This window comes from Anabrus simplex, chromosome X (assembly GCF_040414725.1).
Source record: "Anabrus simplex isolate iqAnaSimp1 chromosome X, ASM4041472v1, whole genome shotgun sequence".
Lineage (NCBI taxonomy): Eukaryota > Metazoa > Arthropoda > Insecta > Orthoptera > Tettigoniidae > Anabrus > Anabrus simplex.
The window spans coordinates 212,251,860-212,319,350 of NC_090279.1; the positions used below are offsets into that span (position 1 = coordinate 212,251,860).

The 67,491-nt window shown below is 40.7% G+C and overlaps 1 protein-coding gene across 1 annotated transcript; it reads left to right on the forward strand.

Annotated features, from left to right (window-relative positions):
* Window positions 1-15,789: 15,789 nt before the first annotated feature.
* Window positions 15,790-51,944, forward strand: Daao2 (D-amino acid oxidase 2). The gene is made up of 7 exons (XM_067159330.2): window positions 15,790-15,926; window positions 24,374-24,563; window positions 27,632-27,841; window positions 32,138-32,363; window positions 40,165-40,232; window positions 40,364-40,583; window positions 51,052-51,944. Exons 2-7 carry the CDS (start codon window positions 24,376-24,378, stop codon window positions 51,160-51,162), a joined length of 1,023 nt encoding a protein of 340 aa, XP_067015431.2. The 5' UTR covers window positions 15,790-15,926; window positions 24,374-24,375; the 3' UTR covers window positions 51,163-51,944.
* The last annotated feature ends 15,547 nt before the right edge of the window (window positions 51,945-67,491 follow it).

A 67,491-nucleotide genomic window follows, 5' to 3' on the forward strand; every position in this document is an offset into this window, starting at 1 on the left:
CCTGTGCTAAAATAATGATTCTACGTGCTCCTTAGGGAGCAAAACACATTATATAGTAATAATAATTACGTTCGCCTCTGTAGTGTAGTGATTAGCGTGATTAGCTCCCACCCCCCGGAGGCCCGGGTTCGATTCCCGGCTCTGCCACGAAATTTGAAAAGTGAAAGGCTGAAAAGTCCACTCAGCCTCGGGAGGTCAACTGAGTAGAGGTGGGTTCGATTCCCACCTCCGCCAACCTCGAAGCGGTTTTCCGTGGCTTCCCACTACTACTCCAGGCAAATCCCTCTTCCTTGCCTATCCCTTCCAACCTTCCCATCCCCCCACCCCCGACACAAGGCCCATGTTCAACATAGCAAGTGAGGCCACCTGGGAAAGGTACTGGTCCTCCCCCAGTTGTATTCGCAGACCCAAAATATCATGCTCCAGGATTCTGCTCTTGAGGCAGTAGAGGTGGGATCCCTCTCTGAGTCTGAGGGAAAAACCAATCCTGGAGGGTAAACAGATTAAGAAATAAATAAATACATAAATAAATAATAATAATAAAAATAATAATAGCCCGCCTGGTGGCCGTGATCGTTAAGGCGTTGAAGTCTAAACGGTCTGACATCGAGGTTAGCCGGTTCGAGACCCGTTGGTAGAAAAAATGTCACCATCAGAATGTTGGCCGGCAGGGTAGGGCAGGTGGTGGTATACAATTTCTAATCACTAGATTGCGGGCCAAAAGCCTGGATTAAATTCCAAACCTCTCCGCAGTGCTCATATGGAGTGAGGGCATATGCCTCTGTTGATGGTGATTCGTCCGTCGGATGGAGACGTTAAGCCTTGAGCAGACCCCTTGGTGCTATTCCACAGGAGTAGGCTATGTGCCGACACCGGGATTCACCCTCTCCCTTCCTAATATCACATATCACGTCATTCATTCCATTGACTCCTCTGATGAGGTTGACGTCAGGAAGGGCATCCGGTCATAAAAACCCGCCACGACAGATTCATCATACCTCATACCCGACCCTGTAGAGAGACAGGAAAAGGGTTGGACAAACAAACAAACAAATAATAATAATAATAATAATAATAATAATAATAATAATAATAATAATAATAATAATAATAATAATAGTGATACTCCACGCATAGGCTACTAGAGTTCGAACGGGGCCAGACTGAGAAAGTTAACAGATTTAAGTACAACCCGGATTAACACACTAGAGTTGGCATATCGACTGACCAAGAACATTTATAACAAGAAATGTCTCTCTTCGAACACGAGACAGTTTTCCGCCCGGAAGCCCTATACGCCAGAGAATGCTTGATGCTGAACAGGAAAGGATTGTTGGACAAACTGGAGGTCCAGCAGAGGAAGATCTTGAGAAAGGTACCAGGACCGATCAACGTAGATGGCGAGTACATAAGGCAACCAAACCCGAGCTATACAGTTATACTGGAAAAAATCACAGACGTAGCCAGGAAGAGGCGTCTATGGACATGTCACGAGGATGAGCCCTGTCTGTCTGTCAGGTCAAGAGCCCAGAGGCTGGTTGGATCCTCAAATAGCACCACCAAAGGTTATGCGGTTATAAGGAAACCATAAAAACCAATGGCAGCACCAAAATGAGGCGTACTAGGCAAGATGAGGAGTGAGATAGTTTGCCATTGCTTTCCTCACTGGGTCAGAAAGTGCTATTGCAGCACGACTGACCCTATGAGCAACACCTTTCATAACACTCAGATGCACTAGTCGTGCTCTGAATGTCATTACTCAGCACTACCCATACCCCAGCAGCTTCCATATTGTCACAGCCATGGATGTTGACTGGGACTTCGGTGGAAGCTACACTTTACTCTGGCCTGTGCCATGCAAAAGTACTGTATCCGTCAAGAAATGACAACAGGCAGAAGGATGAACCCAACTAGGATGATATACCGGCTCCTCAACTACTGGACACACAGAAAGATAGGGACACCATGGCTAACAGAAGTGAAGAAAGACATGCAGGAACTGATAACGACATCAGAAACCGAGCACCTCTCAGAAGAATAATCAAACCAAAGAGGTTTCAGGATAGAGCATCATGTAAAAAAAAGAGACGCCCTTTGGACAAACGAAACAAGAGAATGTGCGAACATTGGACAAATATCAAGTCCCTCTCCAAGCAAACATCGTGGTACTTAGTTGGCCCATTCGAAGAAAGAAGAATAAGAATAAATGCAGTGCTTACATGAAAATAAAATATTACAAGAGATTTCATCATAGCCTCCGTGGCTCAAGCGGCAGCGCACCGGCCTCTCACCGGTGGGTTCCGTGGTTCAAATCCCGGTCACTCCATGTGAGATTTGTGCTGGACAAAGCGGAGGCGAGACAGGTTTTTCTCGGGGTACTCCGCTTTTCCCTGTCAGATTTCATTCGAGCAACACTCTCCAATATCATTTCATTTCATCTGCCATTCTTTAATCACCTCCCAGAGGAGTGCGACAGCCGGCACAATTCCTATCCTCGCCACTAGATGGGGGCTTCAATCATTCCATTCCTGACCCGGTCGAATAACTGGAAATAGGCTGTGGATTTTCACTTCATGATAACGAAAGAAGAGGAATAAAAAGAGAAACTCATTGAAACAAGACACAATAACATGCCACTTAGTAGCGAATAATGCAACATAATAATATAGGAATCAATTACATAGAAATTCGTATGCAGTTTACGGAAAGTAACTTTAAATATTCTCAACTCCTCAACTGAGGTTCGTGTCAAGAAGCATGCCATACACATTCATCTCACGTCATCACCGACTCTGTATGTCCGCCTCTGTAGCGTAACGGTCAGTGTGATTAGCTGCCGTCGTCGGGGGCCCGGGTTCGATTCCCGGTACTGCCAGACATTTAAGAATGGCAGGAGGGCTGGTATGTGATTGAAATGGTACACGCAGCTCACCTCCAATGGGGGTGTGCCTGCAAAGAGCTGCACCACCTCGGGATGAGGACACGAGTTTTACCGACTCTGTATCAAGAAATGGAATAGTTACTCAGACATTCACTCGAAATGTTCATTTTTTTGCTAGAGGCTTTACGTCGCACCGACACAGATAGGTCTTATGACGACGATGGGATAGGAAAGGCCTAGGAGTTGGAAGGAAGCGGCCGTGGCCTTAATTAAGGTACAGCCCCAGCATTTGCCTGGTGTGAAAATGGGAAACCACGGAAACCATTTTCAGGGCTGCCGATAGTGGGATTCGAACCTACTATCTCCCGGATGCAAGCTCACAGCCGCGCGCCTCTACGCGCACGGCCAACTCGCCCGGTCGAAATGTTCAAAGTATTTCACTACATGTAGAGTATTACAAAGAAATCGCATTTAAATTTCACAGATAATCTTAAAATGTTCTAACAGCTTAACACTAGACGGACTGAACAAGTGCCTGTGTGGTTTGTATTCGGGAGATGGTGGGTTCGAACCCCACTGTCGGCAACCATGAAGATTATTTTTCCATACTTTCTCTTTTTCACACCAGGCAAATGCTGGGATGAGTCGCAATTAGGCCAAAAGATATGCCTGAGTCGGTGCAACGTAAAACATTAGTATATAAACATTTTTTCGCATTATAATTGAGTAATCAACAATCGGAGATTCAACTAAATGTGAACACTTACAAACAACACAAGTTTTCAGTAGCGTACTCAGTTTGTAGACTTTCATTGTGCAAGAAGGTCCTGGCAGATATTGACGTTCTTTTGCATAATAATAATAATAATAATAATAATAATAATAATAATAATAATAATAATAATAATAACAATAATAATAATAATAATAATAATAATAATAATAATAATAATAATAATAATAATAATAATAATAATAATGACAAGAGCAACAGAGCAGCATCTCTACTGATGACTCTAATCGGAGGGCGGACATCGTAGCCATCAACAGAGAGGACATGAAAGGGATGGTCTTAGATCCCACCATTCGCTTTGAAAGAGACCTTAATCAGGCTCGGGATGTGAACCTAGAAAAGCAAGCTATTTATGTTCCGTGCTTGCCTTACCTTTCATATAAGTATAAAATACCTATTGATCGGTGGATTGTCACAGGCCTGCTTTTCGGAGCAAGAGGCACCCTCCCTAGTCAGACATCGAACTTCCTAAAAAATTTGAAAGTTCCATTCTGCGAGTTAGAAAAAATAGTAATACAGATACTGAGGGACTCGCTGCAAATCATTCATTTCCACCTATACCTGAGAACGTGAGTTACATTCCTCCCCCACTAACCCTGGAAAAAAAGAAGATAACAGTATTAACGATTAAATGTTCATCTTTTGATATTTTTAAACCATTGAAATTGAAACTGTATTCCGGATCCAAATGGTCACCCTCATTGAAGGACGGATGATTTATTTCTTTAATAAATCTCTCTCTCTTATCTGATATTTTTTTAACTAATTGCAAAGAATTACGAAATTTATTGAATATCTTCCTCGGTAAATTATTCCAATCCCTAACTCCCTTCCTATAAACGAATGTTAGTCGCAATTTGTCTTCTTGAATTCCAACTTCCACTTCATATTGTGATCTTTCCTACTTTTAAAGAAGATATGTGATCACCATCTCCCATTGCAAAGCAGAATGAAGTATACTGAAATCCATACAAATGGACATTATCTTTGCTATTCTTTTATCCGGTATGGTAACATGTTTGATTAATAAAATAGCGATGTAATTCTTTTTCTGTTCAGATATGTTTTTCTCACGGATTGCATAAAGAAAAGAAGCTCGATTTGTTCTGGGTGATTTCTGACAAAAGAATAGAGGTACGAAAATGTTGCAAAATTTGGACTTGGGATAAAGGAGACGAGCTGCTCGACTTGTTCCGAGATGTCAATGGAGGGATGGCATGGAATGACATTAGTAGACGAATAAGTTTGAGTGGTGTCTTTAAAAGTAGGAAAGATCACAATATGAAGTGGAAGTTGGAATTCAAGAAGACAAATTGCGACTAACATTCGTTTATAGGAAGGGAGTTAGGGATTGGAATAATTTACCGAGGAAGATATTCAATAAATTTCGTAATTCTTTGCAATTAGTTAAAAAAATATCAGATAAACAACAGATAGGGAATCTGCCACCTGGGTGACTGCTCTGTTGCTCTTGTCATTATTATTATTATTATTATTATTATTATTATTATTATTATTATACCGAGTGGAGTTAACACGCTACGGCTGTGGAACCGAGCTGTGCATTCGGGAGACGAGTGAGTTCGACCCCCGCCCCGTCAACTGTCCTGAGAATACTTTTCCTTGTTTTCCCACGTTCGCTTTCAGGCAATATTCACAGGCTACAGCCGATTCCTTCCACTTTCTTACCCATTTTCATTCACCAACATGCATTCCATCTTTAATAGCTCCTCAACTGAGGTTCGTGTCAAGAAGCATGCCATATACACTGACTGACAGAGCAAATGCAACACCAAGAAGGAGTGGTCAGAACTTTATGCCAATTGCAGAGTAGACTGACGTCACTGAGGTATGCTCATGATGTGAAATGCGCCGCTGTGCTGCGCACGTAGCGAACGATAAATGGGACTCGGCGTTGGCGAATGGCCCACTTCGTACCGTGATTTCTCAGCCGACAGTCATTGTAGAACGTGTTGTCGTGTGCCACAGGACACGTGTATAGCTAAGAATGCCAGGCCGCCGTCAACGGAGGCATTTCCAGCAGACAGACGACTTTACGAGGGGTATGGTGATCGGGCTGAGAAGGGCAGGTTGGTCGCTTCGTCAAATCGCAGCCGATACCCATAGGGATGTGTCCACGGTGCAGCGCCTGTGGCGAAGATGGTTGGCGCAGGGACATGTGGCACGTGCGAGGGGTCCAGGCGCAGCCCGAGTGACGTCAGCACGCGAGGATCGGCGCATCCGCCGCCAAGCGGTGGCAGCCCCGCACGCCATGTCAACCGCCATTCTTCAGCATGTGCAAGACACCCTGGCTGTTCCAATATCGACCAGAACAATTTCCCGTCGATTGGTTGAAGGAGGCCTGCACTCCCGGCGTCCGCTCAGAAGACTACCATTGACTCCACAGCATAGACGTGCACGCCTGGCATGGTGCCGGGCTAGAGCGACTTGGATGAGGGAATGGCGGAACGTCGTGTTCTCCGATGAGTCACGCTTCTGTTCTGTCAGTGATAGTCACCGCAGACGCATGTGGCGTCGGCGTGGAGAAAGGTCAAATCCGGCCGTAACTGTGGAGCGCCCTACCGCTAGACAACGTGGCATCATGGTTTGGGGCGCTATTGCGTATGATTCCACGTCACCTCTAGTGCGTATTCAAGGCACGTTAAATGCCCACCGCTACGTGCAGCATGTGCTGCGGCCGGTGGCACTCCCGTACCTTCAGGGGCTGCCCAATGCTCTGTTTCAGCAGGATAATGCCCGCCCACACACTGCTCGCATCTCCCAACAGGCTCTACGAGGTGTACAGATGCTTCCGTGGCCAGCGTACTCTCCGGATCTCTCACCAATGGAACACGTGTGGGATCTCATTGGACGCCGTTTGCAAACTCTGCCCCAGCCTCGTACGGACGACCAACTGTGGCAAATGGTTGACAGAGAATGGAGAACCATCCCTCAGGACACCATCCGCACTCTTATTGACTCTGTACCTCGACGTGTTTCTGCGTGCATCGCCGCTCGCGGTGGTCCTACATCCTACTGAGTCGATGCCGTGCGCATTGTGTAACCTGCATATCGGTTTGAAATAAACATCAATTATTCGTCCGTGCCGTCTCTGTTTTTTTTCCCAACTTTCATCCCTTTCGAACCACTCCTCCTTGGTGTTGCATTTGCTCTGTCAGTCAGTGTACATTCATCTCACGTCATCACCGACTCTGTATCAAGAAATGGAACATTGATATAAGTTAGGGAGCCTCTGGACAAGCCTAGTGCATATCTTTCAAGTTCACGTCGTTGATTCAGTCATTGTTAGAGGTTCCAAGCAGTTTTTCATGAAAAATACATTTTGCGTGACACTCATTTTATGAAGAGAGACGTAGGCCTATATTGTCAATCAGTCAGTCACTACTGATCTGCATTTAGGGCAGTCGCCCAGGTGGCAGATTGCCTATCTGTTGTTTTCCTAGCCTTTTCTTAAATGATTGCAAAGAAATTGGAAATTTATTGGTAAGTTATTCAAATCCCTAACTCCCCTTCCTATACACGAATATTTGCCCCAATTTGTCCTCTTGAATCCCAACTTTATCTTCATATTGTGATCTTTCCTACTTTCAAAGACATCGCTCAAACTTATTTGTCTACTGATGTCCTCGCATGCAATCTCTCCACTGACAGCTCGGAACATACCACTTAATCGAGCAGCTCGTCTCCTTTCTCCCAAGTCCAAACATTGCAACATTTTTGTAACGCTACTCTTTTGTCAAAAATCGCCCAGAACAAATCGAGCTGCTTTTCTTTGGATTTTTCCAGTTCCTGAATCAAGTAATCCTTTACATTTTTATTTGTCGTTTTCCATCATTCGTAGTTACTTATTAAAAACTCCCTCATGCCTGTTTTATCAGCCATATGGTACTACCTAATAGTACTAATTTTAATATCTTCCTTTCTTTCACATTTATTTTTAATTACCACAGAAACAGCTTCGTGATCACTAATACCATCTATTACTTCGGATTCTCTATAGAGCTCATCTGATTTTATCAGCACCACATCCAGAATATTCTTCCCTCTAGTTGGTTCCATCACTTTCTGAATCAGGTGCCCGTCCCATATTAACGTATTTGCCATTTGTTGGTCATGCTTCCTGTCGTTCGCATTACCTTCCCAATTGAGATTTGGTAAATTGAGATCACCCGCTACAATCACGTTCATTTTACAAGCAACTATAATGACCTTGCTTTTAATAGTAAAACCGGCAGCTAAATTTAACTTTCAGTATTACAGAGAACTAAAGCATGATCCTTGTTATTAGATGTCCATTTTTGTATTGCCGAATTATGCAAATACAAAATCCTATGGTGCGGAGGGCCATGGCCTAGAAGTTCAATATTTAAGTTGATAATTCACATTGTTTGTTTGTTTGTTTGTTTGGTTGTTTGTTTGTTTGTTTGTTTGATTGATTGATTGATTGATTGATTGATTGATTGATTGATTGATTGATTGATTGATTGATTGATTGATTGATTGATTGATTGATTGTTTGTTTGTTTGTTTGTTTGTTTGTTTGTTTGTTTGTTTGTTTGTTTGTTTGTTTGTTTGTTTGTTTGTTTGTTTGTTTGTTTGTTTGTTTCTTTCTTTCTTTCTTTCTTTCTTTCTTTCTTTCTTTCTTTCTTTCTTAATCATTTACCCTCCAGGGTTGATTTTTCCCTCGGACTCAGAGAGGGATCCCACCTCTACCGCCTCTAGGGCAGTGTCCTGGAGCGGGAGACTATGGGTCGGTGGATACAACTGGGGAAAATGCCCAGTACCTCGTCCAGGCTGCCTCACCTGCTATGCTGAACAGGAGCCTTCTGAGGGGATGGGAAGATTGGAAGGGATAGACAAGGAAGAAGGAAAGAAGCAGCAGTGGCCGGCATATGCCTGGAGGTGAAGTGGGAAACCACTTCGAGGATGGCTGAGGTGGGAATCGAACGCACCTCTACTCAGTTGACCTCCCGAGGCTGAGTGGACCCCGTTCCAGCCCTCGTACCGCTTTTCAAATTTCGCGGCAGAGCCGGGAATCGAACCCGGGCCTCCGGGGGTGGCAGCTGATCACACTAACCACTACAGCACTGAGGCGGACATTCACATTATTTCCGGTACAAAAATATGATTTATGGATACATTTAAAATAGATGCGATGACTAATTAAACAAAATATTCGGGACCTTATAAGGAAGGAGGATCAGATTCATAATCCTACAGTTTTAATTTCCAACACTCATTTTTAGGTCACTTCAGAATTTAATCACGGAAGCTCGCTGCATCAGGTCCATTGTATTTAACTAGTCTTTTAAGGTCATATGCCTTCAGTGGCAGGACCTAGTATCTATAGTGCACTAAGTCTTCTGGTATAAGCTAGAGCAATTTTGTTACTTTCATTGATCTGTCTCAGTCTTATCCTTGGCTTTCACAAATGAAAGTGACTAACGTATGAGCGATACTAGTAACGCTATTACCGGGCGAGTTGGCCGTGCGGTTAGAGGCGTGCAACTGTGAGCTTACATCCGGGAGACAGTGGGTTCGAATCCTACTGTTGGCAGCCCTGAAGATGGTTTTCCGTAGTAATTTATTTATCCATTTCCGCATATACATTTCCATTGATATTTGAATTTAGCGCGAATTTTCAGGTCAAGCCACAAGGAGCGTCACTTGCGACTTGTCTCCCATTTTAACAAGGCTAAATCCGGAAGTGTCGCGCATTGTCTCTACTGTATTTGCCTTAAGTTAGGTACCATTCCGGCATGTGCCGGGAGGAGAAGTGGGAAACCACGGGAAAGCCACTTCGAGGATAGCTGAGGTGGGAATCGAACCCACTTCTACTCGGTTGACCTCACAAGGATGAGTGGACCCCTTTCCAGCCCTCTGACCACTTTTCAAATTTCGTGGCAGAGCCGGGAATCGAACCCGGGCCTCTGGGGGTGGCAGTTAATCACACTAACCACTACACCACACAGGCGGATAATAATAATAATAATAATAATAATAATAATAATAATAATAATAATAATAATACCGAGCTCGATAGCTGCAGTCGCTTAAGTGCGGCCAGTATCCAGTATTCGGGAGATAGTGGGTTCGAACCTCACTGTCGGCAGCCCTGAGAATGGTTTTCCGTGGTTTCCCATTTTCACACCAGGCAAATGCTGGGGCTGTACCTTAATTAAGGCCACGGCCGCTTCCTTCCCACTCCTAGCCCTTTCCTGTCCCAACGTTGCCATAAGACTTATCTATGTCGGTGCGACGTAAAGCAACTAGCAAAAATAAAATAATAATAATAATAATAATAATAATAATAATAATAATAATAATAATAATAATAATAATAATAATAATAATAATAATAATAATGTATGGCCTCAGTTACCGTATGCTGACATTTTAATTTGATATCATCTGGCTGCTCGACAGATTCGATGTTCCGGTTTACTCTAGGCCCACTAGATGGCAGTGTAAAGCGAAACTCTCTTCGGCGTCTATGGCTGAGTTTTAATGAATTTTGTCGGGTAAACACCAAATGTGTCAGCGATCTTTTACAAGCCTACATCGTACGACATGGAGAATTGAATGGACTTTTTTCCTTCCTTCAAAAATCCGACTGCCTCTGCCGGGTTTGAATCCGCTCTCTTGGGATCCGGAGTCCGACACTCTGCGACTAATCCACAGAGGCAGCTATTTTCAAAATAAAGTCTATTAATAAATTAATCGATTTTTTAGCATGTGTAATTTACTATTTCGTCTATTTTCTGTTTTAGCGCATTTCGGACTTTTTAAACATAGCCCTACCGATTACTTTTAAATGGGCGTCCTAGTTGCCTCAGGTTGAGAGAGAACTGCGGATCAAAGATGGCAGTTTGTTTAAAACGGGCGTATCTCATTTACTTCGACTCTGAAGAGAGAAAAAAAAAACAGAAAAGAAAGAGTTAACTTCTTAATCAGTACCCTTTACCATTTATTCACTCCCTACAGTAAGCGGTATCATCCACGAAACTTTCTTCATGGGTCTTAGTTCAAGGACACCCCTACCATCACCATCATCATGGTCAGACCCAACAGGAAAAGTTCTCATATTAAAAAAAAAAAAGATACACTGATGGAAATCCACACCCACATTCGTTATGGTTAGTCCACACCAAAGTTAATAAACAATGTTGACGATAACATTTCTCAATATGTTAATAAACTTTTGTTAACAAACTTCTTTAACAATGTGTCCACACCAAAATATCTGTTTGTGAGGTTACAATGGATAGGGTCAGGAAGAAGAAAATACCTACAGCTGCCGCTTTCATTATTTTAACTAGTGCAATTAGAGAAAAGCGCAGACGCAAAGTGTGGCAAAGTAAAATATTGGTAAAGCGTTTAGAATAAGGTTTGGAGAGGAAACTTATGTCAGAACTTTTAATTACTGGGCGAGTTGGCCGTGCGGTTAGGAGCGTGCAGCTGTGAGCTCGCATTCGGGAGGTAGTGGGTTCGAACCCCACTGCCAGCAGCCCTGAAGATGGTTTTCCGTGGTTTCCCATTTTCACCTTACCTTAATTAAGGCCACGGCCGCTTTCTCTCCATTCCTAAGCCTTTCCTGCCCATTCGTCGTAATAAGAACTATCTGTGTCGGTGCGACTTAAAGCAAATAGCAAATAAAAAAAGAACTTTTAATTCATGATGCAGCAGGCTTTCAAAACTTTCTGAGAATATCTCCACAATGATTTTCAGTCCTTGTTGACAGTAATTGGGCCTGAAATTGCAAGAAATGATACAAATTATCGGAATGCCATCTCTATTAATGTTAGGCTAGGTAGAACTTTTAAGATTCCTAACAACTGGTGACTCCTACACTTCACTTATGTATTTGTATGGTGAATCGATTCGATTTTGAGTATTCCGCGCTACGAATTTGCGTGTTCTAATTGCGTCTTTGCGCATGTGCGAACCGAAATGTTAACGAAAACACGAAATGTTAAAGAAAAGTTTCATTCACAAAAGTTGAAGACATTTTGTTTATCAACATGCTCGAAAAGTTAATGAACACGCTATTTTGTTTATTAACACACGGAAATGTTCATGAACATTGTTCATTAACAATGTTTACTAACAAAGTTAACGAAAACATCTTGGTGTGGACGCACCATTACAAGCACTAGGACTTTTCTTGGCCAACTGAACTTGAAAATGTCACAGAATAAGAACACTGAAAGAGAGCAGTTCGGATACAAATATGATATATTATTTTCCTTGTCTAATTTGTTCTATACAGTAAGAAGCAGGAGTAATATCAAAGTATTACTTTTTGTTTGCTGAACATAAATCTTACCGAAGTCCTATGTTCGAGTCTGAACAATAAGTTACGTATTATCATAAAATAAATTCCAGTTAGTTCTAACCCGATTTCTCAAGTTAGTGTTTGTATTTTTTAAAGAACTTTAGTCAATCAAGTTGATAATTAAATATAGGATGTTTACTTGAAGGTCAAAATTTGTTTGATGTGAGATCGCTTTCTAACTTACCAATCAGATAGGAATGGGAAAACACTTACTGTACATTATTCACAAATATTTTTGTATTTTTCCCAAAGTTTAGTCAATTTGATGTACGCCCCTTAAATAAAAATCGATTCAAATCAATTACAATTTGCTTTACGTCGCACCAACATGGATAGGTCTTATGGCGATGAAATGGCGTATGGCTTTTAGTGCCGGGAGTGTCCGAGGACATGTTCGGCTCGCCAGATGCAGGTCTTTCGATTTGACTCCCGTAGGCGACCTGCGCGTCGTGATGAGGATGAAAATGATGATGAAGACGACACATACACCCAGCCCTCGTGCCGGAGAAATTAACCAATTAAGGTTAAAATTCCCGACCCCGCCGGGAATCGAACCCAGGACCCCTATAGCCAAAGGCCAGCACGCTAACCATTTAGCCATGGAGCCGGACTTATGGCGATGATGGGACAGGAAAGGGCTAGGGGTGGGAAGGAGACGGTCGTGACGTTAATTAAGGTACAACTCCAACATTTGCCTGGTGTGAAAGTGGAAAACGACGTAAAACCATCTTCAGGGCTGCCGACAATGGGCATTGAACCCGCTATCTCCCGACTGCAAGCTCACAGCTGCGCGACCCTAACCGCACGGTCAACTCACTCGGTCAAATGAATTAACTTAGTTTTTTTTTCTAGTTGCTTTACGTCGCACTGACACAGATAGGTCTTATGGCGACGATGGGACAGGGAAGGGCTAGGAGTGGGAAGGAAGCGGCCGTGGCCTTAAATAAGGTACAGCCTCGTGTGAAAATGGGAAACCACGGAAAACCATCTTCAGGGCTGCCGACAGTGGGGTTCGAACCTACTATCTCCCGAATACTGGATACTGGCGGCACTTAAGCGACTGCAGCTATCGAGCTCGGTAAACTTAATTTCGTAATATTAAGGAAAGCCATTTGCATATATTATTATTATTATATAGTATTCTGCCTAGTGGCAGGTCCGTGTCTTTGTACGGAGAATTCCTGACGCCAATGTTCCCTGTTTCCAGCTTCGTTCATCTGCTGTATCTCCTCCCATCTTTCATGTCATCCAGATGTTGAACTCTTCGTCTTCCTCATCCTGCAGTTCTTTTGTTCTTCCTTTCGATGACGTCGTGTATGAGCCCCTCGTGTGTAAGTATGTGTCCAATCCAGTTGGCTGTACATCGTCGTCTGTCACCGATCTGTCCACTGGATCTTCTCTATTCTCCGCCAACACCACATTTCGAAACATTCTAGGTATTTTTTCTCCCTCTTTCTCATGGTCGACGTCTCTGCTCCGTACAGTGCAATGCTTCATATGTAGCACTTCACCAGTTTCTTCCTTAGTTCCAAGCTCAACTTGCTGGTCAACAGCGTCCTCTTCAGTGTTGCCAGGTCTACAAATAAAAAATCGGTATAGTACGCGAACCTTTTCTTGAGCCCTGAGCTCCATAGTGCTGAATGGGAACTAGGGCTCAAGAAAAGGTTCGCGTACAAAAATTTCGGTAGTTTCTCCAGCACTGAAATATTATAATATACCTAATTAAAGAATGCCATAGTCATTTGAAGTTATTATGAGAAAAATATACAGATTCACTCGCCCGTAAGCTCTGGCCACTTTCTTCTTCTTCTTCCTATTCTTCTTCTCTTTCTCCCCATCTTACTGCAGATGTACTTATTCATCAGGCGTAGAAATTGTATACCAGTTTTGAAGTTGCAGCAGGATGAAGATTTTGTATTCTATATGCAGGTCGGGGATTTCCCTCTGAGTGATGCAGTCAAGCGTTGAGTTTTGAGTTCAATAAGAGGGGGAGATACAAAGGGCACAAGGAAAGTTTTGCAATGTGAGTGAACGCTTTAGACTTTTTAAAAATAATTTCCACCACACTCAATAAACTTCTCCATACGTCGAAACCAGTCACTGAACCAACTCTGCCACTTTTCTTCGGTTACGCTGCCAGAAGCTCCTCGTCGGATGCAAAACGCTGCCTTTTCAGCTTCATATTCACTTTTGGGAAGAGTGCGAAGTCACAGGGGGCAAGATCAGGACTGTATGGAGGGTGATCAAGCACAGTCAACCCTGATCTGGCAAGAACATCCGTTGTTACATTAGCACGATATGCTGGAGTATTGTCGTGATGCAAGAGCCAAGTGTTGAGCTGTGACCTTGGACGGAGCTGCTTGAGAGCCTGGATGACCTGAGGCAGACAAGTCTCACCGAACCACTTCGCAGTAACTGTCCTTTGTGTTTCTAGCGTACCCGAGTCAGGATGCCCCGTTTAATGAAGAATACTGCAATAATCCTTTTCTTCACCGACCTTGACTTTCGCACAGTCGCAGGAGTACCCTCATCTTCAAACAGCCACACCTTATTCTGGGATTTTGTTGGGAGATCGTAATAATAAAGCCAAGTTTCGTCACTTGTAACGATGCTATTGACGTTACGCGAAGTCCCATTTTCAAACTGTTTTAGCATTTTTCGGCACCATTTCACTCGATGTACCCTTAGTTCCTCAGAAAGTGAATGGGGCACCCAAAGGGAACAAACCTTTCTAACATGGAGATGGTCGTGTAGAATTGAATGAATAGCTGGTGCAGGGATGTGGAGGGTCTCTTCTACCTGCTGATATGTCAACCGCCTCTCTCGATACATTATTTTCCTCACAGCTTCAATATTTTCCTCAGTCACTGATTCAGACGGTCGCCCAGAACGAGGATCGTCTTTAACCCTAAAATTTCCCCTCTAGAATTCTTTGTACCAGCGGAAAATTGTTGTCCGATGTGCACAGTCTCTCCTCAGCACAGGAGTCATTTCCTCCAGGCACTGGTCAACAGTTAATCCACGAGCAAAATTGTAGCGGACAATTGCGCGATATTCACCTTTAGACCACACTGGCATCTTAACTTGCTTTCAATCCCATTGCTTGGTAACAATTGATGTGAAGGTCGCGTCTTGCTGTCTTCTAGACCGGTTTTCATCCCTCTTTTCATCCCTCACCATAACAGGGGTGTCCAGCCAATTGCGTATTGCAAAACTTTCTTAGTGCCCTTTGTATTACGTAATTCGAGCCTAAAATGAATGCGAGGAAGTACCTAACGAGACGAGGAAAGAGTTTTTCGCCACAAATATATGATGCACCATTAATCATTATTATTCGTTTCCCTTAAATTTGGATTAGAAGAAATTTCGGGAGATTATTTTGTTTTTTTGGGTTTTTTGGTGTGCTGAAAGATGATCTGAAATTTCGGGAGACCTGGCAACATTGGTCCTCTTCCTGTTGAATGTGACTTTGGCCATGGCGATTCTTGCTCGAATTTCATTTGTGCAGTGGGCATCCTTTGTCGGCGAGCTTCCCAAGTACTTGAACTGCTTCACATTCTCCATTTCTCGACTGTCAACAGTTATCCTCAAAGGTTTCTTCCGATCTGATATCCTCATCATCGTCACTTTTGATTTCGCAATGTTGATATCCATTTGCATAATATGTTGAAGAGGTATAGACTGTATGTTTGTATCCGATACAGTTAAATTGATATGTGTTATTGATAGGTTTTGCACAGTTTATTTCAGGGGGCCAGTTTTGTTTTCTGCCGCCAGGCCAGCTGTCTCTCACTCAGCAACAGGCCATGTAAGAACACTGATTTGATAATAGAGAGATAACGGGTGACCTCAAGCAGTCATTAACACGATCTGACAACGACCAGACGGAGCACGAGGTAAGACTGCATTCTGCATCACACAGTGTCTTTAAAAAAATATTGGCAGTTAATTATTTAATGCTGAACGCCAGATACACTGTCTAATCGAGGGAGTAAACGCGCGCCCGGTTCTTCTGAAGGCACGCGAGCTCGATTCCACTTCTGATGAATACACGACTCTTGAGGGGTTCACTTAGTCTAAACAAAATATAAGTCTGGGGGGGGGGGGGCAAAGATGGCTGGGCTTAGGGCTAACCACTCTACCCCACCAAGAGTTGTGGATACGAATAGTGGAAACCTTTACCTTTCTCCCTTGTTTTGTATAGAGATGGCTTGGCCTGTTTTTTTTTGCCATAATGCAGTATGCAGTGTGTAAGGGAAAGTTACACCCAAAACGTGAGGGATTTATAGTGGTGGTGGTGGTGGTGGTGATTATTGTTTTAAGAGGAAGTAGAATTGACTAGCCACTAATCAGAGGAAAAAATTGGAAGAGGTCCAACACTTCGAAAAATGAACGTATGGGCCAAAGAAAGACAAGGGTCACGAAGGGCGTGAAAATTAAAGACTCCCTAAGCCTTGGAAAGCTAATACCGTCTTAAAAGAATAAAGGTTGACCGAGGGAGGTCGGATAGAATAGGCCTAGATTAAAGTGAGGAGACTGGCACGAGTAAGTGGACGCAATGTCACGGCTCAGCTAAGGGCCCCATGGTCCCCAACTGAGGGGTGTATATGATACAGCTGTCAACGTCCTGTTATTGTCCAGAAGGGAAAAAATCAATGTTTTTCGTTTTGCTTTACGTCGCACGCGTCGCGGATGTTTGTAAACATCAACCAGTTCGTGTGCTTGTTGTGATCCACTCTACTACTCTGACCTTCGTCCAGGTGTGTTGTGTTTGTCACAACAGGTCGCTTGTCCTGTGACTCACAGCATACAGAAGCAATCCGCTGTACTGCGGCACGTGTTCTTACCTACTGTATTACCTTACATAAAAGTATTGTATTGTATTACGTTCCATCACATTAAGACCACCTACAGTACGTCCAAAAAATAGAAATGGTTTTCGTGTAGTCGATGCCTTGCAAATTCTCTGCTATTCCGTTCGATGACGATACAACTTTCCCTTTCGCCCTCTATAGGAGGTTCTCCGTTGAGCCGGAAAATCATGTGAAGTCTTAACCCTTATCAAATGCAGGAGACCAGCCTATTTCGGACACATCTTCAGAATTGATAAATACAGCCTGATACAACTGATCATAGAAGGTAAACAAAGACGTTAGTGAAGAAGATCATCGCGCGGAACTTCCAACACTTGCTCGACATTACGATATGGCAATTGTAATACTGGTAACGCAACGTAGCTAACTTACTGTATGAAAGTCGCCAAACCTCTGTGAGGAGTAGCAACAGCAACAGAAGAAGAAGATGCTGAAGAAGAAGAAAAAGAAGAACCATTTTGAAGCTTTTTATAAAGAGGACATGTCCAGATGAAATACTACACTAGCGCCGGGCTGAGTAGCTCAGACGGTTGAGGCGCTGGCCTTCTGACCCTAGATTGGCAGGTTCGATCCTGGTTCAGTCCGGTGGTATATGAAGGCGCTCAAATACGTCAGTATCGCGTCGGTGGATTTACTAGCACGTAAAAGAACTCCTGTGGGACTAAATTCCGGCACCTCAGCGTCTGCGAAAACCGTAAAAATGTAGTTAGTTGTATTGTATTAAATTTCCGATCATTTATGTCTTATACATTGTTACCGTACCGGCTATGATCACAGAGATATTAATGAATGGTATAATAACAAATACCATTGTTATTATTTGACTATGCCGTCCCGCAGTGTAGGGGTAGTGTGCCTGCCTCTTATTCGGAGGACCCGCGTTCGATTCCCGGCCAGGTCATGGATTTTTACCTGCATCTGAGGGCTGGTTCGAGGTCCACTCAGCCTACGTGATTACAATTGAGGAGCTATCTGACGGTGAGACAGCGTCCCCGGTCTTGAAAGCCAAGATTAACGGCCGAGAGGATCCATCGTGCTGACCACACGACACCTCGTAATTTGCAAGCCTTCGGGCTGAGCAGCGGTCACTTGGTAGGCCATGGCCCTTCGGGGCTGTTGCGTCATGGTTTTTTATTTATTTATTATTATTTGACTACAGTAGCCGCTAGAACTGTCCAAAACCACATGTACAAGAAATGAGTCGACTAGTTCAGAGCTTCCTACTCGAGGACTCTATTCAGTGAGTGTTTGGAAGGCACCGAACTGTTCATGCTGCCTGATCACTAGGGCCCGGGTGTTTATGACCTAAAAATGTTAGAAATATGCAAGTATTTATTCCCCCCCCCTTTTTTTTTGCTAGTTGCTTTACGTCGCACCGACGCAGATAGTTCTTATGGCGACGATGAGAAAGGGAAGGCCTAGGAATGCGAAGGAAGCGGCCGTGGCCTTAATTAAGGTACAGCCCCAGCATTTGCCTGGTATGAAAATGGGGAACCACGGAAAACCATCTTCAGGGCTGCCGACAGTGGGGTTCGAACCCACTATCTCCCGGATGCGAGCTCACAACTGCGCGCTCCTAACCGCACGGCCAACTCGTCCGGTAAAAAAAAATGTGTTAATGTGTTAAATCTATATATATACTGTATAAAATAAGAGTTTTGTATGTACATTGCTCAGAATGTAAAAAGTATGGTATTTGTGTGTCGGTCGTGTCCACAGGAACAAGAAAATGCAGTTTAATTTACCTTAATGTCTGTCTGTCTGTCTGTCTGTCTGTCTGTCTGCCTGCCTGCATGTACACGCGTCACGAGAAAACGGCCGAAGAGAATTTAATGAAAATCAGTATGCAAAGTCGAGGAATAAGTCGCTATAATCTGGGACATAAATAATTTTATTCAAGGCGAGAGAAATAGTAGTTTAGGGGAAGGCCTACAATTTAATTCTCGAATATTTATGTTATTAATGGTCGTATCGATAAATACTGCATACCTAAAGTTGTATTGTATTAAATTTCCGATCATTTATGTCTTATACATTGTTACCGTACCGGCTATGATCACAGAGATATTAATGAATTTGGATGTTTGTTACAAAGTCCATACCGACGCCGAGTCACGAGAAAATAGGTAATCAGAATTTAATGAAAATCGGTATGTTAAGTCGGAGAATAAGGAACTACAGTCTACGCTATAAATAGCTTTATAAGGCGCCCTAATATCGCTGGGTCGAAAGAAAACTAAATGGGAAGGGCTACAATATGGAAAATTCATAAAATGTTCAACAATAACGTTACATTGACCATTGTTTGTTGTGATGTGCTCTGTGTCTTCTGTTGCAACTCATCTCCGATCGATAGGATTACTGCTGCGTACCGAGTATTTTTTAAATTTGCTTTGCGTCGCACTGAAACAAATAGGTCTTATGGCGACGATGGGATAGGAAAGGGCTAGGAGTGAGAAGGAAGCGGCCTCGGCTTTAATTAAGGTACAGCCCCAACATTTGCCTGGTGTGAAAATGGGAAACCACGGAATACCATCTTCAGGGCTGCCGACAATGGAGTTCGAATCCACTATCTCCCGGATGCAAGCTCACAGCTGCGCGCCCCTAACCACACGGCCAACTCGCCCGGTCGTACTGAGTGTGACAGCCTGCCTGAATATTGACGGGAAGTAGCTGTGGAGTTAGATAGCTTTAGCATGCCATTCCTCTGGTTCATACATTTTCTGATACTACTGGTACGTAACACACTGGTTCATAAATTCTGATACTACTGGTACGTAACACACTGGTTCATAAATTTTCTGATACTACTGGTACTTAACACACTGGTTCATAAATTTTCTGATACTACTGGTACGTAACACACTGGTTCATCATAGCATCCGAACTGTTCAATCCCTACTCTGTGGCATTGATTGGAATGAGCAGTGTGCACATTTAACGGAATAATGGTAGAGGAATTCCAGCTCTGGAACTTTGGACTGTTAGATCGGCACCGTAGTACTGTTCGTCAAAAGTGAGAAAATGTGCGGTTTTTCATTTAATCGAGTATTTTATATGATAACACTGCATTTAATCGCTACATTCCTACTGACATTTTTGTATGACCTATGCTGACTTCAGTTAGGAAAACCGCAAAGTCAGTATTTCTAAGAATCCCGCAGCGCAGCACGGGTACATCAGCTAGTATGGCAATAAATATGACTTAAAGTTTTTCTGGTCACATTTTCGAAGTCTTCAGAATCTTGCCGCTGTTTAAATTAACATTATATTGAAAATATACTTTTAAAATTTAGAACATTCAATAATAAATAAGTAATAATATTAATTTTATTATTATATTTTGAATTAATTTAATTACTCATTCCGGAGCTAACTCCCGACTCTGCACAGAATGAAATAAATGTTACATTTTGATGGGCGATCAGAAAGAAATACAATAGCAACTTACATATATTTTAAAGTTTTCAATAGGAACGATCTTCTATTTTCAAGCAACATTGACTTGTAACAGGAAAACACCGCAGGGTGTTTCTGGACCATATTTGAAATGGTACGTCAAATCATTAGAGTTCAATTGAGGCTCCTCGCATTTCTCTTGCTTTCTACGCACTTGTCTCTTTCCACATAGCTTACGCTATTAATTCACATACGTATTTGATTCTAAGAAAGATAATTATAAGAAATTACAGACAACTATTAGGAGATGTGAAAAATCCGTCTTACCGAGCTCGATAGCTGCAGTCGCTTAAGTATGGCCAGTATCCAGTAATCGGGAGATAGTGGGTTCGAGCCTCACTGTCGGCAGCCCTGAAGATATTTTTCCGTGGTTTCCCATTTTCACACCAGGCAAATGCCGGGGCTGTACCTTAATTAAGGCCACGGCCGCTTCCTTCCAATTCCTAGGCGTTTCCTATCCCATCGTCGCCGTAAGACATATCTGTGTCGGTGCGACGTAAAGCCAATAGCAAAAAAAAAAAAAAAAAAGAAAAAAAATCGTCTTTGAGACGACTGAAAGCGGACATGCGAAAATGGACTAAAAGATTTTTTAAATATGACAAAAACACGAAAATTCTCGGGGAAATATGATCATAATATGAAAAATTACCGGAAAATGACAAAACACGTTAAGACTTTATATGGCCCGAGATAATTGCATAATTTTAGTCATCGTAGATGAAATAATGCTTAACTTGTATTTTCCATGGAATTAATATAAAGAAATAAAATATGGCATGTCATAAACATCTGATCACGATGAACAGATCGAGCAGCTCGAAGACTCGGAATTCCACGTGTCTCACGCGTAGGTACTCCGTTGTTGCATGCACTGGTTGTCCGAACATCTTTCTTGTACAGCCAATGCATATACTGTAACACTCTTGAAGCAGAAACATGACAACTCGCAGTTTGATTTATTCGCACTGTTCAAATATCGCCCATCGCACATCTCGACCGAGCAGCAACGAGTCTGTCTCTTTCCGTTCTAGCAGCAGGTTCGTTCTCTGACCAAAGGAGCTGACTAGTCGAAGGGAAGTCAGACTCATGGTATCCCTTGCTTGTCGTAAAAGGCGACTAAAAGGGGCCCCAGGGGCTCTTAACTTGGGAGCGTGCATTGATGACCACGGGGCGCTCAGATGAGTCCTGGCATGACTTCACTTACTTGTGCCAGGCTCCTTACTTTCGTCTATCCCATCCGACCTCCGTCGGACAACTCTTGTTCTTTTCTGACCCCGACGGTATTAGAGCACTCGAGGACTAAGGAGTCTTTCATTTTCACGCTCTTCGTGGCCCTTGTCTCTCTTTGGCTGATACCTTCATTTTTTTAACTGTCGGATCCCTTCCATTTTTTTTCTCTCTGGTTAGTGTTATATAGAGGATGGTTACCTAGTTGTACTTCCTCTTAAAACAATAATCACCACCACCACCATCACTGATTGTGCGGCTCTACTATCCACCGTCAGTAATCAACGATCCATAATATTTACATTTCGTGGCGAGAAATGGTGATCTGACGTACCTTGATGAATGAATTAATTAATTACCGAGTTCGATAGCTACAGTCATTTAAGCGCGGCCAGTATCCAATATTCGGGAGATAGTGCTTTTTTTCGCTAGTTGCTTTACGTCGCACCGACACAGATAGGTCTTATGGCGACTATGGGATAGAAAAGGACAAGGAGTGGGAAAGAAGCGGCCGTGGCCTTAATTAAGGTACAGCTCCAGCATTTGCCTGGTATAAAAATGGGAAACCACGGAAAACCATTTTCCGGGCTGCCGACAGTGGGGTTCGAACCTACTATCTCCCGAATATTGGATACTGGCTGCACTTAAGTGACTGCAGCTATCGAGCTCGGTGGGAGATAGTGGGTTCGAAGCCCACTGTTGGCAGCCCTGAAGATCGTTTTCCGTGGTTTCCCATTTTCACACCAGGTAAATGCTGGGGCTGTACCTTAATTAAGGCCACGGCCGCTTCCTTCCCACTCCTAGCCCTTTCCTATCCCATCGTCGCCATAAAACCTATCTGTGTCGGTGCGACGTAAAGAACTTGGAAAAAATATTTATTTATTGTATGGCTTTTAGTGCCGGGAGTGTCCGATGACATGTTCGGCTCGCCTGGTGCAGGTCTTTCTAGTTGACACACATGAGCGACCTGCGCATCTGGATGTGGGATGATGATGGTGAGGCAGGTGTCGGCACATAGCCTGCTCCTGTCGAATAGCTCCAAGGGGTCTGCTCAAGCCTTAACATCCCCATCCGACGAACTAATCACCATCAACTGCGTCATATGCTCTCACTCCATATGAGCACTGCGGAGAGGTATGGAATTTAATGCAGGCTTTCGGCACTCAATCTAATGATCACAAATTGTATACCACCATCTCCCCTACCCTCCCGGCCAACATTCTGATGGTGAAAATGTTTTATTATTATTATTTGTTTACCAATGGGACTTGAACGTGTTAACCTTGGTGTCAGATCATGTAGACTTCATGCCTTAACGATCATGGCCACCAGGTGGGCATTATTATTATTATTATTATTATTATTATTATTATTATTATTATTATTATTATTATTATTATTATTATTATTATTATTATATTCGTTATGCCCAACTAAGGAACGTGTTTGAATTTATTTAGTACAATGTAGCTGCCTCTGTGGATCAGTGGCAGAGTGTCTGCCTCCGGATCCCAAGATAGCGGGTTCAAACTCGGCAGAGGTAGTCGGACTTTTGAAGGGCAAGAAAAGTCCACTCAACTGTCGTACGACACTTTTGGTGTTCACCCGAGCTCCCTCTATGGGTGGGGGCGGTAGAATAACACCCGCGGTATTCTCTACCTGTCGTAAAAGGCGACTAGAAGGGGCCCCAGTGGCTCTCAACTTGGGTACGTGTGTTGGCGACCATGGGGCTCTTCGCCGAGTCCTGCAACTGCTTCCGCTTACTTGTGCCAGGCCCCTCACTTTCATCCATCCTATCCAACCTTCCGTGGTTAACTCTTGTTCTTTTCCGACCCCGACAGTACTCGAGGCCTAGAGAGTCTTCATTTTCACGTCCTTCGTGGACCTTGTCTTCATTTGGCTGATGCCTTCAATTTTCAAAGTGCCGAATCCCTTCTACTTTTTCTCTCTGATTAGTGTTACATAGAGGTCCGACTCGTTGGCTGAACGGTCAGCGTACTGGCCTTCGGTTCAGAGGGTCCCGGGTTCGATTCCCGGCCGGGTCGGGGATTTTAATCGTCTCTGATTAATTCTTCTAGCCCGGGGACTGGGTGTTTGTGTTTGTCCCAACACTTTCCTCTTCATATTCACACAACACACTACACTAATAACCACCACAGAAATACACAATAGTGATTACATCCCTACATATAGGGTTGGCGTCAGGAAGGCATCCGGCCGTAAAACAGGGCCAAATCCACATGTTCGACACAGTTCGCACCCGCGACCCCACAGGTGTGGGAAAAGCGGTAGAAAAAGAAGAAGAAGAAGAAGAAGAAGATTAGTGTTACATAGAGGATGGTTGCCTGGTTGTACTTCCTGTTAAAACAATAATCATCACCACCAGCTCACCCAAAAAAATCATTAAAACTCAACCATAGACGCCCAAGAGAGATTCGGTTTACTCTGACATCTGATGGGCCTAGAGTAAAACAGAACGTCAAACTTGTGGAGAAAGTAGCCAGGCAGACGCTTGCACAGGATAGTTGAGGCCAAATGATTATTTTTTTTATTAGCACACTGTTTCTTCTTGTTATTACCACAGGAATAATCCATTCCTGAGCTATCAGTAATATGACTGTCAACAATTTGCTTCCTGTTTGTTTAAAATTAAACCTAAAATTAAGTCTTGGTAATTTTACATACAGTTTAAAGGTGCATGTTATTTACACGAGCAAGGAAACTCGTCCAACCCAAACAATTCCTTTTATCCCAGCAATGAATGTAGGAGTGCTGTGTTGCAGCCATGTCGCGGGTGGCGGTCATTGGAGGTGGAGTGATCGGGTTGAGCACGGCTGTGGTGGCGCAGAGACGCATGCCATGGCTGGAGGTTACAGTCTTCGCGGAGCAGCTGAGTCCAGACACGACCGGTGATGGCTCTGCTGGTCTGTGGGAGCCCTATTTGCTGCAAGACACTCCAGCAGATAATATCAAGTGAGAGATAAATCACTAAACCTGTCAACTGTCAGGCAATTACATTCACTTAAACAATAATAATAATAATAATAATAATAATAATAATAATAATAATACCAGGCTGAGTGGCTCAGACGGTTAAGGCGCTGGCCTTCTGGCCCCAATTTGTCAGGTTCGATCCTGGTTCAGTCCGGTGGTATTTGAAGGTGCTCAAATACGTCAGCCTCGTGTTGGTAGATTTACTGGCATGTAAAAGAACTCATGCGGGACTAAATTCCGGCACCTCGGCGTCTCCGAAAACCTTAAAAGAGTAGTTAATAGGACGTAAAGCAAATAACATTATTAAATAATAATAATAATAATTTTTGCGAGGGATTGTGGAAAATCTTACATGAGACACTCGTGAAGGGTCTGCACCACGAGTGTGTGGGATTCTTACCCACTACTAACCACACACCCATTTTCCCACAATGTTTGTTTCTACCCCAGAACCACTCTCACATTACTTCAGGGTAATGTCGTGCTTTTAGTCATTCAGACTTCTTCTTCCTTCATTCATCTTTCAGTGATGCTCAAAAGCATCCAGATCCCTCTTCTTCTGGCGCAGGATACTTTCCACATATTCTGTCACCCTATCCCAAGATTCCTGATTTCTCAGCATCACAAGCACAATATTATCTAGAGATAATACTTCGAATTCAGCTTCCACAATACTTCTTTCTGTCAACCAATGATCACACACGAAGAAAGTATGTAGGACGTCATCTATATCACGACAATAAATGCATTTTGGACTGCTGGCTATGTTCAATTTTGCAAAAATTTACGGAAGTACCCATGCCCTGTTAGAAGCTGAGTAATATAGTAATTTACCTCACCATGAGTCCGATCAATCCAATCATTTAGATGTGGTATTATTTGCTTTGTCCATTTCCCTCGAGGCTCATTTTCTTGTCTCTGTTTCCAGCGCTCCATTCGTCGGCTACGGCCTAACTTCTTTGCATGTTTCTGTCCGGGTTCTCCTTGAGTACACCAGATTTCCTGTCGTTGAAAAGCTAGTAAATCAATAGGCGCTACTCCAGCTATTGTGAGGGTAACAACACCAATAATAATAATAATAATAATAATAATAATAATAATAATAATAATAATAATAATAATAATAATAATAATGGTTACGGGAATATTGTAGGTTGCAGAAGTGCAAGAAGGTGCGGGTTAGAATGGGTGGACAGAGAAAAGATGAGAGCATAATTTTTAAGCACTAAAATTTGAAATTTTATTTCTTTCCTTTCTTTTTTTCTGACTTTAAACTTGATGAACAAATAATAGTTGAGTAGACAAATGTTGAGCTGGTCAGCTCTGATCACAACATTGACTCAGAGTCAAAATTTAATCATAAAATGAGCTTGTGGCTCAAAATTACACCTTTGCTCCCTTCAATTTATACTCTAGGAGACTGAGCTCCTAAACTTACCCTTTCCAAGGCACAATTTTCTTATCTACACACTAGACAGACCTAGAAAACAGAGTTCACTGTCTTTTCTGGTCAGCAGTCTGATCCACAATAGACTATGAGTAAGTAGAAAATAAACAGAGGCAATAAGTGCCCGTTCTAAATGGCCTTAGTGGTCAAAGAAAAGGTTTAAGAAATCGGCCATAAACAACATGCAAGGAGGCAAAACACTTGCACTCCTACGTGGGCTTATGGCCCGAAGTTACAGAGGCTACGCCTATACTACAGAGAGTGACTAGGTGGTGAAAATGTTAAGTTCAAAAATAAGGTTAAGATTTTTAAAGTCTTAGAAAATCACAGTCACCCTTTACCAAGTTCAATGGGAATTAAAAGAGGGTGAACACTCGTTATTCCCTAAGTTACATCTTTCCCAGCAGGGATTTGAATAAAGTCCTTAGACTTGCTTGAAAATTTACATTTAAAAGAAGATATTAAACTTTAGAAATTTACATTAAGAATGAATTTTGAAACCTTCCCTTCAAGTCAGCTTTCTGAAACTATCACATATTTAAAAGATGTCTGCCATTACCTTGAGCTGGTGGGCAAGTCTTTCCCCTCCTTTACAAACGTAAGCACTCTGGACTGGAGCAATGAAGCAGACAAAATGGCCCAAAAGCTCCCAGCAGAGGGGAAAGTTCCAGAACTCTCTAGGCCGATGGCCTGTACACACCCACAATTTTGATTGGCTAACAAAATAAGTACAAAAATTTTTGATTGGCTAATAATTTCACAAAGAAGGAAGTGATAGAAGTGCTAGTAACGTTAGAACACCAAAAAACAGTCCACAAACACTGCAGTTTAGAAAACAGAAATACCAAAATTCCTTTGAAAATTAATTGCCCAGAGGGGCACATTAGTCGATAGTAGAGACATCTGAAGATTAAAGTTCAAAACTTCTTCCAATAGTGGTACACACTTTCAGGGTTTAGATCACAGATGGCCTTCTAAAAGGCACTCAGTTCAAATGTATGGAGGTGGTGTCCCTCCGGTACAACAACAACAACAACAACAACAACAACAACAACAACAACAACAACAACAACAACAACAACAACAACAACAACAACAACAACAACAACAACAACAACAACAACAACAACAACAACAACAACAACAACAACAACAACAACAACAACAACAACAACAACAACAACAACAACAACAACAACATCAACAACAACAACAACAACAATAATAATAATAATAATAATAATAATAATAATAATAATAATAATAATAATAATAATAATAATAATAATAATAATAATAATAGCACCAACAAAAACAATAACGGATATCCATGGAGCAGAGAGACAGTTGTGTGCATGTGCTGCTGTGTGTTTTTAAATTTCAATTGAGACGCGCTCTCACATTTCTTAAGAATAAAGCAGTTGAAACAGACATATTTACAATGTCAGCACAGCCTAATATACTGAAAGAAGATATTAATTTGTTAGACAACACTTGCCATGAGTCTTCACCATTATATAACCTTACCTTTTGTTTATTAGTGTGTTATCTCAAACCATCGCTGTATAAAAAAATGCAATATCTTTTGTTTTTGTTGCAGTCGCTGGGCCAGCGAGACCTACTTCTTGTTCCGGGAGTTATGGCAGAGCCCTCTGGCCGGGGAGGTTGGTGTGTCGCTTGTGCCCATGACGTGGCTTACCCAGGAGGAAGGCTCCTCGCTTCCATTATGGAGACATTCCGTTCTCGGTTTCAGTCCGATAGATGAAAAACAACTGAGGGACTTGAGCTCTCAACACGGCAGGACGTACAAGTAAGAACATATACAGCATGGCCACCAGTGATGTCAGAACCCTTGAATAAATTTCTGGTTGGGATTCAGGCATTCCTCCAATAACTGAACTCCAATGTTTAGATTGTGCTTTCTCTTTGAAGGTTGTACTGTTTGGTTCTTGTGATCTGCCCAGTACTTTTTCATTTGTTTCAAAGTAATTTTTTCAATTTGTCTGAAATCATTATAGTCCTTCTATGTATCATTTCTGTTGAAAATGCATGTCTTAAGAAAGGTGTTATATTTATTTTTGATCTCTGCATCTGCTATCTCGAGTTCAACTGCTCTGAGATCTTGCTGAATTTTGCATATCCATTGTCCTCCTATCTTCTTTCCAATATTTCTCATCACTTGTCATCATAAAATCCTGTTTCCTGGCAGTCACAAGATGTGAAAGAAATAAGAGATTCTTTTCTGCTTGGTTGTGCTGGTGACTAGGCCAATCTCTCGATAGGCAGTTCCATTAGGAAGGATTCTCCAGACTCCTTTGATCTAGTATTTTTTTATTAATACAAGTTCTGATGATTCTTCTTAGGTCTCTTTCAGAGGACATGAATTGGTCCTGCTTCCTCGCTTAGCTGCAGATCTGGATAAACTAAGAACTGATTGATAAAATAGAATCTTTCAGGGGATGCCAAAGGCAGAGAGTAACCATGCACGGGAGAAATATTTGGGTAGGGAGTCCGTAGTGGGATGTGGTCCCGTGCTTGCGTTTAGTTCTTATTGGACATTAGTAGAATGTCGTCCGGCTCCATGGCTAAATGGTTAGCGTGCTGGCCTTTAGTCACAGGGGTCCCGGGTTCGACTCCCGGCAGGGTCGGGAATTTTAACCATAATTGGTTAATTCCCCTGGCACGGGGACCGGGTGTAGGTGTCGTGTCGTCTCATCATCATTTCATCCTCATCACGATGCGTAGGTCGCCTACGGGCATCAAATCAAAAGACCTGCACCAGGCCTCTCCGGAGGTCACATGCCATGTAGGTCAACCGCTCGCACGTCATCAGTAGATCTGCGCCCAATCATTGGAAGCATTGCTAAATTTGGTACATTTATTTATTTACTTTCAATTTATTTATGTGGTTTTGTCTGTGTGATTTACTGCAGTTGTTATGGAGCCCAAAATAGACAATGATAACTTGATAACTTTAGTGTCAGAAAGAACAGTGGTGTGGAACAATCTGTGGAAGAATACAAATCCAGGACAAACACAACAGAGGCATGGCAGCAGATTTGCCACAAAATCTCTAGCGATTTCGAGAATATGTCTGACAAGGAAAGAAATGCATTTGGTAACTAGTGATAAATAATTGTATATCATTTCCATTATTTACAAACCACTCACAACAACAAGGCATTCAGCAGGTTGTATGGAATCCTTCATTTTGGTGTTTTCCAGAAGGAGATGGTTGTGTAAGTTATGCAGAAGTTAATCAAAGGAGGATACTGACATCCAAAAGTAGTTAAAAAACTTGCCATCGTCCATTCTCAAGTCATGAAACAGTGTGGCAAATGCTCCTGCCTGACTTCTCTGTCCCATCACTCGCTGCACCCACATTCTCCGGCTTCATTTCCTTTTTCTTAAGTGTAGAAAGTAGAGTAAACAAAAATGATGATGGTCCATATTTATCACTTACACTGAAAAGTTTGTTGCAAGGAATCTGTTTAAAAGCGTGGGGAGCTTTGCGTGGCTCTAATTTACTCGCTGTGTGTGAAAGAGTAAGCGGAAGTGGCCGCGGTTTATTCCCGCGCCATCTGAATGAAGCCTTACAGTTTTGAGGAGCTGATAACAATAATATAATAAGTCGGGAATATATTTGTTACTTAAAAATAAACTAGAATTCTGTAAAATTCTTTCAGCTGTGAACAGTTACAACAAAAAATTTACAGTAACTGTGCTGTAAAGTTACCATGAAGAAAAAAAACATTTAACAATGAAAGAAACAGACATGTTACTGTCAAAACAGTGAAGAAATTCAGTGGAACAGTACAAATTTTCTTTCATAATTCTGTACAAAATAATTTTCAAATGTTTGTTGTCATATGATCTGGTTTGAAGCAAGGAAGGATACACAGACCTATGTCACAGTCTTCACAGGTATAAATGAGATTCTATTCCTGTCTTCTTCTCCTTCTCACAGTGACAGGAATTTGTCTGAGACTTTGAAAAATGAGCGTAGAGTTGCATGCTACTTGTGGCTATGTAAGTAACTAGGTGCAAAAGGTGTTTATATATGAGTTTAAAGTCCGCCCGCCTGGTGGCCACGATCGTTAAGGCGTGAAATCTCCACAGTCAGACACTGTGGTTAGCCGTTTTCGAGTCATCAGAATGTTGACTGGCAGGGTACGAGAGGTGGAAGTATACAATTTCTTACCAATAGATTGCGTGCCAAAAGCCTGAATTCAGTTACAAACCTCTCTGCAGTGTTCATATGGAGTGAGGGGATATGGCACTGTCGATGGTGATTCGTCCGTTGTATGGGGAGCAGACTCCTCGGTGCTATTCAACAACAGTAAGTTATGTGCTGGCACCGGTTTTAACCCTTTCCCTCCCTGCCAAAATTCGTGAAATGCTGCTACATCCAAGCTATCAATGCATATTTAGTACCCAATACCACCAGATGTACCAAGACCGGCCAAATGTCACACGACCAATCGGGTTTGAATTGATAGCTTGTGATATAGATGTTGATTCCCATAGGGAACCTGAAATATTTGTTCCGAATGAGTAAATGTCCAATAACAGACCATTTATATTGGTACTGACAGCTTGTGTTGTGATTTAAATATAGATATAGATGGTTGTCTTGAACAGACTATTAGTGAGGTACCTCCAAGGTTGGTTCCGCGACCGGATATACAGTACGTCTAGATTTACTCCGTGGACCAAAGGTGAACACGGATTCCTCCGTTTTTCGAAGGTATTTCCAGGACTTCTTTCACCATTATCTGGCCGTGAGACATATATTCACGCATGGTTCTAAAATCGGAGAAAATGTTGGTTGCTCTGTTACTGATGATATGAGCATGAAGATCTCGTTTCCTAGTGTATGTAGCGTGCATACTGCGAAGTTTTACGCCATCTTACAAGCTCTGCAGTTTGCACTGGGTGACGAAAGAAACCATTTTCTTATGTGTACCAACTCGTTAAGTTCTCTGCAATCTATTGAAACCTGTTTCTTGCAACACGCACTGGTGCAGCAGATTCATGACCTTCTAGCCAGGTTAAGTGATGCTGGCACCAGAATCACTTTTACATGGCTTCCAAGCCACGTTGGGATTGCGGGAAATGAACTTGTGGATAAAGCTGCAAAGGAAGCGGTACTTTTACATTCAAGACCTATTAATGTACCTGCTAAAGATATTTGTTTTTAGCTACATCAAACCATCTTGGCATCATAGGAATTGGAGTGGCTAGCCATCTGAACTCCCAACAAGCTGAGAGCAATTAAGAAGACAACCACCGTGTGGCGGTCCTCTTTCCGGCCTTCGCGTACAGAGGCCACAGTATTGTGTAGGCTGAGGATAGGTCATGGACGATCTACACACTCTTATGTCCTAAGGAGGGAAGACCCCCCCCCCCCAGTGTGTTCTTGTGGCGCCGACTTCACCGTAGCCCACATCCTCACAGAGTGCGCTGATCTCTCTGGCCTAAGATGGAGCCTCGGAATGCAGGAAACACTTGAATGCATATTAGCCGATGACACGACTACTGCCGATCTCGTCATCCGCTTTATGTGTGACAGTGGATTAATCAAAGATACATAAATTACAAATGTACTGTTACTCAGGGAACACACGTTCCCTTTTGATTCGTTAGTAATTTTTTGGCTTAATTCTATATTTTTTGTTTTATTTCCACATTCTTTCATTGAATAAATAATTTTGCTTTATTTTAAATTTCTTTTCCACTTCATTTGTTCAGAGAGGATGATTACCTAGTTGTACTTCCTCTTAAAACAAAAATCACCACCATCACCACCATCCCTACCATAATATCTCAAGCAAGTCTTACATTTCACGTCATTACTCCTCTGATGAGGTTTATGTCAGGAAGGGCACCCAGTCAAAAATATTACTGTGAAGATTCATATCACTTCATACCTTACCCCGTAGAGAAATGGGCCAAAAAGAGAGAGTGAGAGAGAAAAAGAGAGAGAAAAGGTTATTTACTGTAGGCTGCATGAATATTGTTGGCCTTTTAATATTTTGCCAAAAAAGAGAGGAAGATATTGGACTTTTAAGTTAAGAGTTTAAACAAAATACATTGTTCTACCAAGGTTTGGCTACGAAATGCTCATGTTCACGTGCGAACCAACGCGCTTCCTGCCGTATCTCTTGAAAGAGTTCAAGACCAATGGGGGTGTCCTTCTGAAGAAGCGTGTGACGTCCCTGCCTGACGTTGCAGCCGACGGGTACGATGTGGTGGTCAACTGTAGCGGTCTGGGGGCTCGGGAGCTGGTGGGAGACGTGAGCATTCAGCCCATCCGTGGACAAGTTATGAGGGTGAGTGGTCATTCCATTATCTGTCGGGTAGGATGTCTTATCTCAAGTGGTCATCCATTATTGCTTCCTCCACTGAATTCAAAATTATGTACGGTATGCAGCATAGCAAGCAATACCGTAATTAACACTCATCTGCTGTTCACAAATCCCTAGCAATGAAGTATTTATTTATTATTGTACCTACAGTCCTGTGTGAATTAATCAGAACAATGGAATTTTTTCATTATTTTCCCAACAGTTAGTGACAATGTGCTATGCACGACTTAATCTTAATTCCCATGCTCTCTACACGTTATTTGCACTTTATTCACAGTTGTTTAATTTGTGTGGTGATTGTTGTGGATAAAAGCAGTATTTATTTCAGTATTTATTTCAAAGTGAGTCACTTTGGAGGATTTTTGAGGTGGTAGTAATACCTGTTTCTTCGATGGATACGACTCCCAGGAAGCGTAATGCGATTATAGCATTATCTCAAAATACTTCTACGACACAAAGAGAGTTAGCTACTAAATTTGGTGTCAGTGTAGGCACTATAAATAGAATTATTCAGCTGTACAAACAAACTGGATCGATTTCACCATAGAAAACAGGGAACGGTGACAGGAAAAAGAAAACGATACCAACTGATGACTATTTTCTCCTCAGGAGAAGTAAATTAAACCCTAGGCTATCTGCTGTGAGCTTGGCACGTGAATTGTGGCAAAGGGGAGTGAAATAACTTATTGTTATTATTTCAATCAAGGGGAGTGAATCCGCACATTTCTAATGTTTGCTGTAGACATCTGTTAGCAGGAATTGAATGTAAAGAAAGGAAGGATCTTGAAGTGCATAATTCTGAATTAGATTTTGAACTAACTTCAGTGGAATTTAAGCTTCCCTATGGTAAAAGGGTAATTCTGTTAACCGTGTACCGTTCACCGGATGCTGATGTGGAAATTTTCTTAGAAAAATTAGATCAAGTCCTTCATAACATTTTCGGTAGGAATAGCAGCGCAGAAGTAATACTTTGTGGTGATTTTAACATAGATTTTGCTGAAGAAAACCTTCCATCAACTTCACAACTACTGCATGTTCTTCAAAGCTGTAATCTAAAACACTTAATTTTTACACCCACCCGGGTAACTGCCACCTCAGCTACAACGATAGACAACATTTGTATTAATTTCCATTGTTCTAAAATGCAAGCATCCAATATAAATTTTGGATTATCAGATCATCATGCTCAAATTTTACAACTAGAATTTGAGAATGCTAGCAAGCATTCAACCAAAATAAAGCAAGCACAATTAACTCGTTTTTTCTCTGCAGCTGCATGTGGCAGTTTCATTGAAAGCCTTAAACTTCAGACCTGGACTCCAATAACATTCGGTCATAGCATTGACCAAAAGTATAGAACCTTTTTAAGCATTTTTTTAACGGAATTTGAATTACACTTTCCAAAAAAACTTGCAGTAATTAATGAATCTTCAAAAAAGCCATGGATCACGAAGGGTATACGGATCTCAAGTCAAAAATGTAAATTACTAAGTAGATTAGCACAGCAGAGTTGTGACCAGGTTTTTTGTAAGTATGTTAAAAACTACAAATCAGTCTATCGAAGAGTTCTTAGGATGGCTAAGATAATGCACAATAACAAGAAAGTTAAAGAGTCGTGCAATAAATCACGAACCATATGGAAGGTAATCAAGGGAGAAACCAACAGACATGCAGTTGGAAATAAAGTTGCTGCCATAAAAAATGATAAGGGAATACAAATGAATGACCCTCATCATTTGGCTAATTATATAAATGATTTCTTTCTATCCCTACCATACAAACTTGAAAATGCAAATAAATCAGATGTATTACCAGAACTCCCAACCTTTGTGCAAAACTCTATGCAGTTAACTCCAGTAACAGAACTGGAAGTTTTTAAAATCATACAATCTTTGAAGAACAAAACTTCCACAGGTGTAGATGAAGTTCCCACAAAACTCATTAAAAAATGTGCTCCCTATCTGGTACAGCCTTTAACTTATCTCATCAATGAATCATTTTCTAGTGGTCAGTTCCCTAATCTCCTAAAAATAGCTAAAGTTATCCCAGTCTTTAAAAGTGGAAACTTACACGATTTACATAACTACAGACCAATATCAATACTTACGGTTATTTCAAAAATATTTGAATGTGCTATGAAAGATCGGCTTACTAAATTTTTAATCAAATATAACTTGTTAAATAATGCACAACATGGGTTCAGAGCTGGCAGAAGTACTTTGTCTGCTTTATCACATTTTACACAGTTGGTCGTAAATGCTCTTAACAATGATGAAACTGTGATAGGACTATTTCTTGACCTTTCAAAGGCATTTGATACTGTTGATCATGAAATATTGTTGCACAAATTATATCAGATTGGAGTTAGAGGTATTGTTAATGACTGGTTTAGATCATACCTGAATAAACGATCCCAGTTTGTTGAAATTACACATTGTAACAGTAAAGGGCATAATGAGACATATCACTCTCAGGTAAAAAGCATAGACTTAGGTATTCCGCAGGGTAGTATTTTGGGGCCTGTTCTTTTCTTGATCTATGTGAATGATCTTCCTCACAATAATCAGGTAGAAACAGCAGTTCTGTATGCTGATGATACAAACATAATTATTAATAATCCTGACCCTACGTCTATAGAAACTACAGCAAATACAGTCCTGTCTAGGTTAGAATCATGGTTCAGGAAAAACAAATTAACATTGAACTTTAAAAAGACCCAGTACATGGAATTCAAGGCATCTAACTACCATGACAAAACTGCAAAAAAACACAACCTTATATTAAATGCAAATGCAATTGAAAATTCGTTGACCACAAAATTTTTAGGTGTCCATATAGATGAAAAATTAAGATGGGATTGTCATATTAAAAAAATAGGGAAGTCTCTTGAGTTCTGTTTGTTTTGCCTTAAGGATTTTGTCTAATAGTTGTAGTGAAGAATATGTTAGAATGGCATATTTTGGATATTTCCATTCTGTCATCACTTATGCTATTGGTCTCTGGGGCTGTTACAAATCAAATCTTGATGTTATTTTTCGAATACAGAAACGAGCTATCAGAATTATATTGAGACGTAACAGGTTAGATCATTGCAGACCATTATTTAAGAGACTAAGGATACTCCCAGTACCAAGCATATACATCATGCAATGCATTCTACACGTGAAAAGAAATATTGATCACTTCAGAAAGAATTTTGACAATCACAATTACCAGACGAGAACAAGAAATAATATTTTTATCGAACACAAGAGTAAAACCATTGCCTTGAGACATGTAGACTCTGTTGGAATCAGATTGTATAATAAGCTTCCAAATACGATTAAAGATATTAGTCCCGTCAGTTCATTTACCACAGCTTTAAAAAATCTCCTGCTGAGTAGCTGCTTCTACAGTACAGAAGAATACATGATGAAGTGCTGGTAATGATGCTACTACTTATTAACTTGTAATCTAGTATATAGCCTTAAAAATATGTTAATGTCACATTGACTATGTTCACATTATTAACACCACACCAATATATTTTTATTTTGTCTTGTAAATATTGGTTATTAATATTATTTTTAAAAAATAAGATGTGATGTGCTAACATTGAGGTATGTGGTGTTTCTGTTCTTCTTCTGTTTCAAAATGTTCATTGTTGTGCATATATTATTGTTAGTATTAGGAAATCACTTGACAACTCCTATACTGTTGGCATATTTCAAAATATGTAATTGTACAGTCTATGGAAGCTAAATAAATGAATGAATGAATGAATGAATGAATGAAGGAAAGCCTGCAAACACCTTCTAACAGGAGAAATGCGCAAGAAATATCTTTTGTGGGCACGTAGTCATCAGGACCGGACAATTCTTTTCTCTGATGAGAGTTATTTTCAACTGCAGGGGTAGAGGGATCAATATGTGTGCCGAGCGAATAATGAGGCAGCAACTTCACATCATTTGCACCAGACCATAAAACACCCTGTGCAGAAGATGTTTTGGGGGTGTTTCACACATGAAGGGCTGGGACCCTTAGTAGCAGTTGAAGGGATGATGAAATCTGACTAGTACATCCAAATACTGCAAAAAAGAGTTGTTCCTGAGCTGCAGAAGAGGTTTACAGGTGGTGACGGAATTTTTCAGGAAGATCTCGCTCCTTGCCATACTACAAAGAAAGTGAACAAATTTTTCAGTCAGAAGAATATTCATATTTTAGAGTGGCCAGGGAACTCTCCTGACATAAATCCCATAAAAAACTTGTGGGCTTTCTGCAAAAGGAGACTCGCAAAACATGCATGAGGATGAAGTGAAAAATACGTGCTCAAAACTTTTAGAATCAATGCCAAATCATGTCAAAGAACTTACAAAACACAAAGGAGAAACTATTAGCTATTACGGTACAATGTATTCAATGTATGTATTATGTAAATAAATGTTTAAAATGTGTACTTAATTGCCGCATTCCGATGAATTTGCATGGGACTGTAGGTATATAACACTTTGACATAACCTAACAGACTGGCTGCCTGCGGCTATGGAACCAACTCTACATTCGGGAGACATGTGGGTTTCAACCCCACTTGGCTGTCCTGAGAATGATTTCCATGGTTTCCCATTTTCACCTCCAGTCAAATGTGACAGCCAATTCCTTCCACCTTTTCACTCAGTTTCATTCACCATCATTCATTAGCTCCTTAACACATTCGCTCCCATATACATATTGTGTAAATATATTACATTAACATAAATTAAAATAAATTCTTTCTTTTTCAGGCATAATTTTGTTTCCATATGTTTTCTTTCTCAGGTCATTCATAAATTTATTTATTCAATATTTATTCTAGAGACTGCCACTACACAGATAGAGGTTTTGAAAGAAACAGCAGAAAAGGCAGGACTTCAAATATCCTTTGAGAAAACTAAGTACATGAACATAGACCCAAAAGAACCAACATGGACAATCTAGGGGAGATTCTGACTCCTGACAACAACGAGAAGCCAGCTATCGAAGAAAGAACAAAGAAGGTGGAGACTGCATTCAGATTATGCCAGAAAACTTGTAAGTCCAAATCCCTCTCCTAACAAGCCAAACTCAGACGCTATAATACCGTGGTAAAATCTGAATGCCTCTATGCAGCGGAGACAGTTCCCAGAATGGGGATTACCGAAATAGAAAGGAAAGAGCGTAAATTTCTGAGGAAAATTCTGGGACCCAAGAAAGCAACAGGAAATGAGTTTACCTTCCATTTGAAATAAATCAAGAGCTGTATGAAAAATGTGAAAACATTTCAACTTTGATAAGGAAAAGGCGACTGACTTTCTATGGACACCTGAGAAGAATGGGACCGGAACGCCCAGCAAATAAGATCCTCATCTTCCAGGAAAGAAGAAAGACCCAAGTATCATGGCTGAAAGAAGTTCATCAGGATCTTAAAAAATGTGGCAATGAGGAGGGAGATATTAAATAGAGCAGCGTTCAGAAGGAAAATTGCGGAGGTGATGGATCTGTTTGTAGATAAACCCAAGAGAACAAGAAGGGTGTTCTAGGATGAGGAACGAGCAAAAGCGAGCAAGAGAATGAAGATGTATTGGCGTAAAAGGAAAGATCATCAACAGTCAAGGAAGTTGTGTAATCATAACCCATAGGAGGTTGAAAACGATCCTAAATAAATAAATAATTATTACAGCAGATTGAAGAACTGAACAGTTATAAAACTAATTACATTTATTTTTATTCCACTTGTTTTTGCTGAGTAATTTTATTGCTTCTTCAATAAACAGGTTGAGCCAATATGGTGACATAAGCATCTCTTTCAGACACTTTTCCTAAATTTATCCCCTTTTTGTACCTATTAACATGTTCACTACCACCTTAATTAAACCTATAAATTACGCCAGGAACCGATATATTTTTCTTTTCTTTTAGTTGAAGGTAGTAGATGGGAGATATAACTTTGCAAGTGAATTTTTTAATTATACACATGAAAAATACATCATATTTATACAAAGTAATAAACTTCATTGTTAGGTTCCGTATTGAGTTAAGACTATGCTTAAAGTAAATACAAAATTTTAATATTCCACCTTCTCAATACTAAAAAATCATTTGATGTTTTACAAAAACATTACAATAATATTAATAGGTACTAGTTTCGGTCCACTGTGGACCATCATCAGCCTAGCCAGTAGAAGACATAGTGATAAAATAAAGTAAAATAATGTGGAGAAATGAGAGAGGATCTAGAAGGATGGGATGGTGGTGGAATGACAGACAAAAGTGAAAAACCGTATATGCGAATTATGGTAAAAGTGAAAGAAGTGTTCACGTTGACAAGTAAAATCTTTGTGAAGTCACGTAAAAACTCTTGATGAGATAGTCTTTGGTTGACAGTTACTCCTGCGTTGCACAATTAAAATTTATAACTAAGTATATGCTTCTAGAAAGTTCTAGACGTGAGTTCCACTTTAGCGTAGAGGGAAGAGTTGTCCGATGAGACTAGCATAAGATTAAAAGTTGACAAAGTTGGACATGTTCTATGGTGGAATGAAAAACTTGCTGTGTTAAACAGAAGTAGTCTCAGTTCAATCGGAACCCCAATGAACCTGGGGAAAGAAGTTAGTATTAACGCGAGTAATCAAATAGAGAACGAGCGAGGCACCGGAAAATATAAATGATGACTCACCTTGCGCTGTGTGGAACAAACTTGCTGTATTGAATGCAACTTACGGAGTGAGTGTAGCGCGGAGTAGATCAGTGGGAGAGGGGAGGGGGGTAGGTGAATACTGCGTTGTAACAAATGATGTTACATTATTATGTAAACATTGTGTTCACACCTGGAATATCCTACAGTACCTATTTTTTGATGCAGTAGTGAATATTATTGTTGTCATTTGCATCATGTATAGCACAAGAAAGCAATGTTCTAAGCAACGTGCAGGATATTCAGGGAACTGACCACAATAACAAATGGAGTTGGTTCTTTTCTGCTTTATGTGGCACTATTTACATGGCTTTCTCATTGATTTGCCTTTTGCATTTATTTTTGTGTTGGAATTTGAAGAACCAGTGGAAATGTCATTGGCACTTTCATCTGTTATACCATCATGTGTCAAAGCAACGGGTCACGAACCAACAACCCGAACATGTAACTTGAACCTTGACGTGAGTGCCGTTACAGAAGAACAAAGCCCATTCACTGTGCCAACCAGTAAACGCAAGCAAAACTGGGTCATATTCAATGGCGCACAAGTGCGTCAGGTGGCAGCCAACGTAAAAACATTGCATTTCTGCCTTATCAGCCTACACAACAATTGATGAATACCGTGTTGGTTCTGTATTCACTTTGAATAATAAAATAATTATTCTTTAAATGGGAAATACATATATTAGAACATTTGACCTTCTTCAGCTATTAATTAGAATATATTTATTTAATTAATTCCTGTGTTGTTATGGAAATGCATATAAAGATGCTGAGAAAACTTGTTTTTTATTAACATTAATGAAATTAAAATATTATTTGAATAAAGAAAAGAAACATATAATAAATGGATTATTCCAAAAATATGTTCATTTGATACATTTTAGAAAGTGACCATGCCTTTCAAGTGGTCTTTCTAAAGGTTAATAGAAACTGTAGAACTGCTAAGCAAAATATGTAATATGTAATATACAGGAATAATTATTCTATTAGCTTAAACGAGCCAAAATATTCAATTGTTCTAACTTAATTTTCTTGATCTTCTTATCTGAATACTTCTATTTCTTCCATTTGCAGGTCAAAGCTCCTTGGGTGAAACATGTTATTCTAGACGATAGTGACGCAGGGAACTATATCATACCAAAGTGAGTACAGATTTTACTTGTTTTTATGTTTCTGTCAGAAACAAATGAATTCCTCGTCATTTCATGACACTGTACTGTGACGATACATATATGACAGCCCTTCTAACTGAAAAACTGATTGCGTGTTCCAGCCAGGACTCGGTGGTGCTTGGAGGGACACATCAACTTGGGGACTGGAACACTGAAGTGTCTTCAGCCGACAGGGACTTCATCCTGAACGGCTGTTGCAAGATGTTACCGGCACTCCGCCGAGCTGAGGTCCTGCAGGAGTGGGTGGGTCTGCGGCCAAGCAGACCACAAGTGAGATTGGAGAGAGAGACCGTGCGTGGGCGCCATGGAAAATCTTTTGAAGTGAGTCGAGTAACCTTTGCTGAAAAATCTGTTAACTAATTAAACCACACTTCCACAGCATCATGGAGCACTTGATGTGTGGTGAATCAGCCAACGGGACAGAGGGGAGAGATCCCCAAGACCCCAGTAAAAACAGCTGAGCTGTTACTGGTGCTGCCACCTCTCGGCTGTCTCATCATTTTTTGCAGTTTTGCCATCTTTGTCTGTAGACATGATAATGTAGCTTTAGGACTTTTGTCATGTCAAGAAAAGAAGGAGAAATTCTTTGTTTCCCAGAGACTTTCCTCCAGGTCTTCAGAAGGGAAAACACGTCTGTCCAGGCCAGTAGCATAGCCAGGATCGTCAGATGGCATGTGGGTGGGTATAGTTAGAGCCCAGCGGGGATATACTGTACCCGCTCAAAGCCTGAGTCCCAACCAGCATTTATCTCAGGGAGTGTTACGGTCCGAATCCATCGCAACTAATACTCAATAAAAAAAATATTTTGAGATATAAGATCTCAAACTAAATGTAAGGGCGCCATCCAATCAGTACTACAGGGTTGAACGGGACACTCTAATCCTTAACTTTAAGGCTCATCATAAAACACACAAATTATATACATTCAAATCAAAGGGAAATTATGAAGGCTCCGTCCTAGGAATGGGGACGGATATTTAAACGGTCACCAAGGGTTTACTATTCTACAAGAACAAGAACCTGGAACGGTTTCCTTGCAAATGCTAAAGGAGCATTTTATTTAAGTAAACAAATGAAATTTTACACACAATCAAAATCTGTTGACCCTTGATTTGCCGGTAATTTGGCAAATTATTCCTGAAAAATGATTACATAATATTTATCACTTTTGACCACCCTTCCATTTGGGTGGTGGAACCGTTGATATCTGAAGGTATCAGATTTACCTTCGTTAACACCATGACCCTATTTGATCATGGACCAATTACCTGTTGGCTAAGTAGGCGCGATCACATGGACCATGTTATCACCTCCACTTTGATTGAGATGAGACCAACCCGGGAAACTACAAACTCTCCCCGGGTTCCTAACCAAGATATGCTAATCGTTAGTTGAAGGAATACGACAAAGGGACTCTAACCTAATGGTCCAGATGTAGGGATTTGCCTTCATTTTACACATATTAACTTAACTTATTATTTACAACCAATTGACATTATTACGTTAATTCGCCAGCTGACTTCCCTAGTATCATCCATCATCAGCATCCGAAATAATAAGAAAAATAAATTTAAAAAATATTTTATTAAATATTATTATTATTATTATTATTATTATTATTATTATTATTTGTGGAGATCATGATTATCGTAACCCGTAATCATCCTCGGAATAATATTTCAACTTATCGCGATTTTTATTTTTATCTGAAATAAATAAAAGTAGCTTCTTTGATTATTCTTCTTCTCTTTCTTCAAATATTCTCATTATTATTATTATTATTATTATTATTATTATTATTATTATTAGTTAAAATCTCAAATTTTTCATTTCAACTCCCAACATCATTATTATGTCCAAAATATTAAAAAAAAATTCTTCTTCTTCAAAAAAAGTAGTTTTTTTAATATTTATTATTATTATTAATTTTTTTAAAAAATTTAATTTCGCCTGTTACACGGTATTCCACTCTTAATATGTTTAACGCATAACCCCTTTTACAATTCCGATTTATTTTGGCACTAATCAATCCAGATATGATTTACTTGGAATATTATTATTATTATTATTATTAATTTAAAAAAATTAATTTCGCCTGTTACACGGTAGTCTACTCTTGATATGTTTAACGCATAACCCCTTTTACAATTCCGATTTATTTTGGCACTAATCAATCCAGATATGATTTACTTGGAATATTATTATTATTATTAATAATAATATTATTCTTTCGAGAATCTTTATTTTTATTCCCCATCTTTATAATTTAGTCACATACGTTCTCTCCCAAACAGAAATCACCAAGATCCGAATTCACATCGGTCGGGACATAATAGTGTTCGAATCCGCCACCTTATTTTCGTACTGCCGTTAATTCATGGAGACCATATGCTCCTAAGACAATTCTCAAATCCCATAACACCTCGCAGTTGGGCAAATACCTCCAATCTCTGACAGTGTTAAATTATTCCTTCCTTTTCCATTTTGAAGTCCATTTATCCATTGGAACTCTTCAAAACATTTTCACAAATTTTTTTTTGCTATGGGCTTTACGTCGCACCGACACAGATAGGTCTTATGGCGACGATGGGATAGGAAAGGCCTAGGAGTTGGAAGGAAGCGGCCGTGGCCTTAATTAAGGTACAGCCCAAGCATTTGCCTGGTGTGAAAATGGGAAACCACGGAAAACCATTTTCAGGGCTGCCGATAGTGGGATTCGAACCTACTATCTCCCGGATGCAAGCTCACAGCTGCGCGCCTCTACACGCACGGCCAACTCGCCCGGTTTTTCACAAATTAACCCTCGGTGTGTGGACTCTATTCTGCCACTCAATACACCGGTATATAAATACAACCTCTATGTGTGCCTTAAGATCCATCTATTTCTTCATCAACATCAGTACAATTCACTTTCATTTCGGGCCGGATTTCTGTCCCACAAAACTCCAAATCTCAACTTTTGGCTCAAAATTCCTCTGGATCTCAAACATAGCGTGACCATATTAAAAAGTGCCTATCTCGTTTCTACCAAATTTATTTATGATTATTATGGAGTCCAAAAACGTTAAATCAAAAATTAGTGTTAAATCCAGATTCACTTGCACAAATTATAATTATTCACGGCACATGTGATTTCCACATTTAAATTACTTTAATTTGCAATCATTTTATCCAACTAGGCCTGTGCCTTTATTCTCAAAGATTATTATTAAACACGCCTTTACACATTACCAAATTTTAATGTACTACTTCGACACTTGTACAGATTATTATTATTTTGTCCACTGGCGAACTTCGCGATATTTACAAACAAATCAATGGACTTCATTCCGTCCCACAACAATTTAAATCACTTGGCAATCCTACCTCTGGATTATCTTAACAACATGCCTTAATATCTATAAAAGTTCCGATAACGGAAAAACACTTTGGAAGCACTTCTAAATGAATATTAACATTATCTTTACGTGAAACGTGCTCCATATCATATCAAACAACTCAAGCACTTGAATGAACAACTCAACCCTACTATACTCTATTTAATAATCAAAATTATGATGAGTGCTCGATCTAATCTACATATTAATTTGTCCCTTTGTCTATCTATCTTTGAATTTATATGAGGCGAAAACGGCTCGTTTCACAATCAAGTTACCATGATAAATTAATATGATTTCCTCCCCCTAACGATAGCAATCTATAAATACATTAAGAAGTACTCAACTCTGCCATTGTAGTCTGCTAAAACCGGACGAGAAGCCATAGCCCTCCGGTTTTTAGCAATGCATTCCACTGGTATTCATGCCAGCTTGAAGAATTAATCCTTGACCCTTTTCAACTTTACACATTTTGAATAAAAACAAATAAATTAACTGTTGCACTTTGGAATAATTTCCACCCTAAATTCTATTCACAAATTTTACACTCTCGGCCTTGTATCTAGCCCACTTAATGTAGATATACATTCTTCATTCCTTTCCCGGACACTAGGAACATGGGATACATCGGGTTTCCCTTTACAACGGCCCGTGCACGCACTTGAATTTCCCGTCTCACGTTCGTGTAGCTGACCAGGTATCAGTTTAGAATCGACTGTTTACTAGGTGACATAAACACTCGTGACCGTTCTCATGTAACGCACTTCCTAATCTGTTGGTAGAATCTCACACTCCATAAGTTATGCTTTACTGAGTCCTGTCTATTTGAAACACTTCATACTAGTAGACTGCTCAAGACTGTAATATGAGCTACAACACGTCATGAATCACTGTACTATGTAACAATATAATACTTCGAACTCTACTCCACGAGTAAGTACACACTCGCACCTCTGGCGTAATCACAGCTCGAACAAAATATCAGAAGTAGTTATGCACCACGGGCGTGGTATCCGCCCGAACACTTTGTCAGAAGTACTTGCCAGTCCTTGTCTACGACCTCATATTTATACTTGTATCCCCTCTCTTCCGAGTTCAACGGAGGTCATCTTGGGACGCGTAGTCCCGATATCTTCATACGACAGTTTGCGGTTTGGCCCGTGGCTTTAATATATGATCCAATGATGTAATTATGTTCTCAAATGCTCTATACCAATTCTCAACTATTATCGTTCGCTGGTAATGGATATATTCGCGAATTTAGCTGCCGTATCCCGGCTCGGGGTTTCGCGCTCTTTTGTGGCTTCCTTTGCCTTCAGCCAATCAACGAATAGCGTCCATGAATTCTCAGAATTACACCATGCAATCTCCCGTAATTATTAACTTTTTATAAGTTTTATGGTATAGTAAGGCTCCTAAATTCCACTTTATTCTGAATCGATACTTCACTTCTTCCTATCAGTTTAATCCACGGAGTTAGCCTCGCTAGTGCTTCATACAATACGAAGTTGTCGCCTTGCTTTGGTCAAGTGAATATTTCCATTGGTCCACCTTAACCACGTGACCGAGAAGGCTCATATTTTTTTCTTCCAGTGCCAACCCCGCGTTCAACTCCCGCTAGTTACATGGAGATACCCCTACGTCATTTCTCAGAAATTTGCACTCAGCTCTCTGCGCTGTTGCTACTACCAAGACTGCCCGGGGCTAGGAAAACTTTGGCAACAAGTTATTCTCTCTCTTTCCTCGTTGTCACAATTTCTGAGAAACCTAATTCTGTCCCTCATTGTGTTTGTTAATCTCACTGGAGACAACAGTCTGTGGTATGGTGAAACCTGCCATCTCGGCCTGGCCTGTTCTTACTGTATGTACAGTAAGATACTATTTATTCTGAACATGAAATATATATTCCTCAATAATTCATCATAATTACAATTGCATGACGCTTATCACACCCCCACCAGGGTGCAATACGAAATAATATCCGCATCTGCACTTCCTTCATCCGCGGATATTGGAAATATTTAACTACAGTATATTACACCCAGGGTATTGAAACAGATAGATCTGTTAACATAATACAACAGACCTTGCACCAGAACCCCTACAGTCACAGTTTTATAAGAGATTTTTCTCTTGCGACAACTACCAATGTATTGACCTTTGTTCCTTCCTTTCATTAACTGAGGGCAGGAGCCAGTTAGGCTTAGGTCAGATTTACGGCTTTATGGTCTCAATGCTCTTTATATATCACTGTTTTCCCATACTAATGTCAAGGGTCGCCTAAGCACAGGCAAAAATAAGAGTATACCTGAATGAAAATCATTTACCGTCATTATTTAGAAATTACCACTGCCATTCAGTTTGTATCCGCCAAGACACTAACTTTGTGGATATATCTGCGGATATTCGCATCCGTGCAGGGCTCTAGTTATAGTTACAAAATGATGATGGAACATAATGAAGGTGCTTGTGTGGTCTATGTCTTGTCTATGTAAGGACACTGATACAAGAGAATTGTAATACCAATATAGTTGGTCCGTTATTGGACATTGTACATTTTCCAGCTAACTCAATCGTGGTTGCCAGCGCTTCACCCCGGTGTGCTAAGTTGGGCTCATCAGTTGGTAAACAGCATGCCTACCAATCAACATCTTTATCATCTGATGGCCAGACAGGCATCAATTTTTGAAAATGAGACAAAGTCTCTCATAGTGCACTGGCACTGCTGGTGGCTCCAAGTAGCCTACGCAGTGGCCTCCATGGTATGCACTAGCCATGTGTCTTGGTAGGTATGCTATTTACCAACTGATGAGCCCATCTTGGCACACTGGGGAGAAATGCTGGCAACCAAGAATGAGTTAGCTGGAAAATTTATAATGTCCAATAATGGACCAATTATATTGGTATTATAAATTTACTCATTCAGAACAAATATTTCAGGTTCCCTATGAGAATCAACAGCTTTATCATCTGCTGGTCAGGCAGGCATCAATATTTGAAAATGAGACTAAGTCTCTCACAGTGCATTGGCACTGCTGGTGGCTCCAAGTAGCCTACGCAGTGGCCTCCACAGGGTCGGTAGATGCACAGTGGGTCTCGGCCCATAACTGGCCACAGCTGGTCCATGGCTCAAAAGCACTGCACTCTGACCGGCCAACCTAGCAGAGGAGGGGTGGCCATGGCTCTACGCCTCTGCATTCGGGAGATGGGACATGGCTGGACCTAATGGCTGGCCCCAACCGTCGGTTGTCCTAAGAATGGTTTTCCGTGGTTTTCCATTCTCCTGCACTAAGGTGAATGCCGCGATAGTTTCCAGTATAGGCCACGGCTGCCAACCCCCTCACCTTCTCCAAGCACCTCCTTCACCGAAAAAAATCTCTCGGCCTGACAGACGGCGTCACCATCTAAGAGCGCCCCCCTTCAGGGGTGAGGAATGAAAACATTTTAATAGTAGTAGTGCCTCCACGGTTTGCACTAGCCATGCATCTTGGTAGGTGTGCTATTTACCAACTGATGAGCCCATCTTGGCATACTGGGGAGAAATGCTGGCAACCAGGAATGAGTTAGCTGGAAAATTTATAATGTCCAATAATGGACCATTTATATTGGTATTATAAATTTACTCATTCGGAACAAATATTTCAGGTTCCCTATGGGAATCAACTTCTGTATCATCTGATGGCCAGGCAGGCAAGAGTTTTTGAAAATGAGACAAAGTCTCTCGTAGTGCATTGGTGGCTCCAAGTAGCCTACGTAGTGGCCTCCACGGTACCCACCTTCTTCCTCCATCACACCTCCCCAACCCGCCCGCATCTCTTGGCCAGAGATGATGCTTGTTGTTTTAAGGGGCCTAACATCGAAGATCATCAGCCCCACTTGGCCAGAGAGAGGGTGTTACCCCTTCAGGGTGGGGAATGAAAGCATTTGAAGTAAGCCTCCACGGTATGCACTAGCCACTACAAAATCTTACATTGCAATACAGGACAAGAACAATACGATCAAGGTCAACAGTTTTACAGCAAATTATATCTTCAGTTTACATAAATACAATTTTCGAGGCTTCTTAGAAAATAGATTCAACAGATCTGTTGGTTTTACAATATTATGTCTCTGAATGTTTAATTTATAGTTTATTGCCAGTTTCGCTTTATTTTATTTTTGTAAAACTTCCCTGGGGGAGGGGGTGTTTTAACCCCCAGGTAATCCGCCTGGCTATACCTCTGGCCCAGGCAGAAAACTACTCTAACACAGACGGTTTGAATTTGAGGATACTTTATACCGTTGGTCTGTGGTAAGCGGTACTCTCGTTTGTCACCAGATGGCTCACTATGTCACAGTCTTCTGACAATGCTGTTTTAGCTCCAACTAAGATGTTTCCTGTTCAACAAGTATATGCATTACAAAACGGAAGCAAAGACATTAGATGAATCAAAGATGATGGGGAGAAATAAGGTAGAAGAAAGAAAAAAAGTAAAATGCAACAAAAGATTGGCAAGGATAGGAGAAAAGGATGGAACAGATGAAAAGAAGTCAAAGAAGGGTGGGCGGAAAGGAGGTACTACAATGAAGTTCAAGACTTGCAAATGAATAGAGGAAAGAATGAAGCCAGTGACAGGTGCACATGATTTACATAATTATAAACCAATATCAATAATTACTGTTATTTCAAAAATTTTTGAATGTGCTATGAAAGATCGGCTTACTACATTTTTAATGAAATACTAGCTGATGTACCCGTGCTTCGCTACGGGATTCTCAGAAAGACTGACTTTGTGATTTTCCTAACTGAAATCAACATAGGTCATTACAAAAACGTAAGTAGGAATGTAGCAATTAAAAGCAATGCTACCATATACTGTAAAATACTCGATCAAATGGAAAGCCGCACGTTTTATCACTTTTAACGAACAGTGTTGTGGTTAGATTGCGGTGCCAATCTAATAGTCCAAAGTTCTAGAGCTGGGATGACCAGGCCGCAGATAGCCATGAACACTCATCTCCCATTATTCCGTTAAATATGCACACTGTTCATTGCAATCAGTGCCTCAAAGTAGGGATTGAATAGTCCGAATGCTATGATGATCCAGTGTGTTACGTACCAGTAGTATCAGAAAATTTATAAACCAGGGGAATGGCATACTAAAGAAGAAAGTTATCTAACTCCCCAGCTACTTCCCATCAATATTCAGGCAGGCTGTTACACTGTACGACTGGGCGAGTTGACCGTGTGGTTAGCGGTGTGCAGCTGTGAGCTTGCATCCGAGAGATAGTGGATTCGAACCCCACTGTCGGCAGCGCTGAAGATGGTATTCTGTGGGTTTCCCACTTTCACACCAGTCAAATGCTGGCCCTGTACCCTAATTAAGGCCTAAGGCACTCCTAGCCCTTTCCTATCCCATCATCGCCATAAAACCTGTCTATGTCGGTGCGACGTAAATCAAATAAAAAATACTCTGTACGCAGCAGTAATCCTATCTACCGGAGATGAGGGGCAACAGAAGACACAAAGCACATCACGACAAACAATGGTCAATGTAACGTTATTGTTGATCAATGTTATCAGCTTTCTATATTGTAGGCCTACACATTTAGTTTTCTTTTGACTCTGTGATTTGTAAAATATTTTATGCCGTAAACTGTAGATTCTTATTCTCAGACTATACATACCGATTTTCATTAAATACTGTTTACCCATTTTCTCATTACTCGGCGCTGATATGGACTTATAGTAACAAAAATCCAAATTCATGAATATCTTTGTGATCATAGCCAGTACAGTAACAATGTATAAGACATGAATAATAGGAAATTTAATACTATATAACCTTAGTTATGTAGCATTCATCAATTACACCTCTAATAAGAAATATTTGAGAATTACATTTTAGGCTTTCCCCTAAACTACCATTTCACTCAGCGTGAATAAAATAATTTACAGCCTAGACTATAGCGACTTATTTCCTGACTTTGCATACCGATTTTCATCAAGATAAGACTACTAATGACAACAATATTTGAGAATTCAATTTTAGGCCTTCCCCTAAACTACCATTTCACTCAGCGTGAGTAAAATGATTTATAGCCTAGATCGTAGAGGCTCATCCCCCGACTTCACATACCGATTTTCATTAGACCACTAATGACAGAAATAGCTGAGAATTACATTTTAGGCTTTCCCCTAAACTACCATTTCACTCAGCGTGAATAAAATAATTTACAGCCTAGACTATAGCGACTTATTTCCTGACTTTGCATACCGATTTTCATCAAGATAAGACTACTAATGACAACAATATTTGAGAATTCAATTTTAGGCCTTCCCCTAAACTACCATTTCACTCAGCGTGAGTAAAATGATTTATAGCCTAGATCGTAGAGGCTCATCCCCCGACTTCACATACCGATTTTCATTAGACCACTAATGACAGAAATAGCTGAGAATTCAATTTTAGGCCTTCCCCTAAACTACCATTTCATTCAGCGTGAGTAAAATGATTTATAGCCTAGATTGTAGAGGCTTATCCCCTGACTTCACATACCGATTTTCATTAAATTCTCTTCAACCGTTTTTTCGTGATGCGTGTACATACATACATACCGTACATACATACAGACAGACAGACAGACAGACAGACAGAAATTACGGAAAAGTACAAAGTGCATTTTCTTGTTACTATGGACATGACCGACACAGAAATACCATTATTTTCAAATTCTGAGCAATGTACAGACAAAACTCTTATTTTATATATATAGATAACTTGTTAAATAATGCACAACATGGTTTCAGAGCTGGCAGAAGTACTTTGTCTGCTGGTAATGATGCTATTACTTACTAACTTGTAAGCGTACTTAATATCTAGTATATAGCTTTAAAAATATGTTGATGTCACATTATGTACGTATTGTTAACACCGCACTCATAGACTTTTATTTTGTCTTGTAAATATTGATTGTTAATATTATTTATTATTTTTTAAAATTAGGATATGCTGCCCTAACACTGAGGTACTGTATTTGGTGTTCTTGTTTTTCCCTTTTTATTATTTTTCAAAATATTCATTATTGTGCATACCATATATTATTGTTACTTTAAGAAATCACTAGACAATTCCTATACTGTTGGCATATTTCAAAATATGCAACTGTACTATCTATGGAAGCTAAATGAATGAATGAAAGACACATATACTAGAGTGATGAAGTGAGTACGAATTTTGAAAACAAACAAATGAAATAACAATAGTGCAGGACAAAGAGGAGAACTACGTACATAAATCTTTAATGGTTGGTAACTATGTGTTGCTTAATTGATAGCCAGTGTCCCTGTTGAAATTATTAGGATATTCTTATGTATTTCCACTGCTCCCCGCTTTGTCTATGTTTCATCTGAACAACCCTTATTTTTGTAGGTGGTCCACAACTACGGTCACGGGGGTAGTGGCGTGACATTGTGCTGGGGATGCGCCCAGGACGCCGTCAAACTCATACAGCAGAGCCTGCAGGGAGCAGCCAAGCTGTAGCTCTTCGTGGACTGGAGGGTCAAGAATCAAGAAATGTTTTACAGTGGTGCAGAACTCTTCAAGTTAATTTAACTTGTGCGGTATTCAGCTCACACATGTATAAGGAAGACACAAGCTGTTGTCATTCAAAGTTTCTATCAGCAACGTAAAAGGCAGAAGAAATTGTCCTGTTTTGACGGTTGAATATAATGAAATAGCATATGGCTTTTAATGCCAGGAGTGTGTGAGGACACGTTCGGCTCGCCAGATTCAGGTTTTGATGCCTGTAGATGACCTGCGGGACAGGATGAGGATTAAATGATGATGAAGGCGACACATACGCCCAGCCCCCGTGCAAGAGAAATGAACCCATCATGATTAAAATTCCCGACCCTGCCGGGAATCAAACTCGGGACCCCTGGGACCAAAGGTCAGCATGCTAGCCACTTAACCATGGAGAATGTGATACATTTGAAAATGTTGTCCGGCAAGGGTGCAGGTACACTGATATCGTCTTAGATTCTATAATGAAATCCATGCACAGCTGTCTTGATGAACACAGACATGTCAGCCTGGACCCATTTTCCCAGTGTTTAAAAGAAGAACTGCAACATGCTGACCTCCATCAACTGGCTTATGGTTGCTGATACCACAGGGAGAGAGCCACAGTGAGAATTACTTAAAACACGGCATTTGAACATATTTTGTAGAAGTCTCTGAAGTCTCATAATCATTAAATGTATTCCTTCGTATTGAAATTTCTGCACTAAATATTGGGGCTTTTATTTACCCATAAAGTATACGTATATTATGTATGAGAAGCAATTGATTTTTGCAATAACAGTCTTCTTTCAGTGGGTGGTTACATTTTGTGTTTTGACATACGAGCAGGGAATCTGAATATTTCTGTAACAAAATAATGTCATGTAACAAAATGTGTGATGGAAGTGTAACCTAACAACCATACAGGCTGTGATAATAATTTAGTACGGCTATTTCTAGCCGGGTGTAGCCCTTGTAAGGCAGACCCTCCAATGAGGGTGGGCGGTATCTGCCATGTGCAGGTAACTGTGTTATTGAGGTGGATGATGGTATTATGTGTGGTGTGTAAGTTGCAGGAATATTTGGGACAGCACAAGAACCCAGCCCCCGAGCCACTGGAATTAACCAATGAAGGTTAAAATCCCCAACCCGGCCGGGAATCAAACCTGAGATCTTCTGAACTGAAGACCAGTACGGTGACCATTCAGCCAACGAGACAGACTGTGATGAAAGGTATGGATGGATGGCCAGACAATGTTACCTAGCAACCGTGCAGGCTGTGATGTAAGGTATGGATGGATGGATGGCCAGACAATGTTACCTAGCAACCGTGCAGGTTGTGATATAAGGTGTGGATGGATGGCCAGACAATGTTACCTAGCAACCGTGCAGGCTGTGATGTAAGGTATGGATGGATGGATGGCCAGGTAATGTTACCTAGCAACTGTGCAGGCTATGATGTAAGGTATGGATGGATGGCCAGACAATGTTACCTAGCAACCGTGCAGGCTGTGATGTAAGGTATGGATGGATGGATGGCCAGGTAATGTTACCTAGCAACTGTGCAGGCTATGATGTAAGGTATGGATGGATGGCCAGACAATGTTACCTAGCAACCGTGCAGGCTGTGATGTAAGGTATGGATGGATGGATGGCCAGGTAATGTTACCTAGCAACTGTGTAGGCTATGATGTAAGGTATAGATGGATGGCCAGACAGTGTTACCTAGCAACTGTGCAGGCTATGATGTAAGGTATGGATGGATGGCCAGACATTGTTACCTAGCAACTGTGCAGGCTATGATGTAAGGTATAGATGGATGGCCAGACATTGTTACCTAGCGACTGTGCAGGCTATGATGTAAGGTATGGATGGATGGATGGCCAGACAGTGTTACCTAGCAACCGTGCAGGCTGTGATGTAAGGTATGGATGGATGGATGGCCAGACAATGTAACCTAGCAACCGTGCAGGCTGTGATGTAAGGTATGGATGGATGGATGGCCAGACAGTGTTACCTAGCAACCGTGCAGGCTATGATGTAAGGTATGGATGGATGGATGGATGGCCAGACAGTGTTACCTAGCAACTGTGCAGGCTGTGATGTAAGGTATAGATGGATGGCCAGACAGTGTTACCTAGCAACTGTGCAGGCTATGATGTAATGTATGGATGGGAGGCCAGACAGTGTTACCTAGCAACTGTGCAGGCTGTGATGTAAGGTATGGATGGATGGCCAGACAATGTAACCTAGCAACCGTGCAGGCTGTGATGTAATGTATGGATGGGAGGCCAGACAGTGTTACCTAGCAACCGCACATGCAGTGATGTAAGGTACGGATGGATGGCCAGACAGTGTTACCTAGCAACTGTGCAGGCTGTGATGTAAGGTATGGATGGATGGATGGCCAGACAGTGTTACCTAGCAACTGTGCAGGCTGTGATGTAAGGTATGGATGGATGGCCAGACAATGTAACCTAGCAACCGTGCAGGCTGTGATGTAAGGTATGGATGGATGGCTAGACAGTGTTACATAGCAACTGTGCAGGCTGTGATGTAAGGTATGGATGGATGGCCAGGTAATGTTACCTAGCAACTGTGCAGGCTATGATGTAAGGTATGGATGGATGGCCAGACAGTGTTACCTAGATGGACGGACGGACGGACGGACGGACGGATGGATGGATGGATGGATGGATGGATGGATGGATGGCCAGACAGTGTTACCTAGCAACTGTGCAGGCTTTGATGTAACGTATGGATGGATGGATGGCCAGACAGTGTTACCTAGCAACTGTGCAGGCTGTGATGTAAGGTATGGATGGATGGCCAAATAATGTTACCTAGCATCCGTGCAGGCTATGATGTAAGGTATGGATGGATGGCCAGACAATGTAACCTAGCAACCGTGCAGGCTGTGATGTAAGGTATGGATGGATGGCCAGGTAATGTAACCTAGCAACCGTGCAGGCTATGATGTAAGGTATGGATGGATGGCCAGACAGTGTTACCTAGCAACCGTACAGGCTGTGATGTAAGGTATGGATGGATGGCCAGGTAATGTTACCTAGCAACCGTGCAGGCTGTGATGTGACGTACGGATGGATGGCCCTGACCGAGAAATGTATAAGATCATTTGATTTTCCCACAGGGAAATTTTACACATTTTTATTTTTTTTACAAATATACACTAGAATGTTGCCTATTGTAATTTACTGCTGGTTATATTTAGGGAACAAGCATACGTAAACCTGCCAGTCTCACATAGTTGGTAAAGTTTTTATCTGTTTGAGATCCTCACAACCTAAAATTTAACTAAACATGGAGAGCTTTGCCTCCACCTGCAAAGTAGGAGAGTTGCTGAACTTATCTTTCAGCCTAGTGTTGCACTGCAGTTCTAAGTCCACCAACTACAAGGTATATGGAATGTCTTCATCCAAGACGGAAAAAGGTTCAACAATTGTCAGGAGTGGGCTTGAGCTCTGCGAAGTCAATCAATCAAGTGGAAAATTTCTCTTTTAAATATTGAATGACTTCCCTATGATTTTGATTATGATGGTGTTCCAGCAAATGTTTCTTTAAATTTAAAATGGCAGGGCCCCATCAAAAAATTGACATTCCTCCTAAGCGGAATAATACGCGTTGCTCCCCTTCCCTGTTTGAAGAATGACAACTCTCCGCTTCTTCTCAAGATTCAACATAGGCGAAATGCTACCATCAACCAAACTTACTGCATTTTACCCTAGACATTTGTTAAGAAGGAAGCAAAACTTGTCAGTGTTGACTTAATCAAATTTTAAAGCCTTTCAGACTGCCAGAAACACTAATTATTATAACACTATACTATACCTGTAAAGAACACACACTAATAAACAAAGAATGACAGGTTTTGTTCTATAAGAACACCCTTGGATTGTACATAATCACTTTAAATCATGCATATATACCGTATATACAATATTGTTTACTTTTTGTAAACTTGTCAGTTACCGAGCTCGATAGCTGCAGTCGCTTAAGTGCGGCCAGTATCCAGTATTCGGGAGATAGTAGGTTCGAGCCCCACTGTCGGCAGCCCTGAAGATGGTTTTCTGTGGTTTCCCATTTTCACACCAGGCAAATGCTGGGCCTGTACCTTACTTAAGGCCACGGCCGCTTCCTTCCCACTCCTAGCCCTTTCCTGTCCCATCGTCGCCATAAGACCTCTCTGTGTCGGTGCGACGTAAAGCAACTAGCAAAAAAAAAAAAACTTGTCAATTAATTGTGAATTGGTGAGAAAGTTTTCTGTACTTAACCTAAGATGCTGACGGGCATTATCTCAACAACTTCTTTGGACTGAAGCCAGTTCCCTGCTCTTGCTATGTAGGGGGATGAGGGAAATGTGGTAATTACTCAGTTCAGTGGAGAGGGGAAGTGTTGCATCATCGCCTTATAATGTATTTTTGTGTATTAGGGCACGGGTAATCAGCTCGCTGCTCTAGAGAGCAGGCTCTACTTGTTCCGCTCATGATGGGTGGCTGTCGAGGGAAAAACAGAGCACAGACAGGCTTCATGCATACAGTGTTGGTACATGGAAATTTTTTTTTCAATTTGCTTTACGTCGCACCGACACAGATAGGTCTTATGGCAACGACAGGATAGGAAAGGCCTAGGAGTGGGGAGGAAGTGGCCTTGGCTTTAATTAAGGAACAGCCCCAGCATTTGCCTGGTGTAAAAATGGGAAACCATCTTCAGGGCTCTCAAATGCAAGCTGATAATTACGCGATCCTAACTGCGCAACCACTTGCTCGGTAATCCACTGATTAGAAATTGTATACCACTCTGTTTCCTACCCTGCTGGCAAACATTCTGATGATTACATTTGATTTGCACCACCAACTCAAACCAAGCTGGCTAACCATGGTGTCACACAAATAAAGACCTGCTGCTTTAAGGATCATGGCTGCCAGGTAGGCCGAAACCAAGCATTGCTCCTCCATAACAATTTCAGGGCTTTTACGATATTATGTAACCAAGTTTATTGTGGAAAAGTTAATGTGTCCATAAACAGATGCCTTTCCGCAGAAGTGAGCAGTCAATGGCCAGCTTGGTAACAACCAGCTACTACGAGCCCAGGCACACTCTATTGTTAGCTTTCGCATCATTTGATGAGTTGCGGTCGCACGCGGTTTATGCGAATGAATCAAATTATGAGCTCAGCTTGCAATGATGCAATATCTCGCTTATCTTCCCATATTAGATACCCTTTTCAATATAAGTTCTTGTAATACTAACTTTCCAGTCTGTAAGACACACAAAAATTTCAAATGCAAATTAAAACACTATAAGCATACCTGTAAAAATCATTATTATATACAAACAATGAGATGTTTCATTCTACAAGAATATCTTCAGATTCTATCAAATCACTTAAATTATGTGCATGTACAGTATAATTTACATAGTGCAAACTTGTCAATGATATGATAATGTGAACCATATGTGAGTAAAAAATTATTGTACGGGAATGGACCAACACCGTATAATGAAATATTTTGTACTTACCTACACTGCCGAAGAAACGTCTGCTGTCACCTCTCACTATAACAGATCTGTGATCCCGGGAGAGGAGCGGATTTGAGCTTAGCTAACAGTTCCTCAGGGAGGGGCAGAAGTAGGGGAGGTATGTGGAACTTTTCTATTGGTTCGAGGAGAGCAGGTTGATACCTCCATCCTAAAGCTAGCAACTATAACCTGAAAGAAGAAGAAGAGAAAAGAGTGGGGGGTATATATATTTTTTTTTGCGACGATGGGATAGGAAAGGCGTAGGAGTTGGAAGAAAGCGGCCGTGGCCTTAATTAAAGTACAGCCCCGGCATTTGCCTGGTGTGAAAATGGGAAACCACGGTAAACCATCTTCACGGCTGCCGACAGTGGGATTCGACCCACTATCTCCTGGATGCAAGCTCACAGCCGCGTGCCCCTAACCGCATGGCCAACTCGCCCAGTGAGTGGGGTATTAAGAGTGGAGTGTTGTGAAACTTTCTTCAACTACAATCTTCTTCTAGTAATAATGTATTATGAATAAATGCAAGTTTATGATGTGGGTTTAATAAATTAGGTGTTGAAATTGAGTGTACCTGTTAGACATTGGTTTTAATGTTAACTCATGTTCTGACTACATGAAACAGGAAAGGGCTAGGAGTGGGAAGGAAGCGGCCATGGCCTTAATTAAGGTACAGCCCCAGCATTTGCCTGGTGTGAAAATGGGAAACCACGAAAAACCATCTTCAGGGCTGCCGACAGTGGGGTTCGAACCTACTATCTCCCGAATACTGGATACTGGGAGCACTTAAGCGACTGCAGCTATCGAGCTCGGTATTTCTTTTTTTTAAATTTGCATTTGAAATTGTTGTGTCTGGAAAATTTTTATTAGATTTAATAAATCAGCACTGGAAAATATGGTTTCTTTCTTAACAAAATATACGTTCTCACAATACACACTGTAAGGAACTAGAGTCATGTACTGTTGGTAAACAGTGCTATCTGAATTTCCGTGTGACATTGGCAGTTTTGAACAACAGTTTATTTTCATCCGGTATTCAGTATTCATTATGCAGTAGAACCGGCATTGCGGTAATACTGACAAGAGTTTGAAAGTGCTTGTAGACAGTGTTTTTTTTTTTTTAAGATGGCAATTATGATATTTTGGAAAATGAATCTGAGTTCAAGGGTAGTGATAGCAACAGTGAAAGTTACTTGAGCGAGAAGAGTATAGAAGAAAGTGCAACGCCTGGTCCTTCCAAACTTGCATGGCCGGTGACTGCAGAGATTGAAAATTGGAGAATAAAGACAATAATCCCGATATGTATCCATTTTGTGGATACAGCAGTGTTTCAAAAATATTTATGACAAATTTTGAGTCCTCCTACCGTCCGAACTTGCCATGTTTTCAGAATACATGGATCCGCTCCTTTTTTTAAAAATTATTTCAACTGAAACATTTGTAACAGGTACGCTCAAACTACTGGCGGGCAAATTAACCTTTTCACTGCCGAGTTTTGATGACAAGGCAAACCCTCTGAGCCAGGATTTTTTAAGGAAGAAGCACTTTTACAGACACATTTTTACTGATACTATTAATGGAATGCATATCATCCCACAGCCCAATACGATGTCAGGGATGAAGTAGGATTATATTTTACAGCATATTTTTATGGCCAGATGCCCTTCCCGATGCAAACCTCAGTTGAGAAGATAATGAATATGAAATGTATGATGGTGAGTAAAACTGGGTAACAAAGTGGAAGAAATCGGCTGTGGCTTATGAACAGGAACTGTCCCGGCATTTTTTGGGAGTGCAAAAGGGAAACAAAACCACGCATTCTCAGGACAGCTGATGGTGGGGTTCGAACCCACTCGCCTGCCAGTGCAGAGCTTGGCTCCATAGCCGTAGCACGTTAATACGTGTGGCTAGTCCACTCCCGTAGTGTCCGGGTGAGATGGTGTTATGTAGTTGACATGTTAAGGAGGGAAGAAATTAAGAAGTAAACCATGATTACAGGTTTAATACATTTATTTACCTTATTTATATTCACTTGTACATTATTCCTTGGTCATTAATGAATCAATTAATTATTCAAACTTTCAAGATTTATCCCTCAGTCCTTTTAGGATATGTTTTTACTTACTCTCTCTCGTCCACAATCATTACACAAGTTCTTATACACTGAACACAATAATTCATGCAGCCAGGTACACTTAATCCAATTGTCCTTCTTTTTTGTCAAATAATAGTTCTCCCATCACTCCACACACTTGTTGCAATTATCAGATATTGCATTATTTTGCCCATCATGAATCATTTTAGCTGCTTCATTGGAAGGAGGTTTTTCTCCTTTCGTACTCTTTCCTGTTGTGGCAGTTGTTGCAATTTTTCTTTGCACTTTGTTCTTTTTGTTCACTGAGATTTCTCTTTTGTTGGAGATATTACGCTTTAAAGTTGCATTACAGGCATGTACCACAAACTTCGATTATGCTGTAGCAACTTCCTCTTCTCCATAATTAGTATAATTTGACACAGAATTAAACAAAAAAAAATATAGGATATACATATTTTGTTAACAAAATGTTCGGAGAATGGAAATACATTTTACAAACAAATGGAAATTCAAAAAATACCGTGCCATCTCTCCCGGAAATGTAGCGCGCCATCTCACCCGACATTTGGGGAGAGATGGCGCACCCCTGCCCCAGGAACTGCGTTGGCCCAACATGGCGTATATCACACCAGCATAGTCGTTGACTATCCTAGTCACTCGTCTGTGACAATGAAATGTTAATTTAGCTTCAACAACCCAGTCACTGGGCTTTTATATCATGCCGTAGCAAAACTTTGAAGGTAGAGACGACGTACTTACCAGAAATATCCTGGTTTTCAGGGGAAATCACTTGCACTATGTGACGACATCCAACAGATAGCTTTTGTTCTCACGTGCACACTGTACACACGAAAAGCAGTGGTCGAGCGATCTAGCGGGCGATTACCACACTGGCCTACCCTGCGCCATCTCTCCCGGAATGACTATATAATATAAAATTGTTATAATAATGATGTTGCTGGCTTCACGTACCACTAACTACGTTCACGGTTTTCGGAGACGCCGAGGTGCTGGAATTTAGTCCCACAAGAGTTCTTTTACGTGCCAGTAAATCTACTGACGCGAGGCTGATGTATTTGAGCACCTTCAAATACCACCGGACTGAGCCAGGACCGAACCTGCCAAGTTCAGGTCAGAAGACGGCCTCAACCGTCTGAGCCACTCAGCCCGGCAATATAAAATTGTTGATCCAAGAAATGGTATTATCAAAATCATTTGATGTGGGGAAAAAATAATTTATCTGAGGAAGGGGTGACAATTCTGCATCCGATTCATCATTACTACTTTATCTCGCACTTTCTTGTAGTTCAATATCGCCACTTCTCCATCTTCATTATCAAAATATAGCTCTCCAGAATCCCTATTTATGAGGAAACATTCAATTTCTTCGTCAACAAGAGATGAATGTATACTTCAAGACGCCATGATGGCCACATGTTAGCGGGAAAGATGTTCCACTCCAACGGAGCTGAAATAACACCAGATCACTTTCAAAACAAGCGAAATGGAGTGGTATATCTGCCATATAGAACTTCTTTGAGCATTTCCATGGAATCTCAAAGCACGACACTATATCGTGTTCATTTGTGAGATCGGTGAAGTATACACTGCACCAAAATGTATATATACGGGTTCGGCGGACGAGGCATGGCGTTCAATAACGTATGTATACGGGTTTGGCAGTGAATGGGTTACATCTGATTCCACAGCCAACAATGTGGCCCTTTATTGTGACTTAAATGAGTTGAGGAAAATAAAAATAAAAAAGGGGATACAATAAAAATAGACACACAATAGTAATAATATACACAGTTTATTGTTCACTATTTATAACAAATATACAGTATATCATTCAGCCTCTCAAATTATCACACATTCAGAAGACAAGAGTTTAATGTTGAAGAATAGGTCTTTAAATTAGCCTCCTTCCCATCAAAAATCACTTTTTAATCCAGATTTATAATAATTTGGAAAATGGGATTTACTATAGACTACAATACTACTTCAGTAGAAGTTAACAGTCGGTAATAAGTTTAGGATAGCATGATAACTGAAAATTCAGTGACATGTCAAGATAATAATGTATTGGTATTACCAGGATGGTGACAAAGTGGAGTTACCCCACTTTATTTCACGAAAATTTGAGTTGAAGTGTTGGTAACCATGTTAGTAATAACCTTGGTAATTATGCAGTGTGCTGATCACAATCCATTTAATACTAAGCAGATATTAGAGACAGTTTTGGTTTCTTAACAGACCTCGAACTGGTGATGTGGTGAGTACTTGAAAATGAATGTTCAAGACTGCTTTGGTGTGAAACCACCAAGGAAAGCAACAATGTTGCAGTGGGAGAAATGCACATTCGCAGCGGGAAGTGTGAGAGACCATTCCTGAAGTAGTAGGGTTATGAGGAGGGAACTATGTTAGGCTGTTGAGGTATCAAAGAAGAACTCTCCTTGCAAATCCACTCAGGAAAGATCCGCAGAGCTCGATATTCCTCGTTCGACCGTGATGAAGCATTTGAAACGTGACTTAATCCTCAAGCCTTATGTGTATCAACTGAGTGATGCTGATAACAATATGCTTACCGAGCTTCTTGCAGTGTTCCCAGGATAAAGTCTTATTTGCAGAGGAGTTGTGCTTTCCATTGAGCACTTATTTTTAGGCTAAGGAAAATCTGTGCTTCTTTTATGAAGAGCAGGAGAGAAACCTATATCACGTCATTGTGTAAGCTGGATGAAGGTCAACACATTCTGAAGATGATCCAGCTCCCTTCGCCTGCCCTCCACAAAGTTCTGACCTCACAATGCCTGACAACACTCTCTGGGGACCTTTCATGGAGAGAGACTGCGCAAGAAGTGGTATCGCACAATGAAAATGCCTTCATTGACGTGAGCCCGGATTATTACCACAAAACATCTGTCAGGATATGGTGCAGAATTTGGCTGTGTTATGGAAATGACAGTCTTCATACTGATGTTCTCAGCTCTTAAAACATCAGGTAAGATAAAGTGTTCATATCAGTTATTCAACAGTAACAACTGCAGTGTTGAAAAGGGGTGTTTGCCCATAGGTGTAAACAAAGAGTCTTCCTCTAAGCAAATGTGACTGCACAATGATGAAATATCGAGAAAATTATATGATTATGGTGACTATTTACCTCATCCACCATGCACTGAGTATTGACCAATCCAATTTAAAATTCAGGTCAGTTTCAGTCAACATTCTTACACTGTAGGTTGTAGTTCTCATTTGTTTCCTACACACACATATTATATAGCATTTATTAAATGAGAATTCAGAAATTTGATAGTTTGCAGCATGTACAAAGAAAAACATGGCTCTGCAAACTCATTGTTGCATTTGTTGAATCCAGTATAATACACAATTTAATCTTCTGAAGGAATCACAACACAAATTCAATGAATCTTGGGAAAACTAAGAAGGCATTGTTACTGGAAAATACAACTGAATAATTACGGTCTATGATCAAATTCTGAAAGCATAAGGTGGGTGCTTTTGCCACTTAGGGCTCGAAACTCATTTCACTTAATGCAATAAAGATGACAGTGACATACACTATGCATACCTGCCAACTTTACAAAACCAAAAATCAGGAGATTTTGGCATGAAAATCAGGAAAAATCAGGAGATACAATTGGTCAAAACTGCTTATTCTACATGTCTTGTGCAATGCAGTAGTAGTCTGGTATACAGTATATTATAACACTTATTATCTCAAAACCCGACTGTTGCTATACGAGGCTAAAAACTACACATTTCTATTCCCTCACAGGGAGTATGTGAGTGAGATGATAGGTCTCCGATAAGCCTTCCGAAAATGGTATGAACTCATGCTCCACGTGTGAATCAGTTATGCAATTAGATGTCATTACTTAGCAAATGCATATATAAATATACTGCATCATGCGCTCGTGCGATTACACGAAGCGCAATGCTATTTTTATCAAGTAATAAAATTAAAATTCACCAGAATTGTCTCCAAACGGCTCCTACAATCTCTAGAAAGGTCACTAGTCACTATCTTTGAAATTCTGTCACTAAATTACTAAAATAGACTCCAAATCTAGCAACTAGTCTCTAGAATCGACTAGACTGGTGCGAACGAACACGAATATTGCATGCGAGAACGAGAGATTTACAATCGATATGCACGTCACGATATACAAGTTTCAATATACATCGCACATTCACGTGCATTTCTCGTATTAATAAACGTCTATATTTCATTTCAAAACGGCCAATGAGCGAAGAGCTCATGCTAAAATGGTGGGATCTGGAAACAAATGTTTTTAAGTTCACCAAAAACTAAGCTAAAATTGGGAGAAATAATAGAATAATCGGGAGGCGGGAAAAACTGTCGAAAATCGGGAGTGTCCCGCCTAAATCGGGAAACTTGGCAGGTATGACTATGTGATCAAAAGTATTTGGACACCCCTCTGCACATGTAAACTACAGCCTAGATGTTGTTATGACTGCCGCTGCAGAAGTTTAGCAACTTTAAATGTGGAATGATTTCTGGTTGCCACTTCTAAGCATTCAGCCAGGGCATTCTCAAGTTGCCCATATCAGGGATGTGAACGAAGACTCAAGCAGAACAAAATAAAGGCTGGGTACACTAATACGGACCGATGAACTATGACAGTCATTTTGATCAGATGCGCTTTGTACGAGGCAAAAAAAAAAAGTTTTACGTCCCACCAACTACTTTTACGGTTTTTGGAGAAGCCAAGGTGCCGGAATTCTGTCCCGCAAGAGTTCTCTTATGTGCCAGTAAATCTACCATCAAGAGGCAGATATATTCGAGCACCTTCAAATACTACCAGACTGAGCCAAGTTGGGTTCAGAAGGCCAGCACTCTACTGTCTGAGGTATTCAGCCCAGCTACGGGAGAAGACCGCTGAGTGCTTGAGAATCATAATGGTAAAGCAAAGTCTGATCATAAGTGGTTCATGGTCAATAAGGTTTCAGAAATGGACTGGCCTGCCATTGATCTTATCAAAGAGAACAGTGACTTCCCTCCACATCCTAATGACCCACATCATCAACTACTCTTGCTACAGTGCTGTCCTCCCCCCCACCCCCAGAAACATTCTGAAACATGTAGACAGTCCGCCCCCAAGCAGAGATCGAACTGTAATAAAGGACAGCAGTGGGGCTCCACTCACATTAACGTCAACTACTGGGTAGTATATCCGAGGACAGCTTAAAGGTGTCCAGATGCCTAAGTAAATATAACGTGGACTAAAAGTACAACGTTCCTGAAACAGTGTGGGAAGATCGGTTAACCCATTCGCGCCATATGACAAGCTCTGGTCGCGTGCGGTGTTTTGGCGCATGAATCAAACGAGGAGCTCAGCTCACAATGACACAGTGCCTCGCTTATCTTCATAGGGTAGATTCCTTTTGCAATATAATTTCTAACAATATACACAGTAAGGAGCTAGAGGCACGCACTGTTGCTAAACAATGCTGTCTATATTTCTGAGTCACTCTGGGATTGTTGAATAACAGTTTATTTCAATCGGTATCCAGTATTTTTTATGCAGTAGAACCTGCTTTGCGGCAATGACGACGAGAAATTGAGTGTGCTTGTAGACATTGTTTTAGATGGTGATTATGGCAACAATGACATTTTGGAGAAATGAATCTGAGTTCAAGGATAGTGATAGCAACAGTGAAAGTTACTAAAGTGAGCAGAATATTGAAGAAAGTGAGAGTGAAAGTGCCGTGCCAGGTTCTTTCAAAACGTGCACGGCCGATGACACGAAAGAACTGTAGTGATTGGAAATTGGAGAACAAAGACAATCATCTCGATACATATCCATTTTGTGGATACAGCGGTGTGCAGAAATAGGGACGTACTGAAACACTACCGATAGATGTCTCACGTGTAGTACCCGGTATGCGCTTGTCGATCGTCATTTGTTTGTATGTGTTTTTAATGGAAGTTACCTAGTTAAATGCTGAAATTAAAGATTTAATATATCGTTACGACAACAAAGATGACAAGAAAATTGTGATGCCTGACTATTGCTGTGTCCCAATGTCCCAAAATCAAGGTCGACCGTATTCATACCATCAATTTCCTAAGCAAGATGCTTTCCGTAAAAAGTGGTTGCATGTGATTCGTAGGCAGGACATACGAATTAAAAATATGACTCCTAATATCAAAGTCTGCACGAAACATTTTACAGTTGAAGATTATGTCATTACTGAAACTGGTAAGTAAGCTAATTAGTACTAATTAAGAAATAATTTTATAATAAGGTAGTACATTCTGAAAAGTTAATATGATCTATTTCAATAATTTTAGGAGAAAGACGAAGACTTAAGGAGAACGCTGTACCTTCGATATCGACATGGTATGGCACCGGTACCTTGGAAATAACTCCGAGAGTAAGAAGATATAGTAGAAAAACAGCCATAACACCGTGTGCGGTACGGTACCCTGAATCACACAGTGACCTATAATTTGACACTGGGGCACCATCATTTTCAGACTTCCTGAACATTACTTTCAAATTTGAAATTTTTATACCGGTTATTGTCTTATGATCCGAAACAATATCCTGAAACTCGTGCGCTACACAGAAATGAAGTTCAGTCGTACTGGAAGTAGCCCCAGGCACTGCTGTCACACCAATGTCGTGCCTTATGTACGCCTATAACCGGCAAAGAAAAGAAAAAATACCGTATTACGAATGTTTTCAAAATACTACTTGTACTTTAAGAATTCAATCTTAACAAAAACGCTAAACTAAGGAGTTGCTGCATTTATTCCTTACTGACACCTTTCAATCAGCTCTTGCATTTACCGGATATTTTTTCGCCCCTTTTCTTCAATTCCGTTTCCAAATCCGCAATCGTCATTGCACCTATACCATTTCGCGTCTTGTTGAAAACATTAGCAGAATATGGTAACTCCATTTTAATGCATTTAAAGCAAAAGTTTCGTTTCGATGATCGCAAATGTAGGAATACTCCATATAAGTATCATATAAAACAATCGAGCAGCGGAAAGCGCATACCGGGTAATACCATTACGCTGCCTAGCGGACAAGTTTTGCGTGATACATCCCTATACTCACGAAAAATGTATAGTCTGCCTACCGTCCAAAATTGCAATGTTTTTAGAGTACACGGATTCACTCTTTTCGAAATTATTTCAACTGGAACTTTTCTATCCCAGCCAGCAGTCACTCACAGAACGAAGAATGGATATGTCATAACCTTCACTGGCATGAATGTGAAATTTGAGTGATTAATCTGCATTAATTTTTATTTTATGCACGTTTTTGTGTGACAGGTACGCTCAAACTACGGGCAGGGAAATTAAATCTGATTCCACAGCAAACAATGTGGCCATTTATTGTGGCATGCATGGGTTGCCCAAACATGTAAAACTATACCATTTAAACAATAAGCCAAGTAATCTGCTTTACATAAGCTGCCATGGTGTAGTACGAGATGGAAGTTAAAAGGAAGATGGTGACAACCTTGCGAGAACTTCACCTCCCAAGGATTTATCTTTCCAAGTAAATCCCTTGTTCCAAATAAATTCTTAGTCAAAGAAAGTAAATAAAAAAATATAAATGATCTGGTGATTGCTTTTTCCACTCTTGTCCTCTCATACCTAAAATCATCCCGATATCATGACTGGTAGCACCAACAGTTTCTTTACTCTCGTGAACAACCTTACGTCCTTTCAGTATGCACAATTCCAGCAATCTAAAAACCTACTCCCACATGCAAAGAATAACTTTCTTGAATAGGTTGTGGTCAATGAAACAGTAGCTTCCATGGGTTGACTTCGTTGGGAGCATTCCAAACCAGATCAGACATAGTGTGTGCCGATAGTTACAACTCAACGGCATTTCTTTGGTTTTTTATTATTTTGGAAAGAAGGCATTTCTAGCTAGTGCTACCAATGAACAGAAACGCTTTACATAACTTGCAACAGTATAAAACAGAAAAGAAACATTTTACAATGAAAATATCAGAATACAGCAGAACCTTGTAAATCCAGATCGCCATAATCTGACTATCTGCTTTATCCAGATTATGTACTGTAGATAATATTTCTACATTAAGGTTATTCTTTAAAAAAAAAAATCATTTAAAATGAATGAATTTTTTTTTGTCAAAACAAAAAGTCTTTCATCCTAAGACAATTATTATGCAATACTCTGAAATACGTAAAATTATTTGCTGTTATATTTAAAACGAATCATTTTAGGATGAAAGATTTATGTATTGTTGATGAAATCCTCTCGATGTAAAATAATCCATCGCTGAGGGGCTATCAAATAACTTGTAACCATAGAGTTAGCAGGAAAAGCCATTCAATACCACTCCTGTTGACTCTCATTAACAGGGGCTGATTAACATGTGGTTTTGTGCCTCATTAAAAACAATCATGACGAGAGCCGCCACCACTCTATCAAGTTACCTAGTTACCACAATGACTGAATAATATTTCCATTTCAGCGATAACAATAATAATTATGAAATTAATGTCATTATGGTCCACCTTTTCAATACTATAATATGCAATATTTTTTAATTACATTACTAAACTAGGGACTAGTTTCGGCCTTGGCTGGCCATCTTCAGCCTTAATGTAACACATCTAGTAACTAAACAAATGT

Bases quoted from the DNA above. Each gene is read 5' to 3' on its own strand.
- Daao2 (XM_067159330.2), top strand. From the start codon at position 24,376: ATGTCGCGGGTGGCGGTCATTGGAGGTGGAGTGATCGGGTTGAGCACG. The intron at 27,842-32,137 runs GTAAGAACATAT...TGTTCTACCAAG, and splicing joins CAACACGGCAGGACGTACAA to GTTTGGCTACGAAATGCTCA. The intron at 40,584-51,051 runs GTGAGTCGAGTA...TTATTTTTGTAG, and splicing joins GCCATGGAAAATCTTTTGAA to GTGGTCCACAACTACGGTCA.